We start from the raw sequence: 60,948 nt of genomic DNA, 5'->3' as shown, positions 1-60,948 counted from the left end.
TTGCATATCAACTGTTACAATAGAGTTTTCTCATCTATACTTCCACCTTTATTTCTACTCCCAGATACAGCAGCTTCAGCTTCCGCCACAATAAAAAGCGGATGACGGCGTAGGCATGATGCCTTCAAAAAAGAAACATTGTACCCCCGACCGCTTTCCCTGTTTCAGCGACACTCGGTTTCACTGCACGAGGCTGTGCACCGCTATGAAGGTTCAAGGAACGAATTCACAAGGCCGACGCCCGCGTGCTCGTAGTTAGTGACGGCTTGTGCCAAGACGCCACCAAGCGTGCAGTTTCAATACGAGTTCCAACAGCAAGGTGCGGTTCCCTTTTGGCGATCTCCGAGAGCGGTTCTCACGGCGTGCTCGGCTGACCTCGCGGGACACCAAAGAGTCGGCTGCTGTGGCGGCGCCGTTCATGCGACACGGGGCGACAGACGACGGCACTGTAAACACTGTTGTCCTCCCGCGGTTTGTCGCCAGCGCCCGCGGGGCATCAGATGGGCGGAAGCGCCACGCGGCCGCCGTCTGTATACGCGTCACGCGGGGCTGCAGTCGGACAACAACGCCTGGGATGCCGGTTAATTGTTCCCGTAACCCCCGCAGGGCGGGCGCCTCCGTGTATTTCACCTACATAACGCGCGGTCCTCGCGACGGCGCGTGCCAAAAATACACCCGCGAGCCCGCCGCGCCTCCCGCGTTCCGGCTGCAGTGCAGCCTCTAACCACCGTGCGCTGCGGGGGAGAAGCGGCCCAGAGGCAGGATAAAAAAGAAGAGGCTGGCCATGGCCGACATCACGAGCCCTTTTCTCAACCTCCAGAAGGGTACCTCGGTCCTGCTCAACGTGAGTGACCACCTCGACAGCGCCCGCGGCACCGCATGAGTTTTACCGTCGGTGGGCTGCACGCCGAAAGTCGCGTGGCTTGGTGGGGTGCTGGCGTTGTGGTGAGCGTAGCTCTTTGCCTCTTCCGCATACGCAGGTGCTGAACCGTGCCGACACCAACGGTGAGTGAATCTGTGCTCTGCGCGGACGCCAGGAAACAGGAATTCCGCTGGACCAAGCTCCCGAGTTCAGTGCTTGCCGAACAGTTCGCGGACGTACGCTTTTTAACCAATACCAGGTGTTTCACCTAAGATATTCGCAATTTTTATAAATAGGTTATTTGAGTTAGAGGAGCGTTTTTTTTTTCTGCATAGCATTTTCAGCGGCGTAGCAAATCAGAATACAGCTACGACGGGCTAATTAGTGGGCTGGCTAACTAATATTTAGTAGTAAACTTTTGAACTGTTACTGTTAGTGTCCTTATTTATTGGTGTAGCCCACCGTAAGTAATAACCATATTAGTTTTTAGTGAAAGGCAAACAGCGCGAAGACGAAGACTGCAGCAGAAGAAACACAGGACGAGCGCTGGTTTTTACTATTTTGAAAACGCAGTTACCCTCGACGCTGTGGGCCCAACAAATTTTAGCTGTCTCGACGAATTACGGGCACTGGAGGTGTTGCTTTGCGTGCACGTTTTCCGAAAGCGTATGTATTTTGGCGCGATGTAGGCAGAATTTGTTGGGCCACAGCGCTGAGGGTAACTGCGTTTTCGAAATTCCAAAAAAATTATATGCCTATTACTTACGGTGGGCTAAACGCCTCTCAATAAATAGACTAACAGTAATAGTTAAAAGTTAACTATTCAACATTAGTTAATCAACCTACTAGTTAGCACGTGTTAGCTGTACACTGATGCACTACACCGCTGAAAATGTGCCGAAAAAAGCACTCTTCTACCTCAAAAAGCCTATGTTAAAAAATTCCAGAACATCATAAGTTACTAACTGGTACTTGGGGTCAGGGGCCGGCTTGCAGACAGCCAGTTGCTGAAAACAAGCATGCTACTGCCCTGCTGGGCTCTTGCGCTGGACCGTATGTTCCTGCTGCGTTTATGCATTCCGCAGTAACCGTATAAAGCATCAAGGCTGCTGGAAAAATAGGCAGAAGGCAACTGTTGGCATGTCAATTGTTTTCTTTCTCACGGACCATTTAATTTATTGCGATTTTCCCTGGTGTGTATGCATTTTGTACCTAAATGTAGGACTAGGCTAAACGATGATGCGTCTTGAGGCTGATTCGCTTAGCGTCGTTTGGTAAGCTTGTGGATGTTAACACGCTTACCACAATCTTGGGAACCATACATTGATTTGTCATTTTGATTTGATTCCTAAAAAAACTAAAGTAGTCCGCACAATTCGAGAAGAAAAAAAAAGGATAAGAAATAAAGAAATGAAGTAAACCTTAACCCATATACCTTTGTCCAAGTGAAACAATCCCTTACTGCCTCGGTTCGCCTTTTGAGGGACTCTCCACGTGTTGCGTTTCCACGCGGGCTGGATCTGTTCTCTTTCCCCGCGCAGGAGATGGTGTGCTGGCAAAGGAGGAATTCCTCAATTTTTTCTGGGATGCCATACTCACAGAAGATGAGCTATGCGAACTTTTTGAAGAAATCAACGTCCACAAGACCGGGTAAGGAAGATGTGCACGACAAGTGTCCCTAAGGAAATTACGAACGAATATCGGCCCTATAAAATTACGGAAATCTTCTAACAGCACCACATGTTGCAATTTGCAAGCGACGCGCTGATGCCCTTCCTTATTCGTGAAAGACATGAGAGCGCAAAACGGCAACACAGACGAGTAAGGGAACAGGACGAGCGCTGCACTTTCAACAGGATTTATTCAAGGAAGAACGTTTATATAGCCTCTGCCCTTATCCATGCTCTTAATCGCAGCTGACAAACATTCACCTCTCACAGATATGCATCAAGAAACAGCATTTCACTTTGGCGAAGAACAACTGACGCGTCACTAATGCAATTATCACCTTGCTTCTTGATATAGAAGGCTTCCACGAGCTCACGTTCTGTCCTATCTCGGCTTTTCAATAGCACTTTGCAATCCGACGGTCGAGGCTCGCAGGCTATACGCTTCTCTTTCGAGCAGGCTTGGCAGTGGTCTGGAAGATGGACTCTCTTGTTTAATTGATTCTTGTGGTCAAGCAGGCGCTCATTAAGACACCGCCCGGTCTGTCCAACGTACACCTTGCCGCATGTAGGCGGGAACTCGTATACTACTCCTTTCTTGCAGCCAACATGTGGCGCTCGGTGTCTGATGGCGCACTCTTGCACTCTTTTTCTCCCAATGCGTGAACACATTCCGGCGAGTTTTCGCGGCGCTGAAAACACCACATCGACGCCGTACTTATTGGCCACCTTCTTGAGGTTATGAGAGGTGTGGTGTACGTAAGGTACAACTTCCGGCCTTGCCAGCTTTTTATCTTGAGGTCGGTTGTTTTCCTTGCTGCCCTTCAGCTTTTTCAGCAAGGACTGCGTCCCGGAGAGAACCAGGGAAGCCGGGAAGCCTACTTTCTGCAACTTTGTACATCTTAGATGCAAAGCTGCGTGCATGGCATGGTGGCAAGACTTCTTTAGTGAGGATGCTAAGCACTGGGAAGCGATAGCCCTCTTAACAGTCATAGAATGGTTCTAATGAAAAGGCAAGCAATCTTTCTTTGCGCGTGGACAGTATCGCCAACAAACGTGTGAAAGGCGAAATGTTATGGTGAGATCTAAAAACTGTAATTGGTTATTATTCTAGGCAGTTCGTGAGTGAAGGTGAGGCCCAAGCTGTTTCGACCAAACGTACCTAAAACATCCGCTACTGTTTTGTCAAAACTAATATCGCTGTCTGCCAAAAGGACCAGGTAATCGTCTGCACATCTAAAAACGTGGACTATGCAATCCGTGTCAAGTGCTTCACTCTAGGAGCGGTCAATTTCAGATAAAAACATATTCATGCTCTCATGTCTTTCACGAATACGCACCAACAAGCCCAGCTGCAAGTACTTCTTGGCTCTTCCTTATAATTATATTTTCCACTACAACCTCTCCAGGGCTCGTACTATTACAGCATCAAAGGTGTTCGAGCTCCAGACGCACAGCGTTACAGCTGTGCACATCACCTCTAATGTAATCTAGAAGAGTGCGGTGAGGGGCTAGTTGGTACGACATTATAAGAACAATAAATAACTTCGCAAACAGGGCGGCAAAAGAGAGAAGAAGCACACGGGACAGGCGCAGACTAACAACTGGTTTATTGCACCGACGCCTCCTTCGTCAAACAACAAAGCGCATGCGCACTAACAACACACATGCAAGAAACCGTAATCATCTCGTCAACCCAAGAAATTCTAACTCGTTGCAGTACAAGTGAACAGTCGCCTCACTAACGCATTTTTCAGGCCCTAATCTCGCGATTTCCAAAGATTCGATAATTTCGTGTTCTTTCTTTTCCCTCGCGCGCCCGATAATCTTGGTCCTGCCAAAGAGCGGTGCGCATTCTTGGTCATCATGCTTGCAGGTCTTACAATGCTTACGCAGATGCTGCCCCCGTGAATAAGCGAAGGAATTCGAATGATCTAATAATGTTGAGGCAGTGGCCCATGTGCCCGACGTATACCTTACCGCAGCTCAACGGGATCTCATAATTACATTCGATCTACACTGCACAAACTTGTTCCTGTGGTTAGCGCTACACTTAACCTTCTTTTGCTTATCTTTCCTCGCTAAACTGCACAAACACGACAGCCTGCAAGGAGCAGAAAAAAAGGACCTCTATGCCGAACTTGCCGGCGACCCTCTTCAGACCGTGCGAAACTCTGTGAGCGTAGGGTATAACTTCACATTTTCTCCTATCCTGTGAATCCGTCTCCAGAGGCTTTGAGTTGGGGCGTAAGGACTTTAGCAGCGACTCAACGACTGCCTGAAGAAGGGCAAGCGGAAAACCAGCAGACCGAAGGTGATCTGAGCATCAAAGCTAACCTGAACCTTATCTGCCTGTCCCGTGTGCTTCTTCTCTCTTGTCCCGTCCTTTTTGCGCAGTTATTCATTGTTCTTATAACCTCTAATGTATCTGACCTGTGGGTTGATACTGGCGTTACAAACTTAATGGTGCTTAAGATAACGCCATGCAAAATGGTTTATATCATCGTGCAGGGTAGTGGGGAGTCCGCTGAGAAGAGCGTCATCGAGCAGTGAACGAGCACGAACGTTTGTGAAAGCTGGAGAAACCTATAATGCCACACCCCATCGATAATTCAGCAAGTGCACGGCTACGAAGCCAGGAGCAGTTATTCCTCTTACAAGTGGCGCCAGCGGTTCTAAAAAGTGTCAGATACTGTGGCAGCACAGCGAGTGCTTTACCCTAAAATGAAACAAGGCGTTGAACGATAGTCTTGCGCCACTATGCGCACTCCCTCGACCCAGCGACGTATGGTTTCTTGCTAGTCCTATAGCACCCCCATGGACGGCGCCTCTAGTCGTATCAGGTAGTCATTGACCGAGCGAGACAGGTCCTGCGTGCTTTGCAAACAGACTTGTTGCAACCGTGTTCTTTAACAATCCGACCGGTACCGAAATTAGTTGGGTATGAGTGTAAAGCACTGACTCAGTGGTCTCAAAGTGGTCTGCGCAAGAATAAAGAAGAAAGTTGGAGGCTTATCAAGGTTTAGCCCAGTGGATGCGAAGCAGCCTTCGTTTTGCATTCTTATTATTAACGTCCTTAGCGTTTGGAGGCATCTTGACCGCATACACGCCCGGCGCAAAGACGCTGGCGCGGTTGCGGGCACAGAGACTGACGCGACGGCGGGCGCGCGCCGCTTCATCCCTGGCGTGACGTCACATATCACGTGATGCAGCGATGGTGGCGCCGCCGCCGCGTCGCGCGCGACGGCGCGAACCGAAGCGTGGAGGCCTCCGCCGGGCGACGTCCGACGGCGCGATATGAGGCCCCATCTGCAGCCGGTGTGACGTCATCACGTGACGTCACATCATGTGATCTCACTTCAAGGTCAATGGTGGCCACCGCCGGGCGTCGCGCGAAGGCCCGAAGCCTACGTTAATATGCTTGGCATAAAAATCTCGCTGTATTCGAACTTTGGCTGGTCAATTTTCCTTTTAATTCTTTTTCATATGCCCATTCTGCTCTTTGTATTCAAACTTGTTCATTGTAGCGGTGGTCAGTGTAACGAATTTGAAGTATTAAAAAGACAGGTAGTTCCCATTGGAATGCGCAGTCGTTATTCTAAAACGTTTTGACCCTAGTAGTACACGGAAAACATATGATAGCGATCGCCTTGGCCCTCGATATGCCGGTAGACGGCGTAGGGGGGAGGGGGGGCTCAAATGGGGGGTCATGGCAATTACTGTAGCACGTTTTCGTCCCCCCGCCCCCTTTTTTTATTTCACAACTTCCACACCTACTCATAATGAAAAGCGAGAGAAAAATTAGAAGGAAAACTGACGGTGCACACGAAACGCGCAGTCACAAGAGGCTTAGTTAACCCCATTAATGCGACCCGCATTAATAGGGTTGCAGTTGCAGTTGGGGGGCTAAATACAGAGGAGGAGCCTTGGGTTCCAGTGCCCTAATTGTGATTGGCGGGACCGGTGTCAGTGCACACTTCATGTATGTAACAAAATGGCATCTGTATGCGCGGAAGTGCGCGCACATGAATGCCACTGGTCGGTAATATGTTCGAAAGGTGTCACCGCATGTTCCTGTGACTGTGCGTGACTGACAATCGTTGACTCACGGATTCCTTCCGTTTAGTTTTATAGATGCCGGGGAGCTCAGTTCCTTCGTATGGAGGCACATGGGAAACTTTCCAACGCTCCTGGCTTCCCTGGAGGACCTGAGCGTAGCTGTTACGAAAGGCCTTCAACAAATGGAAAAGGTACGGTCGCGCTCTTGTTGCGTACACTAGCCAGCACGGTTAACAGAAAATTCATCTGCTATCCTAACGCTTGCATGTATTCGCGTAACCGCATCAAAGCGCTTCTGGTGGTTTGCAGAGTGTTAGTGTTGCGCGGATCCAGCAGCGAACCGCAAATATCGATTCGGCGCAGTTCAAAGGACCAAACTTCGAAGATTTAAAACGACGTTCACACAGCATACACTGTAAACGATTTAATTTCCGGGAGGAGCTTTCTGCGATTCGCCAAAGACTGGAAAATTATTTCCTCCCGGAAATGAAATCGTTTACAGTGCATGCTGAGTGAACGTCGTTTTAAATTGTATCCCTCTGAGAATGCATAAATAGCCTCAACGTTTTTAAAAGATAGCTTTGCTGATCGATATTCCTCCGCAAGAACACATGGGGACGCCGTTCTTGAGCGTATGTGTACTATGAAAGAATGAGTAAATATCGGTTTGGATCGGGGGCTGAGTGTGTAGTAGTGTGCTCTGTTTTTTTTTGTGTGTGTTTTACTCTTGAAAGATTTTATGTGTAATAATTACGCAATGCTATGTGTCCACAACGGTCACGCTTAACTGAAAAAACATTCACGGTATTCGTGAGCAGGTATATGAAGTGCTTTGAAAGTCTTTTTTTTTTTTTTGCTCAAAATCATCACAGGACGTTACAAATATCCAAACGTTTGATCTAATGCACGTTCAGTGCTGGAGTTACCAATGTATTTCCGACCATCTATCTCGGTGTGTTGCGTGGAAACATTTGGATATCCATTAGCATTACACAATGTCCAGCACCGACACGCTTTAGATGTTCAGTGGGTATTTGTGGCTATCCCCGAATGGTCCTATATTTCGCTCGTGCATCACTAGCCTGCGCATTCAACAGCTTTTCGCCAGCTGGTCGTGGTAAAACCTGTTTGAATGCACTGTGTGAAGGGTAGAAAACTGGTTACGTGCATGTGTGCTTTTGTAGCTGGAAGCGAAGCCTAAGGAATGACGTGCACTTTATTATTAATTCTACCGAAAATTGGTGACATGCTTTCCTCCCCTGATCATCTCGTTTCTTTATGGGGCTTAATTTCTTTTTCATTTATCGCCGCGACGTGTGCATGTTCACTGATGTGAAATAACTTGTGCGGCTGATTTTACACTACCGTGGGTGTGCAGCTACTGGACGTCCATGGTATTGCCCGAAAAACAAAGTCTGGTTCAGTCATTCACTAATATTTACAGTGCACTCAAGGAGCAAAAGGGAAGTACGCTGTCCATCTAGCCCATTCCATTTCATAAAAGGGACTGCGCTAGGGGACAGCTCACTCTCTTTTTACTCCCATACAGGCGTATTCGAGTTTAGAGTGCAGTGAACAAAATGATGTGATATTTTTGTTTTTCACCCGCATCTTTTTTACCCGCACTCACACTTGTGTATGAGCTGTATTGGAAGAAAATATCACATAATTTACACGGTAGAAAGAAATATCAATGGACGTTTCAAGCCTCGATTTCTTACCAAAGTAAATTTACGAAAAAAAAAATTGCAGTATAGTCTGTGCTACGCCCAGACTACTCCACTGTAGCAATGCATGCATCCTTAATGGTTGGTCAAAAGTTCCTAGCCACAAGGGTCATCTGCTTTTCTTCGGTATATCCTGGCACTGAAGACTCCGATAAAGCTGTCAAGGTTCTTAAAGGTTAGAACGATACTTCGTCTACCCTCTACAGATACCTTGAGCTTCGGGGGTGTCGTAACTGCCTCACTATACCGCTAGAAAGCAGACCCTATGGTTTGGGAACTTTTGCCCGACCCTGTACATAGTGCGCCGTGTTTTGTTGCGATGCTTAAACACCGTACATAAGCCTTGATGTACCGTTTTCGTTACGCGGCTCTTTGGCGCCGTCGCCCAGCACAGCTACCAAGTGTTCTCCAGATTTTGACTCTTTAGTGCGGCTGCTCAGAAGGTCCAGCCAGCCACGCGTACTATCCAGGCGGCCATGCTGCGACTTTCACTTGGCGCTTCCTCGAAAGCCGAACCACCTTGGTGGTGGTGGTGGTGGTGAAAAGCATATATGGGCAATTAAATATTTACAGAAAGGTGATTGGGGTAGGACCCTGTTGGCCCTTTCCCTTACAATACTAGGTGGAGCCCCTATTCCGGGGCCCCATTGGCAAGCAACGCCGCCCGCGTCCGGTGAACCAAGGCCTTTTGGGTCTTTAGGTCCTGACAGCCGAGCAGGGCCGCCTCCCAGTCCTCTCTGGTGGGGTTGGGGGGGATAGATGGGTTTGACTGACACGCCCAAACCATGTGGAAGGTGTCAGCCACCTCCCCACGGAACTGGCACGCGCCATCAAAGGATGTATTGAAATGTTTAAGCACCGCCGGGCACAGTACAGTGTTAGTAAGAATTTTGATGAGGAGGCGCTCGTCAGCGCGATCCAGACCCTTACAAGGGGCCGGGTAACGCCGGTGCTCCTCCTTGTAGTAATCGGTGATTTGTTTGAATGTAAGGGCCAGATTGTCTGATTGGGAGTACCCTTCCAAGGACAGGGAGATAGCCCGGGGAGAGAGTGCGCGGGTGGCCTGATCGGCCTGTTCGTTTCCCTGGAGTCCCTGGTGACCGGGGGCCCAAATCAGGTTGCGTGGAGTTGGATCTTCAGATCGAAAGCTATATTCCAGTATGCGCCAGGCAAGCGGGGGAGCCCAGCCCAACTCGTAGTTCCGACAGGCCCCTCGCGAGTCGGTGATGATGTGTTTCGACTTGGGAGTAGTGAGAGCAAGAGCAATGGCAATCTCCTCCGCGTGTGTTGCGCTGTAGGCTTTGAAAGTGAGCCCGTTGACTGTGTTTGTGTTGTGTACGACTGCGGCCGTGTACCACACCCCGTGGTGTGGGCCGGCAACGTCCACGTAATACACATGTTGTTGGTTACCATAGTACCGCGCCAACGCTTCCGCGCGCGCCTTGAAAGCGTTTACAAGTGTTTAGCGGCAGCTAGCCACCGAGCGTCCCACCCGGCGACTTCTACTCCTATAAAGATGAACACACAGCGACCGAGGAGCATTTCTAAGCGCTTGACGACATAGACCACGCATCGTTCCCGATGACAACGAAGTTGTACATTGCGCGAGACACGGTCTGCGTCCACGAAGTGACGTCCGCGGCTTTTTTTTTTTTTTAAGGACGTCGTAGACGCGGCTCTTTCAGAGAAAAAGCTGCAACGTTTTCATTGAGACTCTCTTTGGCCATCTCGTGAGGATATTGTGCATTCATGAGCGGATAAACGTTATCTCTCGTACGGTGGTTTTTATATAAGCTTTCCTCCTTATGCTTTGCTGTATACGAAATTAGTGCAAGTTTTTGGCAACGCTATTGTTGTTCATGCCGAACTAATTTCGAGCTATTACATGAGCAAGTGTCCTGTGCATAGGCTTCAACGACCTGCATGCTGGGAGAAATTAGCAGCAGCACCGTCTGCTCACGTCGCTGCAAACGACCTCGGCGCACCGCGTTGCCACTACCCGTTCTTGCACCTAAAAAGGCGTGGGTTCGAATCCCATTAATATCTTTGCCCTTCCGCGTGTGCTTTATTTTCTAGAGTTTTCGCGTGGTGTGGAAGGACGAGCAGAAATCTGCGGACAAAGCTTACAACGTAGCCTTTTAGTGGATTCCTACATTACAACGAAATTAGAAATATATTACAACAACGACACAAACAAATCGAGATTCCCTCTTTGCAATTCAAAAGCGGGCATTACGAGCTATTGGGAAAATCCAGTTATTGCACAGCTGCCGGCCTTTGTTTAGGTCTTATGGAATACTAGAAATAAGTAAACTGCACACATACAAACTATGTCTGGAAATATTACGCCAGTACAAACTAGACAAAATAACCTTCGAAACCACCTATCACACTAAACTTAGCACATACGAACTTCGGAAACAATGTATGGAAACATCTCGTGTACGCACAAATTACGGTTTTCAGAGGTTAGGATGGCAAATTCCTGACTTAATTAATCAATACCCTATTATTCTGGATACTGTACGCAGCACTCCCTCTATACGTAAATACAAAATGTTAATTAAAGCAATGCTCATAAATGAACCTTAAAGGTGAAAACTGAACGTATACCTATCACTAGTGTATGTTTTGTAAATACTGCTATGGTCGAATTGTGTTTTGAAGTATGCTGTTTGTTTTTTCCGCCGAAAGCCTGTGTTTTGTAAGGATGTCTTATGTATTGTGTAAAAAATATTGAATGTGTGTTCTATTATGTAATGCTCTTTCTTGGTTTTTGTAGCCTGCGGTGCCGCCTGTCATCCGGGTGGCGTGGCCTCGTCAGGCAAAGTATGCCTTTTGCCACGTCACCCTGGACAACCTTTTCGTTGTCTTAAATAAATTCTGAATGAATGAATGAATGAAAAACTCATTTAAGCATTGCGTAAAGAAGAATCGGCGATAATGTGGATTTTTATCACAAAATTGTCCACCTTTCACAATAATGGCTTGGAGAATAATGGATTGGAATTACCCTAACACAGGTAGCCCTTCGTAGGGAAGTCCTTTGCGTAAATGACTGCAGTCATCCATGCAAAGGGTCTGTTTTCCCAATCTCGGGGCACTGTGGTCGAATTTCTCGTCGGCGCTGCTGGTTTTTATTTTTATTTATTTATTTTATTTGAAAATACTGCAGCCCCATTCAAGGGGCTATAGCAGGAGTGGGTACAAAAATGTGGAACACTTGTTGTTGGGCTAGTTGGTAATACATACTTCTGAAGGAACCAGCGCACAAAACACAACGGACAAGAAAAAGGTGGTACACGACGGACAGGAGCGCTGTCAAGAATTCTGTAGTTCTGTTGATGATGCAAGAGAAGTGACGCCAATGGTCACCTGGGCCTTGTGAAGACGAAGACGGGATAAGAAGAAGACGCAGAAAGTCCTTGTGAATACGTGCTTGGTGCTGCCACTCAGACCTGAGCAACTTACAAAGCCGAATACCATGGTTGGGAGCAGGGGCGATGCCACCAAATATATACGTAGGATTTCAGGTGGCAGGAACTTGTGTCGAATGCAAAAACCAAAGGTTCTTGCCCTGCATGTGGCAGCCGCTGACAGGGCCACAGCTTGAGACTGGCTAACAGCAAACGATGAAAAAGAGTCCATTGTACTAGAAATATATTTGAGCAACACTTGTTGTTGGGCTAGTTGGTAATACATACTTCTGAAGGAACCAGCGCACAAAACACAACGGACAAGAAAAAGGTGGTACACGACGGACAGGAGCGCTGACAAGAATTCTGTAGTTCTGTTGATGATGCAAGAGAAGTGACGCCAATGGTCACCTGGGCCTTGTGAAGACGAAGACGGGATAAGAAGAAGACGCAGAAAGTCCTTGTGAATACGTGCTTGGTGCTGCCACTCAGACCTGAGCAACTTACAAAGCCGAATACCATGGTTGGGAGCAGGGGCGATGCCACCAAATATATACGTAGGATTTCAGGTGGCAGGAACTTGTGTCGAATGCAAAAACCAAAGGTTCTTGCCCTGCATGTGGCAGCCGCTGACAGGGCCACAGCTTGAGACTGGCTAACAGCAAACGATGAAAAAGAGTCCATTGTACTAGAAATATATTTGAGCAACACTTGTTGTTGGGCTAGTTGGTAATACATACTTCTGAAGGAACCAGCGCACAAAACACAACGGACAAGAAAAAGGTGGTACACGACGGACAGGAGCGCTGTCAAGAATTCTGTAGTTCTGTTGATGATGCAAGAGAAGTGACGCCAATGGTCACCTGGGCCTTGTGAAGACGAAGACGGGATAAGAAGAAGACGCAGAAAGTCCTTGTGAATACGTGCTTGGTGCTGCCACTCAGACCTGAGCAACTTACAAAGGCGAATACCATGGTTGGGAGCAGGGGCGATGCCACCAAATATATACGTAGGATTTCAGGTGGCAGGAACTTGTGTCGAATGCAAAAACCAAAGGTTCTTGCCCTGCATGTGGCAGCCGCTGACAGGGCCACAGCTTGAGACTGGCTAACAGCAAACGATGAAAAAGAGTCCATTGTACTAGAAATATATTTGAGCAACACTTGTTGTTGGGCTAGTTGGTAATACATACTTCTGAAGGAACCAGCGCACAAAACACAACGGACAAGAAAAAGGTGGTACACGACGGACAGGAGCGCTGTCAAGAATTCTGTAGTTCTGTTGATGATGCAAGAGAAGTGACGCCAATGGTCACCTGGGCCTTGTGAAGACGAAGACGGGATAAGAAGAAGACGCAGAAAGTCCTTGTGAATACGTGCTTGGTGCTGCCACTCAGACCTGAGCAACTTACAAAGCCGAATACCATGGTTGGGAGCAGGGGCGATGCCACCAAATATATACGTAGGATTTCAGGTGGCAGGAACTTGTGTCGAATGCAAAAACCAAAGGTTCTTGCCCTGCATGTGGCAGCCGCTGACAGGGCCACAGCTTGAGACTGGCTAACAGCAAACGATGAAAAAGAGTCCATTGTACTAGAAATATATTTGAGCAACACTTGTTGTTGGGCTAGTTGGTAATACATACTTCTGAAGGAACTAGCGCACAAAACACAACGGACAAGAAAAAGGTGGTACACGACGGACAGGAGCGCTGACAAGAATTCTGTAGTTCTGTTGATGATGCAAGAGAAGTGACGCCAATGGTCACCTGGGCCTTGTGAAGACGAAGACGGGATAAGAAGAAGACGCAGAAAGTCCTTGTGAATACGTGCTTGGTGCTGCCACTCAGACCTGAGCAACTTACAAAGCCGAATACCATGGTTGGGAGCAGGGGCGATGCCACCAAATAGACCTAGGATTTCAGGTGGCAGGAACTTGTGTCGAATGCAAAAACCAAAGGTTCTTGCCCTGCATGTGGCAGCCGCTGACAGGGCCACAGCTTGAGACTGGCTAACAGCAAACGATGAAAAAGAGCCCATTGTACTAGAAATATATTTGAGCAACACTTGTTGTTGGGCTAGTTGGTAATACATACTTCTGAAGGAACCAGCGCACAAAACACAACGGACAAGAAAAAGGTGGTACACGACGGACAGGAGCGCTCGTGTACCACCTTTTTCTTGTCCGTTGTGTTTTGTGCGCTGGTTCCTTCAGAAGAAAAAATGTGGAACAATTCCACGCATACAAAAGTACATACAAGCATTACAAATATAAACGCTAGAAAAACAACATACAATGCTACGACTCAATTGCCGACGCAAAATCAGAGATTGATAGTGCACGAATGTTGCCATCCAAAGAATTCCAACACTCCACAGTGCGCGGAAAAAAACTGTATTTGAAAACGTTAGTGCGGGCAAAAAAAAGGTTGGATATTAAGATCGTGATGGCTCCTGGTTGCAGATGGTTTTGAAAACGAGATATGCTTACCCTCTGAAAGGCAATTAGCAGAATGGACTATGGAGTGAAGAAGTTTTAAGGACTCAGTTTTTCGGCGGGATGCAAGCGGGCTTATGTTTAGGGAAGACATCGCAGATGAGGGTGAAAAATGAAAGTCGTAGCGGCGAAAAATAAATCTTACAGCTTTACGTTGCACAGATTCTATTTGATCGATTTCACATTGCTTGTATGGATTCCAGACATTAGAAGCGTATTCAAGAATAGGGCGAATTAGAGTTTTGTACATGAGCAATTTTGCTTCTTTAGGAGCATCCCGTACTGTGCGCCGTAAGTAACCTACCTTTTTAAGAGCTTTAGCTGTGATGTAATCGATGTGTTTTGACCATTGCATATTGCATTGCATTGTGCCTCAGACGACGGGCCTGGTCTTACTGGAGATGTTCAGTTGGATCAAGGCCAGTACACAAGCTCAGATGCTCCAACAGGTCCACTCTCCTCATCTAGAACCATTTTTTTCGCAAATGTAGAAGTCCTTTTGTCGTTGTCCTGCTGAAAAATACAACGACGGCCAAAATTCTTGCGTGCCAGCAGAAGCATAACCTTCTGGAGAACTTCCTTCTAATCTTGTGTCATGGTACCTTGAACATGGTGGCGGGCACCAACTTCACGACCGGAGAAACAGACACATGCTCATTACGCTTATTCGTTTATTTTTAAAGTGAAAAGTTGGCAACGATAGTCATATCTAGTGCGTTTGGAGTGCCGTACATACTCAACCTCACCGTTCCCAAAAAACACGAGCTTGGACTCATCTCAGTTACTCTTTCCGTTGATCACCCGTCTATCCTACGTGTTCCTTTGCCCACTTCATCTTGGCAGTGCATTTTTAGAGCGTTAGTTCTAATACTTGCATTACTCAAGGTCGCATTGGTATGAAACACAGTCATTTGTCTAAAATGGCGGCCGCAGTCGCATCCGCACATAGCAACAGGGAATACATACCACGTCACAAAAACAAGTGGTGCACCATCAGGCGGTGCACGACTACCATCAGATGGCAACAAAGTGGCACCATACCATGGTATCATACCACGTAACCCAGTCGGTCGCATAGCAACAGCGCGCCACCCCGCATATACTAGCATACCTTCATTCCCCTGTATAAGCTCCAGTCTATGAGGAGTTCAAGTGGGACCAGTGGTTGGTGCCATTGGTACACAGATTGTGGCGTAGAATGTTCGGAGTAGCATCAAGCGATTCAGCGCGTTAAGGAGCAGAAGATTCCTAGTCGAATCAAAGCGTAGCGTATCATAGGGATTCGCACTGACGACCTTTGGCTCCCCAAACCTTGACTTCTTGAAACTTCAAACGGCCATTGCGGCCAAACTAACTGAAGTAGAACCTTCGAAGATGGCGTCAAACGATTTGTCTTCTTGCGCTGTATACGTTGGAATAAAAAAAAGTAGATCTCTGGGTATAACGAAAAATTTGTGCCGGATGTAGCGAAGATGGCTAATGACGCAATATTCGTTTGATATTGCTAACGTTCGATGCTCATACGTTGCCTCAGCGTTTTGCTCTTTTTTTTTCCTTACTCATATGTGGCTTTTGGGTTGGCCTCTTGGCGTTTAGTCCAACCGATCTCAGACGATGTCCCCCAGTCCGTGGAGCCATTTATAACTGGATAACAAGGCTAAACTCTCGGAAATGCCGACAGCGGATAGTCGAGGGCTTTTTTCGGCTAGTAAAACATTTCGGCTAGTAAAGCATTAGTAAAGCTTTTATAAGACTTGTGCGGCTCGCGAGATGCATGGGGCGATTTCAAGATTCCGTTCAGCCTCTTGTTAGCACGAGGCAAGCCGATACAAAGGCCACGTTGACGACGTACGAGGAGTAAAATCAAAAGCAGATTAATTGGTGTGCGAAGGGATGGGCTCAGGGGTATGTGTGTCTGGAAGGGGCCGGAAGGGGGTCCTTTGACGGGGAAAAGCCGCTTCGTTCTTGATTTGCATCCGACTATTGCAGCACTGCTGTTTTTCTGGGCGAGCGAGCGGCTACTTCGACTGCGCTTCACACGCTCAGGTGTGGGCATCTAAGCGAGCGCTCAGCGCCTCCATAGGCGCACACAAATCAAGAACCAAGTTGCTTTTCCCCGACAGAGGACCTCCTTACAGCCAATGGCTTCGGCTGATTCTCATTAACCTGCTAGCGTGACGATGCAGGGAGGGGACTATCACCGACCATAGAAGGCAGGGGCTATCCCCTTTCATCTACTTTCATCTGCCATTCCCTGCATTGTCACGCTAGCAGAGTCGTGAGAATCGGCCGACGCCATTGGTTGGAAGTGGGTTCTTTGACATGGAAAAGCCGCTTCGTTCTTGAATTGTACCCTACTATAGCTCGGACAACGAGCGCGCGCTTAGCGAGTGCCGGCAAGCGCTGGGATGGTGCTTTTATGCGCGGCGACTCATCTCTCGCCTCCACATTTGCGCAGGCAAGATGAGTAAGCCGTAGCTTTCGATAACAGCCGAACGAGATGCGGCCCTATCAGTTCGCCTCCGAACCGAGGAACCTGAAAGAATGCAGCCTGTTCGCCAAAACTCAGCAGGAAACCTTGTGCCGAGAAAAAAATAGTTCGAGCTGCTCCACTTGGGCTGTCATTGGCGCCTCCACGGTGTACACATCCACTAACAGTTGTCGCTGAAATTCATGATACAGAGTGGTAACCGCGCTGTCGTTTCTTTTTCCTTCTTTAGTGTCGCTAAGTTTAATGTGCAAATTCCAGTGCTTGAACCCAGAAGAAAGGGAGAGTAGAAACGCGGACCCGATGAGCAGTTTTCGCGAACGAATCCTTTCTTCTTCCCACTCGATCTGCGGGCAGCTGATGCATCCGATGCATACTACAGGGGATTAGGAGAGGGCTTTGTCTCCCAATATGCAGAAGGCTTTAAAAAGACGCAGGGGCAGAACGAACAGAGGACATGCAGGCCTGCAGTGTTTGTCAAACATATAAAGCCCACTGGGTATATGTTACGATGCAAAGCATGCCACCATGCAAGGTGGCTTGCTCTGCATCGTCAGCATTCCGAACCTCTCGAAAGACACATCTCTCGCCCTCACCTCTCCGGAGCGTAGGACTTCTAGCGGTGCTAGGGAGCCCCACTGCACGCCTTGGAAGCACATCTTATCGGTTGTATACTTCTGACAAAGGCTGTATAATCGCAGCATTCGGCTTGTAGCAACCTTACTTCATTTGTTTTCCACACCGTCTCGCGAGTGCTGCTCCTTCGCAGGTGCGGTGTGCCTTCGCCAATGAGACAATGAAGGCTCTTTTTACTTAAAATGAAGCTTTCTTCATTTTTTTTGGTGGTAGTGGTGGTGGTGGCGGTAAAAATTTATTGACTATGTACAAGGAGGTGTTTGGGCCCAGACCCTGTTGGCCCAGGTCCTCACAAACCTGGGCGGAGCTCCTATTCCGGAGCCCCAGTGGCGTCTAACGCCGCTCGCGCCCTGGCGACCAAGGTCCGTTGGGACTGTAGGTCATGGCAGTTGAGCAGCGCCGCCTCCCAGGCCTCTCTAGTAGGGTGGCGGACATCAGAAATGAGCTAAGTTCTAGCGAGCTGCTTAAGTGAAATATATTAGCGTCTTAACTATTGATGTTAAGTGCCCCATTATATATAATTTGAGATTTGTGCCTCGCTGTTAGTAATAGCCATATCAGCCTTCAGATTTTCGAAAACGCGATTCTCTAGTGCTGCAGCATAAGGAATTTTGGCTTTCTGATTGCGAAAGGCTGAAACCGGCTTGCCACAGCCGCGCCCACAAGTGCGGCTCACTCTGCGGCGTGCGTGCCGCGGTAGGGGTCGGCCGAAGCAACATGCCAGTGGATAGGTGGCAAGCATCACCCGACATGTATCTTGCCTGCTACATCGCACTACGGAAGAGGGAGGGTGGCATTGCAGGAACAGGGAGAAGGCAAGTAATGATGGCATTATGCCCTGGGCTGCACATACGGCACTCTAGACAAAACACGTGTGCAGGCATGCACGTCACGCATATGCGTCGCGAATCTCCTTCAAAAATGCCTGCGCGTGCGTGTGCACGACAATGAGTGGTCATCTGTACACGAGGGAGCCTTTAAGCCCTGCTATTCAAGCGGCCGTTTGCCTAAACAATCCCTGATTTGTAACTGAGACCCCCGCAGTTTGCCGGACAACTTGCGAAACGATAAAGACTTCCCGGGAGTAACCATACAGCGTGCGCTCCGAGAGGCTGTTCTCTAACTTTTGAACTATTCTTCTCAACGGAAGGATGACACCCATAGCTGCTAAATCGAGTTATTAAAATACTAAAGGGAAGTTGTTCAGCGCTTTAATGTAAAAAAATACTCATTTATGGGGATTCGAGTACCTTGGGTACCTTGGTTGACGTGCTAGGCCCACGCGAATTGTGACTCGAAAAGCCCACATTTCCGCTCCAACCCTTCCTCTTCCCTTCACATTATACACTGTGTCGAGCAGCAGCTGGAGCGTAATCACCTTTCCCTGGGTTAAACGCCACGCAGTGCTACGACTCCATCAGCATTCAGGACCAGTTCGTGTCGAGGTTCCTGGTGCGGGAGACGGCGTTCCAGCTCTCCAAGCTTACCGCAGCGATGGAGGCCTCGCAGAAGAGGCTTCAGGAGGAAGGCATCCCTCTCATAGACGGAAGCGATAGTGAAGACGACGACGACGAGGCTCTGCACAAGCACAACTGGTTCGCATGTCGCGTCATTTTCAAACCCCTTTACGACCATGCAAGGACAATAACTTGGTGCATCGCTGGCGTCTTCTAAACCTACGCAGATGTGCACGTGGTCCTCGCATGTATACGTTGTCCTCGCACGTATGAGATGGTATTGTTGGTCGGAGTTCTAGATTGGGGATTAAGCGTACGTGTTAAATGCAGAGGTATTGAAATGCGCGGCAGGTATGTTCACAGGGAGCGCGCACGTGTGCTCGGGCTAGACGGCACCGACACTGCTCCCAAGCAGGGCTTCAATTCACCTTCCATTTGAAGGAGGTGCTTCTTATCAGCATAATCCAGGGGGCGGCCCATGGTTCCCCTAAGAAATAGTGAGGAGACCGGCCCTCCCTTTTAGCTGCCCCCACGTTACGTCTCATCTTTAACCTCCCCTTACGAAATTACGCATGGCCTCATAAAGCTGTTCCACGTGAAAAAGTAGTGAACAAGCATGCAAACGCTAACACAGCACCCAGTTTCGCGGGCCATTGGTATGGTGCTTTGCATGTGTTTGTAATAGAACTTACTGTAGCTTGTTTGCAGCCATAGAATTTTTGATCATAAGTGTTTTGTTTTCTTTACTTGATTACAAGCCCACGTGTTTTCCACCACTTCCGCAAATATGCATGCATGCACCGCCATGTACAAAGGCACACAAAAAACGTCTCCAAACTGGTCAACAGGGTTTGCATTTTGAGAAAGCTCCTAAAATATGACGCACTCTGCACTAGTGTGAATTTCCCTATCAAGAGCCATAGCCACCTCGCAGATATTGTAGAATGTTTTTTTTTTTTTCATTTGTTGAGCAAGTGGCTGTACATGTTCAACAGCAATTTTCAGGCTGCAGTTGGTTCCCAAAGCCTCCAAGTGTACAAGCCTTGTAATAGTCGCCTGCTCCCAGTAAGGATAAGGAAACAGATGGTGACACAAACATCCATTCATTTGGAAGGTATGGCGCTATTCCCTTGAGTGAAAGCGTGTCTTGGCACACTTAGTTCTGCTCACACATTTTCATCTTGACTTTCAGAATCCAGTCAAGACCTGAGTGCTCAAATCAAGAAGTTGGAGGCAATTGTTGAAAAGCTTGCAAATCAGGTTCATAGATCCTTCAATACATCAATTTTCCTTAAGCACAGTGCAACTGAATACCAGCTTATGGAGGTTTGAATAGTAAATTGACACGTCATGTACATCAATAACATAAATGTCTTCACAGTGTGCAAAACATTATTTCTTGAGTTGATGTTATCAATGCCATCGCAAGAGTCTTCCCAGTTCAATATCATGATGCAAGGCCCGCAAACGAAGATAGCCGATGTGAGCAAAATAGAATACAGTAACTCCGAACATGAAGGCCAGAGATCATTCTACTCAGCTGCACAGGCGCCTATAGCAAAAGAACATGTTTTACTCACTTGTGGTAAAGTTGTAAGATAACTTGCATCCAAAAACATACGTTTACTGAGAACTTTTTCAGCCGAAATTTCAAAAGCCACAAGAAGATGAACTGGACATCACAGAAGAAAACCTGGTAAGCCAAAAGTTATCAAGCTCTTTGAGACTGCAATGTTGCCTCATAAGGGCAGTTAGTGTAGAGAGCTATATAACAACCACTTCAGTCTTGCTCGAGTATAAAATGTACTTTCTGCTATCTCCACAGCTATTCCTTGTACAACAAACAATGCCAGTGGATGAAGAGCAGATGGAAGACTACAAGGAGTCGCTGAAAACATATGCTGAGAAGACAGCCGCCTCTGCTGGATGTCTCTTGTAAGGCAGTTTATTTAACAGGTATTCAGAGTCTAATTACATCTACATGCTTTCTTTTCAGTGTGTCGGTTCGCTTTTACAAAGACATAAACACATATGCAGTTTATGAAATATGGGAGAGCGAAGATACATGGAACAAGTAAGAGACTTTTCACATGACACCAACTTGAAAAGCAAGCCTTAACTTTCCGGAAATTGCTTTATATGTGAAGTGAAACAGAGCAATAATTTTTGCATAGGGCAACTGATGACACCGTTCAGTATTTCTCCTCTGCATCACAAGTGTGCACTTTTAATTAAGAATTTCATTCCCTTCAGGCACTTACGGTCGCATATATACAAAACACTGCAGCATCAAAATATAGAGTGCCTGAGAAAGCCCGAATTCTTGAACACAATGGAGATACCTGGTAAGTACAGAAACCATTCACGATAAAAAGAGCAGCAACTTCTATATGCTACATATTTCAGGATCGTGGTGGAAAACGGCCTTAGAAAAGTGACATTCCATTCCTGCAGAACAAAGAAACTTGCCCCTGCATTCAAGCAAGTTCACCCTTTCAAGGACCACCTCTGCACACTGAAATAAACTAGAGTTGTGTGCATACAGTATCGCAGTTTCGTTTGTTATCTTGAGAAGTCTACCACAATCTCTGCCTGTGAAGACGGCGGAAAATGGAGAGAAACAGCCCCTGTCAAAATGAGTAGAATCAGTTTTGGTGCAAAGCCTTCTCAAGTGTTTACACTCTTGAGGATTGAAGCAAAGTGAAATAAAAATGTTCAACGTTTTCCTCATCAAAAATGTGACATTCATTAATAAAAAATTGAAAGCATATCCGAAGCACCGCGAAATCGCATTGCGCATTTACGCTGCACTGTATCGACACCACTGGAAACTTGGCACTGCTAAAGTGCGCTGGGATCGACTTCAAATAAAAGTTATATACTTAAGCACATAAAACCGCCTTCGCTCACATTTTAAGTAATTCAACTATAAACAGTGGGGAATGTTTAGAGAGCATGGAATATTTTCTCGAAAAATAATTTTAAAAAGTGACAAGCAGACTGCAGCTGCTGAGCTGCGAGACGGGACATTAAACTGCATCAGAAATAAACAGCAAGGGTCAGGATCTATCGAAGCAAAACATATATCAATAGTTGCCATGTCACTGGCAAGTATAGAACAAGAATTGACTGACGATTACGATAGACGGTAATGCGAAATTTGAGCGCAGCTCTTCACGGCTGGCAGGTGCGCTACGCTACTTCTGAAGGAACCAGCGCACAAAACACAACGGACAAGAAAAAGGCGGAACACGACGGACAGGAGCGCTGAACTTACAACTTTATTTCGGAAGTACAGATGCAACGTATATATATATAGCCATGTCAGGGGGGCGTGCCACACAAGGAAAAAAAGAACAAGTTGAATCAACAAGGTCATGAAGAGACAAGCGACACAAGCAAACCAAAGATCTTAACTAATATAACAAGTGAAGGTGAGAAGTTTCAATGGAGGCAAGAAAAACAACAGGGAAAAAACAAGGAAAAACGCCAGACCTCGTGAAGATGAAAATTGATACTGATAATAAAAACAGATAAAAGCAAAAAGGGTAAAAACCAATAAAAGCGATAAAAGCAATAAAGTTAACAGGGCAATGGAAATGAAAAAGATAAAATGCCAACAAGTAACACGGCAAAAATACTAACAGCTAAAATTAAGAAAACACCGCGGAAAAACTAACAGCTAAAAGGTAAAGCCCACAGAAACATAAGGTTAAGTCTTGTGTATCAAATAGCGGAATAAAGTTGGCGGGAAAAAAGACGGATGCATAAGGTGGGAAGTTGAAATGTTAGTGCCTCGAATTTTTTGCCAGACAGGCGAGTTCTTTCTCAGATAGCGACTAGCTGCTAGCTAGCTGCTAGCCACTCTCCGGGATCTTCCCGTAGCAGCCCCCTTCCGGTTTGTCTATTCCTCTGCTCTCGCCGTGACAGGTGGCGTTTCGCTCTGGTACTGCCTGCCATCTGTCCCCTGTCACCTTCCAGGTGACGTTTCGCTGTTCTATACTTGGGCAACCGGTTACGCCGACAACGACTACGACGCGGAACGCAGGAACGGGCGCATAAAGAGCTGCGCTCAAAAAAATAAACTTTTCAGCTTGACTGCTGTAAGGCAGTGTTGCTTAACGGAAATATTTTGAAAGGAAAAAATAAGGAGCCGCGAAATGTCTACTCAGCGTAACTGGAAAGAGAACCATCTGGAAACGGAAACCGAACAAACGTAGGGGTCGCACAACTTTTCAGCCGAATATGTAACGGTTGTTTCTGAAGACCTGGACTGGACAACCAAAGATGGCATGTACGGCACACTACAAGACGAAGCATCACACAACAATAATAATGGTGTGTCCCCACCCAACCCAGCCGCTTCATCAAAACAATGTACACAGCAGCAGCTAGGCGTGCTCACTTCTCCCGGCAGCCTGTCAGAGCATAGACGGCATCAATGAAGCTGTGCCCTTGAAAATCTGCGGCTGCAGGTGACCCCTGGGAGGCTCGATGTTGGAGTAGGCTGTGCACAAGGGAGCCCTGCACTTTCATGCGGGGGAAGTGAGCGCTTGCGCAGCTCCTCCAGGCTGAACGGGTACTCGGGACCAGGGCCCCGACCAAGGTAGCGGGGCTCCTCCTGGTAGAGGTCTTCGCCTGCAAAGAGGGCCCACCGTCAGCGTCACCGCTGAAGCCCGAACTCAAAGCTGAATAAATATAGAAAATTAACAAATGCGCCTTCGAACATATTCACAGAAAAAATCCACACAGACAGGGCACAGTTTGGCGCCGATAACCTTAGACACAAAAGCAAAAACTCTGCCTGATTTCAGATGGAGTGACATAATGCCAATAATTTGTTGCGGTGCACTTGCAACCCAAAAGTTCACTCGAACAGCAGATTCAAGGGATGGTCACGACTATGAAGAAGATAAATAAACGAAAATTGTGTAATTTTCATATGCCGAAGACTGCGCATGAAACTTGTCCAATTCACCACTTGAAAAACCAAATGCTCGTGTTCTTAATGCGTCGGCACTACCACTGCTATCTTCGCAAAATCTGCCTGGTAGTGTTAGTTTGTGGCTGCGGAATGGTGTACAGAGAAAGAAAGTGGCCAATCAATTGGTGAGAGGAGTCACGTGGAGAGGATAGGAGGCTCGACCGCCAGGCTAGGTTAACAGAGGTGTTTGGGGTACATAGGCCCCCGGGCTCCCGCACGACCCCACTACACTCCGACGTTCATTCATGTTCTCGTGATCAATGAAGGCTATATATAGGGATCGGTTATATTCTGCGCATTCCTCTATCACCAGACTGATAGCGTGAATATGGTCATTTGTCGAGGATCCTTTACGAAAGCCTGCCTGATTATTTGGTTGACTGACGTCTAAGGTAGCCCTGACTCTATTATCAATTACCTTAGTAAATACTTTGCAGACAACGGACAGTAAGCTGGTCGGTCTGTAGTTTTTCAAGTCCTTAACGTCTCCCTTCTTATGAATTAGGATAACGTTAGCATTCTTCCAAGCTTCTGGTACGCTCGAGATCACAAGGCACTGCGTATACACGGTGGCTAGTTTTTTTAGCACAATTTCCCCTCCGTCCTTCAACAAATCTGCTGTTACCTGATTCTCACCAGCTGCTTTCCCCCTTTCCATTGCTCCTAAGACATTCTTTACTTCCTCTTTTGTTACTGGCGAGATGCCCCGTTGCTGTGCGCTGCTGTCTTTCTCATTAACGTTCTGATTGCATTGGCTACTGTATAGATGTGTGTAGAACTCTTCGGCTATTTGAACTATTATATCCATATTGCTAATGACATTAGCAATAATTTTTGTCTCTTAACGCATACATCTGGTTTTTACCTACGCCTAATTTCCTCTTCATCGCTTTTAGGCTACCTCCGTTCTTGAGAGCATGCTCGATTGTCTCCATATTAAACTTACCTATGTCGGCTACCTTGCGCTTGTTTATTTACTTTGAAAGCTCTTCTAGTTCTGTTTGAAACAGAAAAAGGCGCGAATGGGACGAGGACAAGGAGGGACGTAAAGCAACAGCACAGGCGCCAACTATCAACTCAGGTTTATTGCACCACACCCTGAATTTATACGCAGCACCCAGCCGTATCACAGAAGCCAAAGACAAAGAAAGCACTCAACAACAATAACTATCATCCACAATCAGCATACAAATTACAGTTGAGCGAGGTGACTGGCAGGAAAACACCGCAGTACAATAGACACTTCACCTAAGAAACCGAACAAGCACCTGACGTGAAAGTTCCCTCACGAAGCAGAAGCGCACGTGTCAAAAGAAAACACGGCACATATTTTCGTTAAATTTCTGAGCTTCGTGCATAAACAAAACAAGACAAGTGACAATGAAAAACTGATTAAATTGGCCAACAAGACTGTGGAAAAAACGATGCACATGAAACAGTACTCTTAGCATAACAAAACAAGCGACAATGGAAAACAAAATTACCACCAGGAACTCGGGACAAAGGAGCAAACGAACTTTAAAAACTTCGAGAGACACTCTCGGTGTCAAAGTGAAATAATATGCTGCTATGGATTAAAATTTAGAAAATGGCAAAAGCACGCGAGAATCGCCATTGTAACTGTTAAAGGAACCCTTCGAGGAAAGCCACCTCTGCGTCACTGATGGAGATGGACGGCTTGCTGACGCACAAGCTTCCTGCTTTTTTTTATATAATACGCCTCAACTATTTTCCGCTCTACTTTATCTCTACCAGATTTCAAAAACATCGTTTTGTTTAATTCCGGACGGCCATTCACCTCGCTCGCCTGTAATTTGTATGCTGATTGTGGATGATAGTTTTTGTTGTTGAGTGCTTTTCTTGTGTTTGGCTTCTGTGATACAGCTGGGTGCTGCGTATAAATGCAGGGTGTGGTGCAATAAACCTAAGTTGATAGTTGGCGCCTGTGCTGTTGCTTTACGTTCCTTCTTGCCCTTGTCCCATTCGCGCCTTTTCTGTCTAAAACATATATAGCTACGAACCAACTAGCCCAAACCAAAGTACATCTGCTAGTTCTGTCTGTAAAGTTGGACGCCCTCATGCTTTGACGTTTCTTAGATTTTTCGTCTCCTTAGATAGCTTGCCGGTATTCTGTCGAACCGTCTTACCGCCTACTTTTACGGCGCACTCCGTAACGATAGATGCGAGATTATCGTTCATTGTTTCAACATTACGGTCGTCTTCCTCAGTTAAAGCGGAATATCTGTTCTGAAGCGAAATCTTGAATTCCTCTACTTTCTCACCGCTAACTCGTTAATGGGCTTCCGCTCCACTAGCTTCCTCCGTTCCCTCTTCAAATCTAAGCTAATACGAGACCTTACCATTCTGTGGTCGCTACAGCGGACCTTTCCGAGGACCTCCACGTCCTCTACGATTCCAGGGTGAGCGCATAGCATGAAGTCTATTTCATTTTAAGTCTCACCATCTCTACTCAGAGAACAAATTCATCATACAGCCTTTAAGTCTGCTACGATCAGAAAGGTATTGTGTTGCAATTTTGCCATTATAACAAAGGGCCGCCAAGCAGAAAGAAAACACTGGTTCCTCTAAACAATGTACAATAAGTACCGCATTTCAAATATTCAACCAATCATTCATGCAGAGGTTATCATTGAAGGAAAGGTCGGCCCCTAGGAGAAGTTCACAGTACCATACGTAGTCCTGACATATGCAACAGCCTGCAGAATAGTGCTACAGGATGCTTTAACCCTTTGTAAACCGCTATAAGTCCAGCAGAAACCTTTTGCAGAAATTGTGGCGCCATGAATTAAAAGAGCAAAAGAATACCTCTAGCACAATTCGCAACCTTGCATGCAAATTATCGCCGCTAAAAAATGTGAGCTACCACCACTCTGTGGCAGTCATGGCCACTCTGAAAAAGGGAGACAAAGATAACCCCGAAAAGCGTTCAGGGGAATGGGATTTTTTTTTTTTTTGTAAATGAAGTGCCGCCTTAGCTCTCCTTGAACCTGTTAGTGTCTGCCCATTGAAAGTGTTAGTTTCCTTTGTGAAAATATGCAAATAACTGAATGCAAATCATGTTTCCCACTCGTAGTTCGTGCATCCTGCCTTCCAAGTAGTGAAGCTGAAGCGGATACGTTTTTCGTGGTGAGCTGCGCTGTGGGTGGTGTTTAGTGCCTAGGTAGCGCTCCATTTTTGCTCTTCCTGTATACCCAGCATTTTTCGTTCTCCGAATGCGTTCCCATTGATTAGGTGGCGGCCCAGAAGCAATAGAAACCACATGTGGGTTGTCTGCTGATGCACACCGATTCACAGTAAGCATAGTACGTCAGTACCTGCCTACATATAGCACTCACTGTTTTATTCTAAAACCTAAAAGCATGGATTTCAAAAACGGGAAATGGAGACACTTACCAGGCATGTCTGAGAACAAGCAGAACTAACAGCGTCCGGGCAAAAACTCGAACGTGCTAAACTCCGAATAGTGTTTGCCCAAATTGCTTGTTACCTCGTTGTTACGAGGTGATAACTGTGAAACTGTAAGAAATGATTTTTTTCTTATTCATGATGTAGCAGCATGATGTAGGTTAAAATGAACTCTGGGCTTGTGTGCAGGTAATCAAGTGCAACTCAGAAAGTGGGTTAAATTTGACCCCTCGCGCTGCAAAGGGTTTCTTTAAAAAAAAAAAAAACATGCACCTCAATTAGGAAGCGTATGTATGTAGGGCCTGAAGCAATCTCCAGATTTAGACTGACTTCTCAGTTTCCTTTGCGAAAATGACCAAGAATGCATTTATTAAAAACATTCCAAATGGCAGTCTTCGGTTTCAGGAATGCTATGCAAATATATATACGGCATATTTGGTCACGAACAAGTAGCATGAAACACAAGAAAGCTGCTTTTGTGGTGCTGCCATAAAGTGTCATTTTATGCTAGTTCCATGTAACCTGAGGCAAGGCGTAAAATCCACCTGTACATCTGGTCAAAATGAAGATAACTGAGGTATTACTGGGGTTCACCTACGAAAACAACGAATATCCATAGTAAACCAATTAGCTGCAACAGATTTTTTTTAATTCTGGCTGCATGCCTGTGAATAGTTTCGATCAAAAAACTGTACAGTACCAAACGACACACAGATGACGCGACTATTGAAGAGGTGGTTTTAATTGGAACGTTTCCCACGCTCTACGTGAGGCACCAGACACCCAGGAGGTGCAACAGTTTTTCTCCTCATCACGTGCTGATAACGACTGCGGTTGTGCCAACTTGAGCTCTCCTAGGCAAAGCAGGACGTTCAGATACAAGAGCTCGTGCCACCAAATTTTCGCAACTTTTTGCCCAGCAAGTCCACATGATTACAAAGCCGTCACGAGAACTGTGCCCGTGGGGCAGTTCGTTATGCTCACCAGGATCCCACGCCTTCAAGAGACGAAAGAGTCCAGAGACTAAAAATATTCCTCTCCACTCGAGACGGCTGCTAGAAACGATGAGCATTACTTCAATACTCGCGAAACACGCCACTTTTACAACCATGGCTTGAGTTGCTCGGAGCACTCTGCATGCAGCGCAATTAAAGACACCTACATACAGCGATAACTGGCGCCTAAATTACCGCTGAATGACACCCCGGCGTATGACAAAGCTGCAGTTGAATCAGCGCGTCGAGGGACCGCTGCCGGAAGGCCGAAAGTAGCAAGACGCGAAACCGCGCGCAACAAGTCGATCGGCTTCCCTGCAGGTCCGGCCGACGAGATGAGAAGGTGGGAGGGGGGGGGGGGGGGGTTGGAGAGAATGAAACGGGGGAGATGAGCTGCGTGGATACAATTAAAAAAGGTACGAAACAAAGACGGGGGAGAGCATCGAAACAAGGTCAAGGAAATGGGGCCGCCCACCGCGGATGCGCAGGCTCTCAGGACGCCTTGGGAGGAATGCAGACGATGGTTCCCCGGAGAACGTTTTCTTTCTGCATAGTTTGCGCGGTCCGCCAGTGCGCTGGTTTGCGGAAGTCTTGATTAGGAAAGCGAGGTCAATCGGCACGCCTCCGTTTCCTTGGCTCCTTTGAAGAGGCGCGCTAGGAAGACGCCCCAGGCGCACCCGGAGTCTCGGGGACTCAAGCGCCGGACTCGAGTGCACGTGTGAATTGACAGAAGTGACTCGACGCCGTCGCTGGCCGAGGCGATGACGGGCATCCACTGTTAGTAGCCTTCGGCACCTCTCGGACGGGCAAACTGGCTCAGCTCAGCGGACTTTAGGGCCCAATATTCTCCGAGCACATTTCCGGAGCACAAGCATTTCCCGCGGTGATCAGTTCTGAGGGCTCCATGGTGATGACGGTTACAGGTGCGAAATGGCTACCAATTGAATGCAGAAAAGTGAGATGGTTGCAAAACGATGCATATGCACGCTGCGCTTAGCGAGAACTTCTTTAAAACCTGTCTCTGCTATCAATTTGTCCAGTGAGCAGTTCACTGCGCACAAGGCGCTTCGTCAGGCTTCAAGCAGATTTGTTTCTCTTGCAAACGACTGCACCACACTCATCTGCAAAATTTAATTTCAGTTTTGAAGTCGTAAAGAGGCGAAAATTAAGCTACTTTTAAAGACATATATTTACCTTGAGAAATAATAACAGGGCAAAATATGCAACTGCTGAACAAAACACATAAGTGCATTCACAGGAAGTGTTTTGCCGAATGCTACTAAAACTTTAGTGCCTTTGCAAGTTTCCAGGCAACTCAATTAAAAGTTTGATTTTCTGTGTTGCACAGTGCGTAGAATTGTGTCATTTCACTCCAGTGCCATCCATATGTGGGTAGGGATCCGTACACGGATAGCGCCAATTTTGTGACAACATTCCCTACTCTTTTTTTCTCATTTAAAGTCTAAAATCCATGCTGCAGTGAGCTCTACGTGAGCACCACGGGAGCCATGGGAGGTATAGATTAAAAAGTGGAAACTGAAGCTGGGAGTGGTATGCCAGCCTCCGTTTCCTGTGAAACTTGGTCAGAAGCAGCGTTAAGCTCGTTTTCTGTGTCACACAGATTGTGACAAGAGGTCTTAAGGATGACTTTAACAGTAGATATCTTTCCCAGTAAAATATTGTAACCTTGTTTGAATGCTTCAATATTTTTTTTTTACTTCCGTGACAAATTTAGTAATATTTCCAAAGTAAAACTATCTGTGGAGCACGCAAGGCTTACCAAGATGAATCTTGGGTATCCACTAGTAAGCTGCATGCAAATGCACAAGGTCAGAAGATTCTGCCATGTATTCGACATGGCATAATCACTAGGCTTGAGGTGCAGGTCATTACTACTATACAGCACGACCCGTAGTGGCAGCTACCTCTGCACAGCGACATATACTTGAAGTGTTTGCGCGGTTAACAAAAGCTAAGAATGATCGGGTAATACTCAAGACACTCGAGTAAAAGCTTAGGAGCATGCGCTCATGAATGGCTAGCAGTGCAATGGTGCATAAATGCTGTACCTTATTCATACAGCGTTCAACTTTCAACTCCTCACCATAGGTTTCTTGCCAAGCCATTGTTAGTCTAGCAAGAAAGTGCAAAACGCAACAGCTACAAGCAAATATTGTGAAGTGATGAGATGCACCTGTCCATGAGCAGCATACCAGATGTTTATTTTTAGAAGGTCCAAAATAAAAGAAAAGGCAACTTGCTTCAGATTTATTTTAGCTGGGGCGGTACTGGGGGTGACGGAGGGCCCAGGTAAGAACCAGAATGCTTTAATTAGTTCGCTAATTCACTAAATGCGTTAATAAACTTTTAATTTTTTTTTATTTTTGGAGGCATATTGTATCTGCAGAACTGGAGACAGTTCTCCAAATGGTCTAGCCAAGAAAAAAATTCCAGTAACACTTCTTTATCGCGCGTTACTAGGCGAAAAAAGTCACCCTGGTTGGCGGCTTCACACCGTGACTCAGCGCAGTGGCGATAGGGTCAGCGGCACCCGGTGCGGTGGCGCGGCGCGATTTCCGTTCCCCCCTCCCCCTTGCTTTCGTTTCAAGCACCAAATCACCACTTCCTCAATCCTCATGGCTTGTATTGATGTGGGGTTCGTTCTGTACCCCATGACTTGGTGTAAGAGGAGTCAATTTTCCTATTTATTTTTTAAGACCTCCACATAACGAACGTGCCCCAAACCTACAACTGAGCAAAACAGCACATAAAATGCTCATATTTGCAAATTTATTTACGAAACAGCAGGCAGAAAAACAAGAGAGTGCCGTTTCATTAATTTATTTTTTCAGGAAAGCAGCGTTTTTAAGTTGTGACAAAATAAATAGAGCAAGCGGTTTTGGACAGGTGAATGCCCAGATAGAGACCATAAAAATCAAGGGGCCACATGAATCACGGGCAATGTAAACACTGAGCCTGTCGAAACACTTGTATCCATATGCCCACGAATAGCTAAAAAGACGGGGAGTGGCAAATGCTACAAGAACTATAACGGAGTGGCAACGCAGGCTATTTCGGATACCTCTACCACAATGGAACCAGCGAAGAAAGCTGCCAATGGGTAAAAGCGCCTTCCTATTCCCTACTTGAGTTCGTGTTTCTTACGCAGCACACCACAACACTGCACAGCACATGTGTGCTAGTAGCATGAAAAAGTAAAGTCGCAAACACCTACTACAAGACATTGTGCTATGGCGGCTAGATCGTGCTACAGCCCTTGTGTCCGCGTCTTCCTGTGGCTCACATAGGGCGTCCATGGCCGCTACCAATTCGTCATAATGTTCTTTCACTGGTTCTACTGTAGCGTGATGGGCGCTCCAGAGTTTTGGTGACAGCCTTTTCAAAGCCACTCCGGTGTGGCTGATCCAGCTGCCCCATCGGTGAGTGGACGCCGCGAAAAAAGAATACACTGCCTCAACAGATACAAAAAAAAAAAAATCACGCAAGATGAATTCACAGAAATGTAATGGTGACCCCACAGATTAAGAGAATTGTCTACGCATCCACTGAATATAGTTTTTCTTTTTGCGCTTAATAATGGCTTGTACGCCCCCTTGGTATACCGGCCATATTGGCAGAGTTGTCGTTGCCTTGGGAATGGCACACTGTCAACCCGTCAAGTCCTAAGCATTGTAGTTTTGGTGAACCGATATAATGAGCCTCTTTAGTGGAATAAGTCCCAAGAATAATTCTTTCACTTCCACCTTCCTGTTTTCTATCTTGACGTATCTGATCACTTCCGCCATCTAGTTGCAATGAGATATGTCCGGCATACTAACAAACATGATCCTGTAGTATTGTGCGCGTTTGGTCTCCAAAACAAGCTTTTCTTTCACGTGTCTTGCGAGTGCGCCAATAAATTAAAAAATGCTGACAACAAGAAGTATTATTGATTCATTTCAAAAACCGTTATATACTCTTGCTGTCTTCATTGATTATTTCAAAGCCACCAGCTAAACCACAAGACGCTGCTTTTAAAACTTAAACATTACGATTCCCGCAGTATTTTCCTGCAATTTCTTCAATCATATCTTCAGCATCGCCAGCAACTAGTATACCTGCCAATGGCTATACACCGAACCTAAGGCCCCTTTGCGCAGGCGTCCAGCAAGGGAGTATTCTTTAACCTGTACATCAATGATATAATTAACAGAGACAAAAATGTGGCATATGGTTTATGCAGATGGCGCGAGCATCTTCTACACTGCATCAAGAGCGCATGAACTTGAAGAAAGAGCAAACAAAATGATTTATCAACTACCCACTTGGAGCACATCTATTTATTTGAAAATCGAAGGCTATTATATTCCGCTCGAAAAACAAACCGCTTTATTTTAGTCCTTTTCTAACACTCGGCTCCGATACATTAGAAATTGTTTCTTCAATAAAAAAGCCTAGATACCGTGTTTTATGATAACTTGCTCTGGGACAATCATATCAATAACCTCATCACTAAACTTCCAAAGCTAGTAGGAAATATATCCAGGGTGCGCTCCTTTTGCCCCAGAGGCTTAAAGTATTATTATATAATAATTTATTATTTTATTCCAATATAGCGTACTGTCATCTGGTATGGGGCAAAACAACGTTCTCAAACACAGTAAAATTTAAAAAACTGCAAGAAAAGGTTCTTCGCATCATTGGTAACATTTCATATGATGCCCACACGTCATTAACACCTGTCAATGAACTCTACAACACCTTATTAGTTCGTCTCTATAAAACCAACCGAAATAACAAGAACCCATTTTTTGACAATCTGGCTAACTTGACTCCCAAAAGTAACACTACCAGTTGTACTGACAACTGGTTCATGCGTTATTCCCACACTACGGTCGTCAAATGCTTCGAGTTATGGTTCTTGAAATGCTTAACAGTATGTGCAACCTCTGAGTTGCTTAAATGACAAGACAAGCCTGAAAGGATACCATTGCTCTTAATTTTTTTTCACTGTCCATTGATGTGCCTAATAATACTTCTATGTAATATAATAGCTTTGTACTAGGGGAGTGCTACATGGTGTCTTTATTGTGCTTACATTGTACAAATTTTGAAATGCACACATATTTACCTGATTGCATCCCACCGTTGTAACCGCTTAGACCTTAGGGGCACACTCCTCGTCAAGCCATCTGTAGGCTTTTTGAGTGCGCCCATCAAAATCGCGACGTTAAAATAAATAATAATTCATTGAAGTTGTGTTGTTTTGCTGGGGAAAGATAAGAGACCTAGGCCTGTCTTTTGTCTTTGCTCTCTTTTAGTAATGATCATAATTAGAAAGCATTTCAACTAGTTCCACGAAGTTTCGTTTGTTCCCCGCCAATTCATCTTCCTTGCGCCCGCCGAATGCCAGATCCTGTTTCTAAAGGAACAGTGTAATATCAAGCAGTCGATGCAAGATATCTCTCCACTTATCTAGCTCAGTTTCCATAGAATTTATGCTTTCAGCTTCAATGGTTTTCGGCAGCCTCAACCTTGTTTGTAGAGTTTTTCCACTGTTCAAGGCAATGATGGTGTTCCTGAGAACTTTAATGATCTTTAACTTTTCGGCTCAGCTTCCACCACGCCTGAAACCTTCCCGCAAACTTAGACGTCGTTTCTGCAGCATATGACTGGAGAACAGGCGGCAGCAGGAACAGTACAACTTATCGCTGGCAGATGAATACACTATCTACTATAGTAAATTTTCCGGCCATTAGGCACTGCTTTGTAAATCCAATCCTTGGAAAGCTGGCGCAACCCTCCCTTGGTTTTTATTTCTTGTCTCTACACTGAACCAAAAACTGCTCTTTCCCCGTTTTCGTTATTTCAGTTCGACAGCTATCCGTTAGCGGTATCTACCAGAAGAAGACTTCACAAAGGATTTCGTAACCTTCTTCCTGAACGACACTCACCCGATGCGCAGTGTCATCACTCGAGTAACTGTCAGCCGTATCCCCAGCTTCATCCGTTCTTAGCAGTTGTTGCTGATCATCAAATTGCACGCTGTTATCAGACTATTCTTCATCTGAAGAGTGTCGAATAGAGTCTTTCGATGAGCCCGGTGTATCGTTCGCTCCCCTTGTCACGAAATGATGCGTGGCGCCAGCTTGTTTTACGATTTCCTTTCATTTTGCCTCTCGTGCTTTCTCAGCCACACTTGGCGCCTTTGGTTTACGCACTCCTCCCTTCCTCAGCATGACTGAACGCCTCTATAAAATGACATTCATTTTTTTTTCATCCTCTACTGCAGTACGGAAGAATCGTGCCTTAAAAACACAGGAAGCGGCGGAACGCATGCATGTTCATGGCTCATTTACTGCCATCTACGGCTAGTGGTTAATATTTGCACTCTTGGCTCTCAGTTCTATATTCTTTTTTCACCTGGTCTCAAGAAAATTCGCGCTCCACCTCCCAGGTCTCACTCTCGGCCTTGCCTTGTCAATTCATCGAGGTGGCGCTTCTCACTGAGGAGTCCTGCATTCGGATCTTGCGTTGCAGTAGGAGTAGCAAGCGCTGGCGATGTTCTAAACTGCGTTCTGCTACGATGCAACCGCTGGTCGCGGTCTTCCATGAGCCGCTCGCGGATCTCCATGACGACGAGTGGGCGATGAGTCAACATGTGACCTGTGTTGCGCACGATTCGATGTGCACCACCCTTAGTCATCTCGATCGAGTACATTCTCAGGCCGCCGAACCAGAACCATCCGACGGCCCGATTAACGTTGAATGCTGACATTCGTTCGAGCGAACGGCCGCAAATGATTCGTCTCAAATCCAGACGGTCACATGGCTCAGCCGAGCGGCGCCAGTGCACGCTCTTGCAAACGGCCGTGCCCGTAGTTAGTTGTTTCTGCGTGTTTTTAGTGCGTAATTACGTTCCTGAGCTTGCGCAGCGGATCCGTCCGCACCGCAGCTAACATGGACAACAATAACGCTTACATGGATATAACTGAAGAGCATCTTTGTAAGCGTGCATCGTTTTTAGGTGGCCGCGTATGCAGCAGAGTAAGATATCCGCTCTGTCGAAGTGAGGTTGGAAGAAGCAGATCAGAAGCAGAAAATTTAGAAGATGCAAATGAGGTGGACGGACAAGCAGTATAGTGGGCACAGTAGGCGGGTGCTGCAGGTACTTGTATAATAAATAAATAAATAAATAAATAAATAAATAAATAAATAAATAAATTTGGGTACCTGATTACGCGAAAATATTCGCTGCCGAATTTCGAGGCATTAGATTGGCGCTACACAGTATTTCTACAGCAGCTGAAACATTTCTACAGCAGTTTTATCAAGCGTTACGGGAGTGCATCTGCAAACTTGTGTTTCTCCTTGCATTATCAGGAATGGCTTCTCTAAGTATGTGATACACCCCCCATACGTGTGTTCAGTCATAGTTTGGAAAAGAACCCAACTGCCCCCGCTCTGGGCGCGCCCTTCGAGGACAGAGCGCAAGATCCGACTTCTGGAAACACCGGCGCCACTGCCACCACACAGCACTTCGTTGTTCAGCGCATGGCTGTTTTCAGCCATGTTCGAAAAATGAAAGCGCCTCTGAAATGTCGCAACCGGAAGTACTCGTCATCGTGCAGGTAACGGGTTCGGGGTGTTGGGCTGCATGCGTTGGTACCAGGAATGCGGTGGCGGTAAACGCAGTCTCATAAAGGGAATTCACAGAGAAACATCCTTTCAGCTGTATCGGTACTCGAACCCGTTCCGTAAATGCTCTCAAATCCCACGGCGTTATAGTTAGGTAACAAGCAGAGTATCTCACAGGCCGCATACATAGGTGAAATCCTTTTACTTCGCATTCTCTACATTTCACTTTCGAGCTCTCTTTCTGCCAAACGGTGGGAATTGACTTTCGCATCCAGATTGCAAAGTTACCAACGCGCACTGATGCCAAACCAACAGAAAGTATTTAGCGCGAAACGGCCCTTTGGAGCTGGGGGACGGCGGGCGTTGATTTTTAACGAATTCAGTTGTATTTATCATTTCAACAGTGACATCCAACTTCTGTTTTCCTTCACTGACTGTTGAAACTTCTCAGCGTATCTGCATAATGAAATGGAATGGGCTGTTTTTGTTTTATATTTTTCACAAAACGGTTGTTATTTTCTACAGCGCCCGTTCAGACTTATACACTATTTTACGAGGAGCGAGCAGGAGAGGGAGAAATACTCTCAAACACGTGCGCTGCGCGACACCCCACTGTTGCCGTCCTCCTCTGGGCTGATAATCCGGCGCGCGGAGCAACGTCCGCGGCTGCTTAGCTACCGGTCAAGCGCGTGTTTGCGTCTGTACAACGAAAGCAGCAATGTTGTACGGAACACCAACGTCTTCTAGACATCATTGTTTATTGTCGGTTTCGGAAATAGTCGACGAAAGTAGAAAAAAAAACTCCGCCAGTACGTACGCGCACCATGTTATGCGAAGGTCTCAGTACGTCTGCGGTGTACATTTCTTCACCGCTTTTCCGCCGGTGCCGAGTTGCATTGGCAGTGGACGTAGTTGGTGAACAAAAAATACTTGCGCCAACGAAAAGGTTAAACGTTAGCGCACTTGGTGAACGAAATGCAGACAGAAACAAACTCACTGTCTGTGCCTAATATCGGGCGCGGAACGAAGCACAGCGCCTGGGTTACCAAACTATAATCTGCGCATAATTTTAAGAGATCAAGTATTTCGACGGCCTTGGCAGAGCTCTTTTAATTCAGCAGTACACTATGTGAGGACTTCATAAATTTGGCCACAACTTCTTTTCGCCGCCCCACATGATCGTCAATATCGGGAGGGTGTGGGGATCGCCACCTGAAAAAAATAAACATGTCATTAGTGAAAAAATACTAATTTAATTTGCACAGCATGACATGAACAGAAGCGGCGACATGAACTTTTACCCAACTGCAAAGTGAGGAAAAATTCAGCCATGGCAACGTAAGATGAAAAAATACACGGCATGCACAGGACGGTAAGCTCTGCCATGCATTGTAATAAATTATTCGACTGAAATCACATCGAATGCACTGTAAAAAAAAATCCACGCTATGCATAACCGTGCCAGAGATACAGCAAACGCAGCGACTTGAGCAGTGCCCCGACCCGATTGAGATTGGAATTCTCAGCACAGGTGCGGCGATTCTGCCTGTCAGTAAGTGGTAATAGCGTTCCATTAGCGTACCAACCTATTAGATCGTGTAATTGCACATTTTCTGGTATTTGTGCACCAGTGAGTACTGGCGGGTGCGGAGAAGGTGAGAATGCGAATTGCTTTCAGTCAACTGGCTTGTCTCGCTCGTAGTACGAACAGCCCGACGCAAGCGGCAGGAGGGGCCGAATTTCAATTTCATAGCGCGTATCTCCGCAAACAAACATTCTAATCACCAGAAGTGGATTCGTTTCGGTCATGCACTCGCTGTTTCTAAGATGTTCAGTTTGTAAACGGGGTACCATATCGCAAGCTCAGCATCTAAACTGTCACACTCGCCATGTCCAAGCAGGCAGCGAAAGCGTTCATGAAAAACTGCGCTCCACGAAAAACTAGATAACCATTAGTCTCCGCGATCTTGTGTTTCAACACATTTTGCTTTCGTTTTTCTAACATGCGACACCGTGCCGCATTTGCCCTACAGGCAACCGGCGACAAAAAAGCACGCGTGAACTGCGAGCATGGCACTCACCGATGCTGATCGTTCGCTGCGTCGAGGAATGGTCGCTTGCTCCCAGTTGGTTATTGCAGGAGCTAATGGCATAGCACACACGAGGATGGACACGAGGCGAACGCCCACCCAAAATTTGTAGGCTTGGCAGGAATTAAACGGGCGAATGACACTTTCAGAGACCGCACACTGCTTCGGCTGCAGCCCATGGGCTGCAAATTATCAGCCCAAGATGGCGTCGGCGGTAGGCGGCGCTCGAGTAAAACAAACATGGCGGCGCCCAGGTATCGAAACTAAAATCATGTATATGTCGTGACTGCGTGATGTATAAGATGCTATTGAACTACATCGGTCCTCCGTGGGTTGCGCCCCCCCCCCCCCCCCTCCTTTTCTTTTAGTACGAAAGCACTACTTCACTGGGTGAAACCCAACCAAGAATTTTGTAGCGTCCCTGACCTTCGGTGTGCAGAAATAAAATATTGCCGCGACTGGGTTTCGAACCCGCGGTCGCGCGGACAGATTATCAGCTTAACCTCGATCAGACCATTTAACCTGAGCCTAATATCGTCGCAGATGTGCCGACCACTCAGCAAAGCAAAACCATGAGCCAATTTGGCTAAACACATGATTTCGCACGTCTGCTCTGTTTAACTACGTTAAAACCCTTCCACTTTTTTTTTTTAATGCAGCCACCTCATCCAGATTTCGCGGTGTACCCGGCTTCGTAACGGCGCTCGCTCCCCGCAGCTCGACCAATCGGAGGCCACATGCGCACATGTGGCCAAGGCCGTCGGTGGCGCCAGGCGTTCGGTCGCCAGGCGGGAGGCCACTCGATGCGCCGCTGCCGAGCCGAACTTCGAGCACTCGTCGTTTCAGACGAGATGTGGCCTTGTAAGCGACCACCACCCCCAAAGGAGGAACTCCTTGACGGAAAACGTCGACGTGCAGCCGTCAAGCGCCACCGATACGCAGGGAAAAGGTATGATGCGAACCAACAGCGCCTACAACTAATGCGGGAAGCCGCCCGACATCGGCTCGCCCGCGAAACAACCAAGGAACAGCAAAACGTTCAGTTGGGCGAGTTGGTAGATATTCATGATGTAAATAGCGCGAACTACAAGGGACAAGAAAAGAAGGGGCACAGGATGAGCGCTGACTCGCAACTAAAAGGTTTATTCACTGAAACCTTCTTATATGAAGAAACAATCAAAGGGAAGAAACAACACAAAAAAAATTAAAAATTAAAAACCATGAAACACACATTCGTCAGGTGCTCCCGAGAAAATTCATCTCCCTATCGCAAAGGAAAACAGATGGTTTGCTGACGCAATTCAGTTGATCCCCTGCGATGTGAAAAGCCTCGACAACTTCTCGTGTCGTCTGATCACTGTGGGTGTATAGTACACGTGTTTGGAACACGAGGCAACACGAGGCGAGGCTCGAAAAGACGCCTGAAGTTCGGCGCTATCGTGTGCCAGGGCAATCATCTACTGCCGGGATCAACGCCTTCTTTGCGAGGCACTTCATGTACGACGAGTTCGCAGTGTCTTGCAGCGTGAGCGATAGACAGCGGTTTTCGTCGGTCCTCACGCGTGTACACGAATGACAGCTCGAGGTATTCTCATTGTGTCGTTATGTTCATAATGAGTTACGTCGCATCATTACGAATGCTCGATCGCACTTTTTAGACAACCAGCGTTGGGGTTTCTGCAACTTTTTTTTTCGTTTTCTTGGCACAAAAAGAAAATACATGAATTGAAAACGCTACTGCATTGCAATATGACGAATGAACGTCGTCGCACGCGAGGTTATCGACACAGGGTCCCTGTCCCGGGACGCTTCAAGTTGATACTGGTCTGCAGCTCGTGCGAGCCTGCGTCGTTTTACACGGCGTCGCGGAAAGCGCCCAAAGAGCAGGAAACTTCCTCCAAGCAGCAGCACATCCCCTCGGGGCAGGTTTTCCTGCTCAAAGTAAGACAAGCGAATTTGAGTTTTTTTCCTCGAGGGCGACTTACAAAGGCGGCGGCGAGTGGCGCTCCGGTGGCCCAACAAGTGCTCCGCACGGTTCCGCCAGGAAGACGAGGGCTACGCGGTTCTGAATGCGAGCAACACGATTGCTGTTCGCTCGCTCGCTCGGCCAGGTTCATCAGCGGACCTGCGTGCCGTACGCGAGAAGCCTTGTTCGGGAGGTGCAAACCAGAGCCTCAGGAAGAGTAACCAGTACGTAGTTTAGAGCGACGAACGAGGCCACCGTTTAACGTTGAACCGCATCCGGACATTCTTTGATGCTGTTTGCAGGAGCATCGTCCCATCTTCAGCGCCCCTTCCCGCTTTCTCCTCCTAATCCCCAGCTCACAAGCTGCGAACCACACCTTGGGCACGCGCTTCCACATTCAATCGCAAAGTCGGAGCAGGCTTAGGGACAGACGGTGAGCCTAGAATTCGGTCGACTCAGCACTAAGATACAAGCCTACCTGACAGCAATTAACAGCCACAGCGCGCACGGCAGAAGCGCAGGCTAGTCAATGCACGCGTGGAATGGAACACTACGCTAAGTCATACGGTCATTCGACCAACACGGAAAAGGTCTGGCTTCCAAACAACGTTAGATTTTTTTTTACTACTACTTCTGAAACAGCCGGATGGGTAAAAAAAATGCGCAGGTATTCACTGCAAGCATTTCAGCAGTCAGGTAAAGGAAGGAGTTAGACTCCTTTCCTTACCTGGCTAACAATACTGTTATCCTGTTTCGCTTAACGTATCATACGAGCAGTGGGAATTTCAAGAAGACGTATTCAAGCTCATGCGTTTTTGCTGATGACATTAAAACCAAGCTGTGTCTTGATTCCTTTTGTTTCTTTGACGTGCGCTGGAGAAAGCAAAGCCGCCGTTTTCCTTTACTTGCTCAACGTTATTTTTTTTTTTTGTCTACCATTTGACACGTCTAAAGAGAACACAATATGATATAGAAAACAATACCTGAAAAGAAAGAAACGGCTAGAAAATGTACAGGGAAAATCCGTTTTCATCTCTCAAACGTCTTAAATTTGTCATATAGCTCGTCTAATGTCCGGGTCAAAAAATATGCAGAGTCCGTCTTCTAGGCATCAAGAAACTTTTAAACATGGGATCTCTTTCAAACGTCGTCAGAAGACATCTAGAAATGAACTACGGCGAGAAATTTCCTCTACGAATGCAAATAGCTCATATGTCCACGATACAGTCTCTAGTACAAATTCTGTACCCGTGAATTTCGTAGGTTTTGTTCACTGAAACATGAGCACTAAGTTCCCACATCATGCTTGCACTGTGCACTGCACAACCCTGTAAAGCGCTGCAAGATTTATGCTGGCGTCAGCTGCTGCTGTTCGGCGTAAATGAAAATAATATCAATACAATTTTCTTTATTATGTTCAAAAAAGCACACCAAAACGAACGGTACTAGCAGAATCTGAGCTAAATGCATTGAATGGAGCAGCAGAGAAGAAAGCATAGCCAAAGAAATCAATAGAGTAAATTGCTGGGCTAATTGGTGTTGTGTGTGTGCCTTTTTGTTCTTGTCCTGCGTCTGTTTCGCTGGTTCCACCTTTGCACTAAAGGAATTGTTCCACCAGCATTTGACGCATATGAACGTTGCAGCAGAAGCGCCACACATGTGTACTCTCAACTTTGAACTCACTGCAGATCCGGCACTACTACACGGCCAATTTGATTGCAAGTGAGCCAGACACTGCTTGCGCCCATGCGGACTCCACAAGTATGATTCAGATTTTTTTATCCTGGTCGAGGGCTGCTATTCTCGTGCTCAGTGGACAAATGTCAGCAAAAAATTAAACAGTCAATCTACAAAAGCTATAAAATTTAAAATTAGTTTTTGATTTCTGAAATTGTGCAAATACTCTCAACGTCACACACCTACCTTGGCAGTAAGTCAGGCCCACTTACAACAATACTGGTTATAACAATATATCGGATATAACAATGGTCAGTTGTGGCACCATCAACTTTACCATGTGTTCTATGGTAAAATAAACTGCTTGTAGCAACGCTGTCAAGGCACATTATTGGTTATAACAATTAAATCTGGTAATTGAGTGCGAACCATTATAGAAAAAAACAAACAAGGAAATGCTACAACCACACCAGCAAAACCATGGTTATAACACACAAGCGCGCGCATGTGAGGCCGACCAATGAACTAAGCCGGCGCAGCGACGCCACGAAAGCAAAAGAACCCATGAATGCATTCCCCTGAGCAAAAGGCCCATGCAAAGAAGAAAGTAGGGAGGAGCATAGTAGGGAGCCTTGGCGGAGCAGTCCATTATTAACATTTCTGAGGGGTGCACCGCTCGCAGAAAAAAATGTGCAGACGCGTTTTTCCTTGTTTTCACACTCTGAGCTATGGCTGGCACCAGCAGAGCGTACATTGTCCCATCTTCCCTTGTTCTTTGCTAACTTCCCCACGCTCCCCGCTTCACAAATTTCACGTGTCCCAGGGGCAGGCATCATCACGTCAGGCGAGCTGCTGCATTGGCCACACGCGCCATGCGTACCCTCAATCGGTCGGTGCAGTGCACGCGCGTGCAGCCAGCGTGGTTTTTCTCTTGCCAGCTGTCACCGCACCCTTAGTTCTGCATGCTTCTTGAATTTCCTGTAAGAATCACTTCCGGAAAGCAGGCTTGATTCCTGTGACGTGGAGGTGCGCGAAGCTCCCGCTGGTGCAGTGATGGCGGTGCTTTGGTCATCGGTGAACATTTTTCCAGTCCCCTGAACTTCGAATTAACAAGCTTTTGCAGGCATTAGAACAATCAAACCCCTCCGGGTATTACTGTCAATAAATGCTCTGAAGTTTGTCATCTTTTCTTTTTTTGGCACAGCCCTGCTATAACAATTATTGGTTATAACAATGGTATTTCCATGGCACTTGAATATTGTCATAAGTGGGCTCGACTGTAGTGAACAACCATGCATGTACAGCCTTTGTCAAAAGTTTGGAGCCCAGGGGGTTTGCTTCTGAGCCTCACTGTGTGGTTCGTGATGCATCTCCAGCGCTCCAAATTTCCTCTGGGTAAGAAGATTTCTGTTTCTGCCTCCTTCAATGAGTAGGACTTCCCAGAATGCTTCAGGAGTCCCACTGCAATGCTAAGAAGTAAACCCCCTTGACAAAGACTGTACCAAAACAGCACGGCCAGCATGTACGGTGCTTTGCATGCATTTGCAATAGAACCTGCTGTAGCTGCGTCAGTCATAGAATTTTTGATCAGAAATGTTTTTGCTTACTGTACTTGACCACAAGCCCATGTATTTGTCACACCTTCCGCAACTATACATGCATGCAATGCCAAGTAGCATTAGCAAGCCAATTTGATTAGGATCGTGTGCGAACATGCAGCAATGTTACGTACCAATCGTGCTCAAAACTTCAGTAGGAGTCACACTCAGACAGAATCAGCAGTGCCCATCACAGAATGGTATTAAAGAAGCTTAGGCCTTTGTCTGGGGAAAATATGGTTTGAACCCTTAGGCGCAAATTCATTTACTGTACACTTTGGAAATGGTTAAGGTATGGTTGGTAAGGTATGCAGCATCCAAATTTGGAGGCTATACAACACAAATAAGCCCTTTTTCAAAAGCACACAAAACAAGTCTGCATTTTGAAAAAGCTCAAATAGAGCGAATTTTCCTCTCAAGAGCATCAGCCACAATGCACACCAAGTAGAACTTTTTTTCTTTTATTAAACAAGCGGCTGTACATGTGCAACAGTAATTTTCAGGCTGCAGTTGGTCCCCAAAGTCTCCAGGTGTACAAGCCTTGCCCTAGTTGCCTGCTCCCAGTCAGAATAAGGAAACAGTGACACAAACATCTCTTCATTTGGAAAGAGTAACACCATGCAGCTGAGTGAAGAGTTTGTCCTGGCACACTATTCTGCTCACATTCCCATCTTGACTTTCAGAGTTAGTCAAGGCCTTAGTGCTCAAATAAAAAATTTGGAGGCATTTGCTGAAAAGCATGCAAATCATGTTTACAGGTTCTTCAATACATAACACTGCCCTAACTAGAACACAGTGCAGCAGAATACCAGCTTACGGAGTTTTGAACAGTAAAATCTTGTCATGAGCATTCAAAACTTAAATGTCTTCACAAAATACTAATCCTATTCCTTGAGTTGATGTTATTAATGCCATTTGAAAAGTTTTCCCAGTTCAATAATATGATGCAAGGCCCTCAAAGATGCACAGCACAGAATACAATAACTAAGACGCTTGCAATACGAAGACCAAAGAGCATGCTACCCAGCTGCACATGCCTATAGCGAAAGAAAACGTTTTGCTGCTTTGTGGTAAAGTTGTAAGATAATTTACATCCAAAAATATAGGCTTACCGAGAACTTTTTCAGCCTAAATTTCGAAAGCCACAAGAAAATGAACTGGACATCACAAAAGAAAACTTGGTAAGTCAAAAGTCACCAAGCACTTTGAGACTGCAATGTTGCCTCATAAGGGCAGTTAGTGTAGAGAGCTATATAACAACCACTTCAATCTTGCTCGAGTATCACAGGATCACGAAGAGACACCATGTGTACCTTCTGCTATCTCCACAGCTGTTCCCAGTACAGCAAACAATGCCAGCGGATGAAGAGCAGGTGGAAGACAAGGAGTCGCTGAAAACATATGCTGAGAAGACAGCCAGCCGCCTTTGCTGGATGTCTCTTGTAAGGCAGTTTAACAGGTATTCAGAGTCTAATTACATCTAAATGCTTCTTTTCCCAGCGTGTATGTTTGCGTCTACGACAAACGCACATGCAGTTGATGAAATATGGCAGAGCGAAAGTACAAGTCTTTACACAAGACATCAACTTGAAAAGAACATCTTATCTCTTTAGGAAATGTTTTAGACGAAGTCAAAGTGAAAGAGAGCAATAATTTTGCCCACAGCAAGTGATAAGCGATTCAGCATTTCTAATCTACATGACAAGTGAGCTCTTTGAATTTCAGGCACTTACGGTTGCATACATACAAGACACTGCAGCATGATAACAGAGTGCCTGAGAAAGACTGAATTCATGAACACTATGGAGATACCTGGTAAGTACAGAAACCTTCAAAATAAAAAGAGCAGCAACTTCTACATGCTACATATTGCAGGGTTGTGGTGGAAAACGTGCTCAGAAGCATATTCGATTCCTACAGAACACAGAAACCTGCGCCTGCATGCTAGCAAGTTCACCCTTTCAAGAACAACCTCTGCACACTGAAATAACTCTAGATGTATGCACACAGTAGTGCTGTTTTGTTCGCTATCTGGAGATGTTTACCACAATCTCCCAGTAAGGTTGACAGCAAATGAACAGCAAGAACCACGGGCAAAATACATAGAATCAGACTGGTGCAAAGGGTTCCCGGGAGTTTACACTTTAGAGGATTGAAGGAAACTGAAATAAAAATTCAATGTTTGCCTCAACAAAAACTTTACATTCATTACTAAAAGCTAGAGAGCATATCAAATGCACCACAAAACCATGGTGCACAATTATGCTTCATTGTTTCGAGAGCGCTGGAAGCTTGGCACTGCTGAACTGCACTGAGATCCACTCCAAATAAAAATGACACTGCAGCACACAAAACCACTCTCGCTCACATTTTAAGTAATTCATCTAGAAACTGTGTGGAATGTCGATCAAGCGCTGAATATTTTCTCAAAAAAGAATACAGAAGTAACAAGCAGACTGCAATTGGTAAGCAGAGAGACAGGCCATTAAACTGCATCAGAGTTAAACAGCAATGGTCAGTCAAAGCACAACCAATCAAAACAGTAGTTTGGATGTCACTGCCAAGTATAGAGAAAAAAAACTTCAACACTGCTTGAAGGCAGTGTTTCCTAAAGAGGTAGAGACACCAAAATTTTTGTAATGTATTTTTGCTTTCGAATTATGTGTAAGAAGCACTGGTAAACATGAATCGCCATGTAAAATTTGCCTAGGCTCGGTATCTAACTTAGAACTGAATTTATCCTTCCATATAGTTTCAGCTTTGGTTTCAGCAGTCGAATGACTGTTGCGATGTTACAAGTGACCGCCAGATCATGTGAGGCATACAAATAATATATTAGCTCATTGTTCACTTGCTGCCATTCCGGCTTCTGCAGCCGTTTAGCATAAGAGTTTGAATGAATTGAAATGGCAAAGCAGTGGCTATAAATGCTGTTTTGTATGCCTTGCCTGATCTCATATTCAATAGTGACACTGAAAAAATAGTCTAGCAACTGAAACTGAAACTAGAGACAAGAAAATTTCAATTATGAATTGTTTACTGAGCACTGATGAATTCCATACAGTGACCCATGTTTACTTATGACATACGTAACATTCCACAGCTAAAACAAACTCCGAAATATTCGGTACCTCCACTTCTTCAAAGGCAATATATTGACAGGAAAAAAAAGCAGCTGCCAAATGTCTATCCAATGTGATTGAAAAGAAAACCTTCTGTATATGTAGACCGAACAAACCTAGGGGTCGCAAAGCTGTGCAGCCAAACATGTAATGGTTGCTTCTGGAGAATTGGACTGGACAACCAAGCAGGGCATACACGGCACACTACAAGATGAGGCAGCAATGCAAAGTTGGCAGCAATACTGCTACTGTGTTCCCCACCCAGCCCAGCCGCTTGAGCAAAACAAAGTACACAGCAGCAGCAGCAGCTAGGCATGCTCACTTCTCCCAGCAGCCTGTCAGAGCATGGACGGCACCATTGAAGCTGTGCCCTTGAAGGTCTGCGGCTGCAGGTGACCCCTGGGAGGCTCAATGTTGGAGTAGGCTGTGCACAGGGGGCCCTGCACTTCCATGCGGTGGAGGTTCTGGCAGCGCTTGCGCAGCTCCTCCAGGCTGAACGGGTACTCGGGACCAGGGCCCCGGCCAAAGTAGTCTGGTTCCTCCGGGTAGAGGTCATCACCTGCACGGGGGGCCCACCATCAGTGTAACCTCTGAAGCCCAAATTCAAATGGCATTAAAATTTTGCCACTACAACCACAGACCAAGCAGAAAGAAAACACTTGTCCACTTAAACTATGTACACCGAAAGTACCTCCTTCAAAACACTCCACCGAACACTTGACATTGATGCGAAGAGTGTCGCTGAAGACAAAGTTGGTGCAGGGGACAAGTTCAGAGTACTAAATGTGTGCCTGAAAAATGCAGCAACCTGCACAAAACTACTCCTGCACCTAAAGGGGAACCCTATGCAGGCCGTGAAGCAACCTCCAGAGTTAAAATGACTACTTAAATTTGAGTGCGAAAATAAACAAGAAAGCATATATCAAAAACATTCCAAGTAGCAGTCTTTGGTCTCAACAACACTGTGCCCTTACCAAAGCAAATGGCCAATTTGGTCAAACATGTGGCATAAAACTGAGAAGCAAGCTACTCTTATGATGCTACCATAAAGTGTCATTTTATGCTGGCAGTTCCATATAGCCTGAGGCAAAGAATAAAATCCACCTGCATATCAGGTCAGAATGAAGCTATTCAGGTACCACTGAGGTTCTTATAACAGACGTATTAGTATTCATAGGCTTGGGTTTATGGGGCTTTAACGTCTCAAAGCTACTAAGGCTATGAGAGACGCCGTAGTGAAGGGTTCCGGAAATTTTGACAACCAGGGGTTCTTGAACGTGCACTGACATCAAACAGTACACGGGCCTCTATAATTTCACCTCCATCGAAATCAGACTGCCGCGGCAGAGATCGCACCCGTGTCTTTCAGGTCAGCCACCGCGGCGGCTTATATTAGTATTCATAGTTAATCAATTCCCTTTACAATTTTTTCAAATGCTGGATGCATGCGTGTGAACAGTTCCAACCAGAAGGCTCTACAGTACCAAACGACAAACATGTGAAGCGATTACTGAACAGGTTGCTTTAACTGGAATGTTTCCCACGCTTTACGGGAAGCATCAAAAACCCAGGAGGCCAACAGGTTTTGTCCTCTCCCCGCACTAGTTGTGACCACGACTGTGCAAACTTGAGAGCGCTTCGAAGATATTGATGAGAGGTTTCGGGGGGAAAAAAACGAGAATTTTGGAAAACACTTCTGGTTTTTTTTCCCCGAGAAACGGAAAGCAGGAAAAGAAAGAAAGGACATGGTCTAGAGGGTGCGTAAATGAGGCATTCAATAACTATTCCACTGAACATTCAAACTGGCATACACAGCTGCTAAGAAAAAAAAATAGACGCCAAAAGTGCACTTGACTTAGAATTATATTTCAGTTCTGAAATAATTCATGGTTGTGCCACTGCACCACGCTTACCTCACAGTTGGTAAGGAAAAACTAAACAAAAGTTGCCCAGTTGTGTACCACATGAGAATGCGGCATCATGCGGTGAAAATTATAAAACTGGACTTTCAAAGCTGCTATTTCCTCCCTAGCACATATCTGTGCATCAATATTAGCTTCCTCATGAAAAAACACTTCTAGCTCTTTTCCATCTCGGCAGCATTACAGCCCTTTTTATTTCTTATTTCTGAAAAAAAAAAAACCCCGCTAAATGCCAAGCACGGTGATGTTAGAGAAGTAAAGTGCGATTAGATCACAATGCTCTTCTGCTTTACAGTGTGTGCAGGCGCCACTTGAGAGTTCTTTACAATCTTTTACAATTTTTTCAACTGCTGCCTGTTATATACTGAACTATTCAGAGCCGTCCATTTAGCGAATGCAATGCAATTGAGGGGAGCTCGAATGCGAGCCTTCTAAACTTGAAAGCTTCAAGCCATTATAGATTATAAGCAACAAACCTGTCTGCACCTCATCAAGACTCTCCTGGATCTCAGGTGCAATTTGCTCAAGGGAGGTTTCTAAAAAGTACACTGATTGGCTTGTCTGTCAGCTACCTTCTTTTTCTTCATGCAGCAGTCAGCTTTTGACAGCATACTGCCGGATCTCAAAACGTCATTTCTCGAGAGACAGTAAGCAGATGGGATCCTTGAAACACAGCCATGTAGAGACTGAACCCCCTACGGTGGACACTTCTTTCACCTTTCAGTGTTGCTCCAAACGCGCCCTCTCTTTGGCTCACCATGGTTGTGAGTGCAGACAAAAGTACCCACCACTCGTACCACACACACCAGCAATTGGCAGTCCTTGAGAAGCCACAGCATATATGTGAAAAAGAATCCACGAAGAAGTTTTTTTGGTGTCAAACATTGGCGCATCTGGATTTAAATTACCTACACAATCTTCTTCTGGGTATCTTCCTAACGTTACAAATATTTCCGGGGAAAAACTTTTTTCTGCATTTTTTTTCCAGCATTCAAAATTTCCGAAAATTTGACAGCGTGGGATGTTCAGATACAGAAATTTGAGCAATGAAAATTCCAAATTCCATATTACTAGCCACCATGTCTGCACAATAACAAAGCCATCGTGAGCTGCGCCAGCTGAGGAGTTCACCACACTCACAGCTAGGTTCCAACGCCTTTGGAAGTCGAAAAAGTCAAGGAGCTAAAAATATTCCTCTCCAGTTGAGACAGCTGCTAGCAACGGTGAGAATTACCTCAATACTCACAAAACGCGCCACTTTTACAACCATGGCCTGAGTTGCTCGGAGCACTCTGCATGCAGCGCAATTAAAGACCTCTACATACAGCGATAACTGACATCTAAATGACCGCTGTAACATTCGGGCCGATGACAAAGCTGCAGTTGAATGAGCGCATCGCGGGCCGCCGCCGGAGTGTCGAAAGTAGCGAGATGCGAAGCCGCGCGCAACGAGTCCATCGGCTTCCCTGCAGGGCCGGCCGACGAGATGAGAAGGTGGGAGTGCGGTGGGGGGTGGAGAGAATGGCACAGGAGATCATCCGCGCGCATACGATTAAAAAAGCAACGAAACAAAGACGGGGGAGCGCATCGGAACAAGGTCAAGGAAACGGGGCCGCCCACCGCGGCGGCGCAGGCTCTCGTACGCCTAGGGAGGAATGCAGCCGATGGTCCCCGGAGAATGTTTTCTTTCTGCCTAGTTTGCGGCGGTCCGCCAGTGCGCAGGTTTGCGGAAGTCTGCTTTGGAAAGCGAGGTCAATCGCCGCGCCTCCGTTTTCATGGCTCCTTTGAAGCGGCGCGCTCGGACGACGCGTTCGGCGCCCCAGGAGTCTCGCGGACTCGAGGGCCGGACTCGGGCGCACGTGCAAACTGACCTGGCAGAAGCGACACGGCGCCGTCGCTGGCCGAGGCAATGACGGGCATCCACTGTTCGCAGCCTTCGGCCCCTCTGCGGCAGGCAAACTGGCTTAGCTCTGCGAAGCTGGTCATGTTCAGCAGCCGCGATGTTTCGTAGACCTGCGGCGGCGCCAAGAACACCGCTCCGGTGGAGTAGTCCTGCAGCATGCCCTCCGGGGTACACCACTGCAATGAAGAGGTGCATGTCACAACCGGCCGCGCGGACTTCCCCAAAGACTGTAGGCTATGCCTATACACACGCACCAGGGAGCAATCATCTGGGCATTTTCGGAGCACGAGCAATTCTCATAGCGATCAGTTCCCCATTAAGTACAACAAAGGTGCAATGGTTGCAAAGCGACGCATACGCACTGCACGAGCATTTCTTTCAAAATCGTTACCACTGCAGTGGTGAAGGCTACGGTGCCGCGATAAAAGCAGTAGTCTACGACGAGGAAGGAGCCGAGCGCGCGAACGTGGGTCTAGTGCCAGCGAACGAAGGCACAGCCTTTTGCCCCCTTCCGCTGCTATGTCTCAATAAACCCCTTGTTGCACTTCATAGACGTGCTGGGTACCTGAACCTAGAACTATGCACTCGCAAGCTGCCAGCGGCTGGGCCGCTACAATATACCAATAAACCATACTGAGCAGGAAGCACTTCGCAAAGTTGCAACTACATCCCCCTGCACCACATTCGTCCTCACTTGCAAATGACTGCAGCACACTCTTCTGCAAGCTTTCATTTCAGTGTTTTATGTTCACAAGAAGAGAAAATAGGCTACTTTTAAACCCTTACCTTCAGAAGCAATTCGAAGGCCAAAATAAGCAACTAGAAAACAAAACACAAGTGCACTCATAGCAAGTGTTTTCCTGAATGCTACTAAAATTTAATCTTTGCAAGTTTCCAGGAGACCAAAGTAAGAGATCTCCTATGTTACACAATGCATACATTTGTGTCATTTCGCTCCAGTGCCAGCCATATGTGTGAGCAGGGCTCTACACAAAGGAGGCACCAACCCACGTAGCACCGAAACATTGCGATAATGTTACATTTTTGTTATGCTCAAATGTTATTTCAATGTCTTTAATGTCCTTTTTTTCTAATGTTTTTGTAATGTTACATATAAATGTTCGAATAACCTTCCCCAAACATTCATGAAACATGTAAACAACATAAATGCAACATTCTCGAAAATGGTGAAGCAGCCCCACACAAGCATGCAGGCCTGCCAGTGGTGACGGCACACAACTTACAACACTTTGCAAGAACCAACAACAAGAGCGACACCTTCTCCACTACACTACAGCACAGCAACTCGTATTCACTCACCTCCAAACGGATGTCATGCCGCCGAGCTAGTATACTCGCTACTGCGGGATGTCCCATGATTGACAGTGGGGAATGGTTAATAACTAAAGTTTTGTGACCAAATAATGGGACTCTTCATGTAATCTATGGCGAGTACTATCTAAGAGATGTGGTTACAAGGTACTGTTAGTTGAAAAACATTTTTACTCTAAGAACAGTGAGAAAATGTCTGGAAATCCGTGCTCGAAATATATTTGCAATGTTGTTTTATAGTTGCACCTGAAACATTATAATAAAATTTAGAAGATTATATTAAAACAACGTTCGTTTAGAATGTGAAAGTAACGTTTCCTATGTAACTTATAACATTATAGTATGTTAATTTTTAATGTTAATGTAAAGTTACTATGCAACATGTAACATTACTCCAACTTACATAACATTTTTATAACACTATTCTAATGTTCGGTGCTACCTGGGAACTTTGGGACATTTCCTACTTCTTCTCATCCACAGACAAATTCATGCTGTGCTCAGCTTTAGGTAGACTCAATGGGCCATGGAAGGTTTACAATTGAGTAGAGGAAACTGAAATCTGGAGTGACAATCCAGCCTCCATCTCCCGTGAAACTTCGTCAGAAGCAGCTTCAAAGTTGCCTTCTGTGTCATACAGGTTGTGACAGGAATTCCTAAGGAAGTCTTTAGCAATAAATATCCCTACCAATAAAACACTTAAGCGTTTCCGAATGGCTCAATAAAATTATTTCCTTCTGTGACAGCTGTAGTAATACTTTCAAAGTAAAACTTGCTGTGGAGCAAGGAGCCTGCCGAGATGAATCTTGGCTATCCACAAGCAAGCTGCATGCAAATGCACAAGATCATAAGATTCTGCATGACAATCCCTGGCCATGAGGTGTAGGTAAGGCTAAAGCCTGTGAGGCTTCAGGCCACACATGCCATTAGTCTTTTCTGTAAAATTACTCCTGGCTCCTCAATGCAAGATGCTAGGCAAGATTCACATTTGTCACATCAAGCAGTCCACGCATGAAATGTAGTGAACGTTACATAGCTGTAGTTTAATTTTTCCAGTCCCAAAGGGAAACTAATCACAAGTAACTAAGCTGCATTGCAATAATACAGTATGTGCTCATAACACTGAGTGATCGGTGCTGCAGAAAATTTCACCCACTGCAGGTAACACTAGACGAAATAGCTTCCACCAGGAAGCACCAGACAATTCCTTACTGCTATGCTCCTGTACCCAGAATGCCAAATACCACTGCACAGTGACACATACTTTGTCTTAGCATGGTTAGAAACCGAAGAATGATCAAGTAATGCTAAAAAAAAAAAAATTGCAATAAAAGCTTCCAGCATGCAGTCATGAATGACAAGCACTGAAATGCTGCAGAAATGCTGCACCTCAGCATTTACTCCTCACGATGACTTTCTTGCTAAACCATGCTTAGTTCAGGAAGTGTAAAACGCAACACCTGAAATCAAATATTGTGACAAGGTTCACCTGTCCATGATCAACACATTGTATATCTAGTGTGCTCACACTGAACAGGAAAAAAAAAAGCAACCTGCTTAAGAAAGCACAATAAAAAGTTCGAACTAACCAGATGTGATTTGTGAAAGTACATTCTGCACAAAGTAGCTGTTTACTTTTGATAAAAATTTTTGAAGATATGCACTGTAGACCCATGCACACCTTTTTTGTTCCCACAGTATGTGAAAACATGGGCCGCATCTGAATCTCTGGATACTCTATAATTAAGCTCCATTATTAATAGTCATATGATAGTCAACAAACTGACAATGTCATCAGAATTGAGTGTTAATGACACTGCGCTCATCCACTACCCAGGTACTTTTGACTGCTTTACTAGCTCCTAGCAACCATTCATGCCTGCCATTGATTTAACATTACAAAGGCTGCACTGACAGGCACCTTAATACCTAGTGGTCAAGCAACAAAAAAAAATGTATAAATAAATTATGCAGCGACACACAGAAAAGGAATAAATGTCAGTCCAAACATGCAAGCTTGTCCTTACGCTAAAAAATACAGCGAAGGTGTAGTCAACCACTTATTTAGACAAAATGTTCAAAGCTCACACATTCACTGGAGCCATGTGAAGTTTGAAATGCTGAGCAAAGATAACACCAAGAAAGACAACTTCAATTTTATTCTGCAACTGTATCTCCTGTAACTTTCTAACCATGATATAGTAAGCTTACCCTTTCCTATACCAGCTGTTTATGCATTCCAAAAAATGCAGTTTGAAACTGGGCTTTTACTTGGACTCTCCAACAATAAAAAATGGCAGCGACTTAGCTCACCTAGGCCAGGACATACATAAGAAAGCTGTTTCGTCTACCGACATCTCAGTAGCGACATGCTGTCGCTATCATTCAGCAGCTTGGCGGCGCCTCTTCGCGAGACGTTCCTCTCGTTCTTCAGGCATCTCGGCCGCCCGCTTAGCCTTTCTCGCCTCGTTTTCATGCTGCCGGCCAGCCTTGTACCATGCGACGACTTCTGGATTGGCAGACTCAATTTCAGGCAGCCTGTACTGCTGCCGTGCAGAGTATGGCCGCTCTCCTTCTACCATGGTAGGTGTCTGAGGAGCGAGCACATCGCTTCTGGCCTGTATCCCAGCTGCGCGAAGCGACTGTGCATGAACAGTACAGTGCAGCGGCTGTGGCACCATGGTTGCCACGATACTGGTTGCCATGGTAACGGCGCATGCTGAGTTGTGGCCTTTGGCAGGCACCGCGAAATGCGCTTCTGCTAGCCTGCTGTAGCTTTTGCTACAAAAAGAAATTGTCAGATATAAAACCCCAAAGTGACACATGGGATATGAGGGATGCCCTATAGTGAAGAGCTCTGAATTGACATAGACCACCCTGAGTTCTTTAAGTGCGCTGATATTGCACAGCATATAGGCTTTTTTCATTTTGTCTCTAACAAAATATGGACACTATGGCCGCGTTTCAATCCTGCGGCCTTGAGATCAGTAGCTGAAGGCTAAAGCCACTGAGGCACCACGATGGGTTCTTCAATATAGACAGCTGGATGTGCATCAGTGAAACAAACTACCTGTTTGTGCAAACAGACTGGAACGAAAGTCTTGTTTCTGCAAGTAAACAGGTTCTGTGACACAGGTTTGCCACCTTTTTTTTATTTTTGTTAAAACTGCTGGATGCAGTGATGCATCAGGCATGAGAGCGTTCGAGCTCACGTCCAACATTTCAATTTATTCCCAAACAGCATGCTTTGGGTAGATAGTGTCAACACAAATTTTTGCCAGCAGATGCACTGTGACGAACACTGCTAGCTGCTTGCCAGCAGCAACTGACTGGGCATGAAGTTTATGTGTAATTTCTATGGTTTGCACATGAATCAAAAAAGAAAAATTTCCAGGTTATACATTTTTTTTTTTCACCTAGAAAACAAACTTAAAAGAAGCACCAACTAAATGGCCACTACAAATGATTCTAAAGATGCCTTTAGCAACAAACAAGGAGGTTAGTGCAGTTGCATGAACTGTACATGGGACATAAAGGCTCAAAATAAATGGAAAAATTGCAGAGAAATAAAATAAAGGCGACAAAGAATGGAAAAAGGATTGAGGAAAAAATGCACTTTTATCCTTAAAAATGAAAGGTTTATAATGAACGGAAGTATTATTACGAGCAAGCACTGGGAGCCTAGCTGTGCAGACATCTGACTTGCTCACGGCACCATTACACTTGGAATAATGCGCACTGGAAAGCACAACAACACAGGCTTCAGCCTACCTCTATCGACTTTTGTTAAATGCATGGAAGAGGCATTGCTAATTGGTTTGCACTGAGTTGTGCTAAATGACCAAGCAAAACATCTTTACGTCTGCTAATGTTTTAGATTCATATGTGGAAACTTATTTCAACATGCCAATTCCTGCAGTTCTTGCGGTGATCTGGGCAATGCATGGAAAACACTCTGGTGCACTATACTTAGCCATACAAAATGGTACTGCAGGCATCCTACTGCAAACTACAATACTAAAACAAATAAGAAGTCCTGATATAGACAACATTCTACCTAGATAAGGGCTAAAAACAATTTCCAATTTTCCTCCTATGATTCATGCTTCTTTTTGAAACGGCAAAGTAAAGGGGCAGACAGGACATAAGCAGGCCCCCTTTGGCTCAGTTTCAAAAATGAACATGAAACAGCTTGCCCAATTATCAGTTTTGATTCACACTCAACTGCATGACAGCCTATTTCAGCACAAGCAAGTTAGCAGAATAAGGAAAAGCAATGAGCTTAAAAAATGGCCAGATCCCCGTCTCTGGCAAGCCATGCTAATGGTTTCAAGTGCCAAACTGCCAAGCGATGCTTACCTTCAATGTGATTACTTCACTTTGATCAAGTACCACTTGCGGCTGCTTGTCCATGCAGCAGATGTAGAACATGGTGTCATAACGACGGTGGCCAACTGAGATGGGTGTCAACCAGTCCCACCATTCGTGCAAGGCCCAGACATTAGGACAGAGACGATTTTCACGACACATACGCAGCAGATTGACAGGATCTTCTCGCAACCGCTGTCGCCATAGTGTTGTGTCTATGCTTTCACTCAACGATTCTGCCACTGCGGTCTCACTATCACTGGGAGCAGCTTGCGTCAGCAGCAGGACCCCAGTCTCCTCAAAGGTCTCACGAATGGCTGAGATGCGGTAAGCCAGGTCGCCCGGTAGATGGTCTTCAGGTTTGAGCTGATTATGGGACAATGTCATGGGCTTCGTAATCATTGGAGGCCGTGGACCCTTGGCTCGGTTGCAGATGTCCCTGAGCAGAGCTTCTTTCGAGGCACCAGCAGCGGCAAACACCTCCCACCAGTCAGGTGAAAAGTCGCATGGCTCACAGTGGCCACCTGGGTACACGTAGGCATTGGCCATGAAGGAGCTCAGACTTGAGCGTTTCACCATCATCACCCGGTAGTCGCAGCGGGACACACGCTCGGTCTGGTTGTTCCACACAGTGGCCATCATGGCTGTTGCCAAGTCTTTGCCCACCACATCTCGAAGTGGGGCACGACTGACTACAATCAGGCTGGCTGCCTCCTTCCATGGAGGCGCTGACATGGCTGCAATGGATGAGACAAGCACAACATTACACTCATTAAGAACTCTGCACTCTGCCCGACAATGAAGAAATAAATATTTAAAAAAACTGAGGTCGACACTTCAGTGTTCCACTCGTCGTGCATCCCTTGACAACACACAACGGACATTATGAACGCGCCCTTTCCTAGGAACACAGGAAGACACTACAATGAAAAAGAAAAACAAAAGCAGGTTTAAGCAAGCGACACTCAAGTAAGCGGCGGTCAAGAACCGCGTACCGCTTTTTATACTTCGCCCGTTTACTGCTTATCAGCTTTTCGCAGGGTACACAATGGCTTCTGTCCAGTGCAGGACGTTTTCCGATGTCATATTATACGCACGTGCGTGGTTAAATAGGTTTCGATTTTGACCGTTCAGCGACTAGAAGCACTATTCAAACACAAGAAGATATGTTCAAGAATTAACCGAACACCTCTGACAACACAAAATCTACTCCGGGTGGCGACTGCAACCAGCTTACACTACACTACGGACAAAGTATGAAATGTACGCTACTCAATACGGCTCAAAACAACAGCACCACTTCTCGCTTTCAGAATGACAGGTGTGTCAAGGTCACTAAAAACCAAGGCCCGCCCCCCCTTTTTTTTTCTCCCTCTCTGCAACAGCCTACCCCGACGTCGGTTTACACGTAGCACATACGTTTAAAGCAACGTTCTTACCTGAACATCCTGCGTAAATGAAAAAAAAAATACAGTCACTGAAAACGGCAGTCACATAGCGCACCTGTTTCTGTCCCAGATTTTTTCAAACCACGCAAGTGGCTCGAATGCCTCGCTTGCATTGAAGCAAGTCTAGTGCTGCATCCAGGTAGAAAGTAAAGCGAACTCTTTGCCTCAGGCGACCCCAAGTTTCCTAAAGCAAAGCGTTCACGGTACACAGGTCTGCCGGCAAACTGGCAGCGGTGCCACACCACCCGAATCGCGGCCGCCGCCATCTTAGCGGAAACCGGAGCAGGGTAATGGTGATGATGATGCCCTCACGCAAGGAAATAAAAAGCAACCCCAGAATGGAGAGGGCACTGATGCGCAACTGCGACTGCGGTAGCCACCCTAGCGGCAGGGCGGACGTCGCGTTTGAGGCCGACAGCAGACGACGCAAACGGGCGCGCAATAAAAATACCGGCGCAGGCAACTGCTAAGTGGCTCTGCGCCGCTCACGTCTTGTTTTCCTTTTGCTCATGCGTTCACCTTTTCCATTCGTTCTTTGAAAAAGTCTAGAGTAGGAGTACTTCAGCATCCATTCAATTTGAAATAATGTTTTTCCTCCTCGTCCTCCTAAATTTTAGCTTCGAGTGGAAAAGGCGCCCAGCATTTCCAAATTCTTAGTTCTTATGTTCAGAGTGGTATTAACTGCAATACTCAGACCAGTGAGTCTGTTCAAGATCATGTTACCAAAGCACACGTTAGGTCTCTTATGGGCGTGCACAACCAACATCTGTTTTTCGTCACGTACTGATTGTTGAAGCTTCTATGCGCACCTTCATAATTAAATGAAATGTGCTGCTTTCCTTTTTTTTTGACGAAACTTGTTATTTTCTGCAGCACCCTTTCAGACTTCTATGACATGGCTACGTGACGGTAAGATGTACCACGGCCGCTTGATGCAAGCTTTGTATCTAGCGGCCGTGGATGTACAGTGTACGGCCCTCCGTCCCGCATTGCCCTTTTTTTTAAATTTTTTGGCACGAGCAAGAAATAGATATATGAATTGAAAGCGCTAGTGCAACGCAATATGTCGAAAGAACTCGTCGCACGCGAGGCTATCGATGCAGCTAGGGTTCATGTGACGGGACGCTTCAAGTGGTGCACTGTGGGCTGCAGCCGAGCCACTCTATCGGAACAGTGTCAAAGCTGCACGCGCTGCAGCCAGCCTGCGTCGGTTCACATGGCAGCGTCGAAAAAGCGCCCAGACGAAAAGCAGGAAACTTCCCCGAGCAGCAGCACATCCCCTCGCGGCAGGTTTTCCTGCTCAAAGTAAGAAGAACGAGTTGAGAGTTCTCTTTTCCTCGAGGGCGACTTACAAAGGCGGTGGCGAGTGGCGCTCCGGTGGCCCAACAAGTGCGCCGCGCGGTTCCGCCAGGAAGACGAGGGCTACGCGGTTCTAAATGCGAACAACACGACGGCTGTTCGCTCGCTCGCTCGGCAAGGCTCGTCAGCGGCGTCCGGGCACGAAGGTTTGTTCGAGAGGAGCAGACTATAGGCATGCTTCCCGCTGCACAATTTAGAGCGGCGAAAAATTAAGGCCATCGTTTGATGTTGGAAGATTTTTTGAAGCTGTTGGCAGGAGCACCGTCCAGTTTTCGACGCCCCTCTCCCAGTTATGCTCCTAATCCCCAGCTCACAAGCTGCGAACCATACCTCAATCGCAATGTCGGAGCAGGCTTCGAGGGCAGAAAGCAAGCCTAGAAGAGCTCTAGGCTCTGCACTAACATCGACTCCCTCCGTGTGGCTCTGCGAAACCAATATGTCGGCATTTAACAGCCACAGCGTAGAAATGCAACCTGGTCACTGCCCGAAGATCGCCTATGAAGCACCACACTTAACGCCGTTGCACCATCAGTCGACCGACAAGTAAAAATTGCGGCTTTCACAATAACGCTAAAGAAAGTATAATAAAAACAACTTCAGGTACTTTTCACAAGTAATCATGGCATGTGTTTTCAGCACCCAGGTAAAGAAAGGAGCGTTAAGACCCCTTTCTTTAGCTGGCTAGCAATATTGTTATCCTGTTTCGCGTAGCCAGTATCGTGCGAGAAGTGGTAATTCCAAGCAGCTGTATTTCAAGCTCATGCGTTTTAGCTAATAACATTAAAACCAAGCGACGTCTTTCGACGGCTTTTATTTCTTTGAAGTGCGCCGGAGTAAGCAAAGCCGTCGTTGTCGTTTAACATGACAACGTTTTTATTTATCTATTTTTTGCCTTTAACATTTGACGCGTCTAAAGAAGAACAGAATCTGGTTAGTTCACATGCTGTTAACACAGATAAACGCGTTATTGCACGCCGAATGCATTTTATGAACTACCGAGCGCAACAGAGACAACGACATGTACGAAACAGAATGATAAAAATAAGGCGCCGACGGTGCAGTTTTAGTACAGTTAACAAGACCATCCAGGCGCGTCATGATTTTTCGTTTGGAAGTCTGACATTTTCAGAGATGCATGCGTGCGCTATCCGTGCCGCAAGCAGGATGCCTACATAATGGATTGAAACGGAGTAGGCAGTAGTCGCTGAAATGTGGTCATCTATGCGCCTTCCGTACAAAAAGATGATAATTTGATTTCCTCTCAACACATAACCACACACTTCGCCTGCTCCCTATTGTCGGAAAATGTATGCTTCCGGTAGAGCAGAAATTACTTCCATTGTCTTCAAACCTGCACTCGCGGCCGGATGACAAAAGAATAGAGCGTTATCACCTATAGCAATCGCAGGTATGTATGGACGGGCTCACTTCTCTTTTTCGATTGTCTGGCCCCGCAAAGTATTGACCGAGCGAAATACGGTCCATGCTTGACGAAAGAAAGGCACAAGAACCTTCATCATGATACGAAAGAAGTAAAGCGACTTCTCATCCGCTGGTGTGACGTATTCAGCTTTCGAGGCCAGTGGAGCATATCAGTCGGGGAGACCGACGTTTCCATGCTATTAATATCTCGTATAACGTGACTATTGTTTTGAACACGTAGCTAGAACAAAAAACTGCCCCCTTGGCGGGCCACCACCGCCATCGTGCGACAACGCTTCGTAAGATAGACCCATGCACACGAAGGTCGAGCTCACTGCCAGTAACGGTCGGGGCGCGATAACTGATCGGTTGGTCGCGAGCTTGCGATCAAGCTTACTGAAATCGTGAATTCGCGTTGCAATGAAGTTCCTTCATTCCAATCATTCCCGCAGTCTAAGTTCTTCATGTACTCGACCGAACTACATGGGCTTTGCACCGGGCTCGAAGTGCGGTGGCCACGAACGCAGCTTAATCCGAAGGGCGAACCGACAAAACTCCCGAGGACTGCGCGAGGTCGAGTTCACCGTATGCTTTTTTGTTCTTTCTCAGACCAAACAAAGCTGCAAAGGCCACGTCATTACGCCAAGTTCATTCTTTCAGCATGTGCTGCCTGGCTTCAAACGTTGTATGAAGCCACCGCATTTCGACGTCGCTCTGGCGTCCTACACGGTGCCGTCATTGTCGGGTAAATCCGGGGAGCACTGTTCAAATACGCAGAGTAAAACAGGAGGAAAGGAGCGCCCAAAGAGAAATGAAAACTACATTAAATTGAAGTAGATGCTGAGGCTATCTGCAATGAAAAAAAGCAGCGGTGGGCGTGGCCAGGCACGT

General features: G+C 46.2%; 2 protein-coding genes and 1 long non-coding RNA gene across 5 annotated transcripts in view; 1 reads left to right on the top strand and 2 right to left on the bottom strand.

Moving 5' to 3' along the window:
* The first annotated feature begins 338 nt into the window (after positions 1-338).
* On the top strand, positions 339-21,347 carry LOC149352129 (N-terminal EF-hand calcium-binding protein 1-like). The gene is made up of 12 exons (XM_089581293.1): positions 339-844; positions 981-1,005; positions 2,404-2,512; positions 6,656-6,779; positions 18,755-18,945; positions 19,803-19,921; positions 20,000-20,067; positions 20,450-20,503; positions 20,633-20,742; positions 20,804-20,881; positions 21,061-21,152; positions 21,214-21,347. The coding sequence occupies exons 1-12, from the start codon at positions 785-787 to the stop codon at positions 21,243-21,245; spliced, it is 1,062 nt and encodes a 353-aa protein (XP_089437419.1). The 5' UTR covers positions 339-784; the 3' UTR covers positions 21,246-21,347.
* Positions 21,348-36,934: 15,587 nt separating this feature from the next.
* Positions 36,935-38,168, bottom strand: LOC149352128 (uncharacterized). The gene is made up of 2 exons (XR_016289518.1): positions 37,932-38,168; positions 36,935-37,062 (listed from the first exon to the last, which is right to left on the bottom strand). It is a non-coding gene; the product is annotated as an uncharacterized LOC149352128 (long non-coding RNA).
* A 5,458-nt stretch (positions 38,169-43,626) lies between these two features.
* Positions 43,627-60,948, bottom strand: part of LOC149352127 (acyl-coenzyme A diphosphatase NUDT19-like) — a 22,701-nt gene continuing 5,379 nt past the window's right edge. Inside the window, exons 1-4 of one of the 3 annotated variants that reach the window (XM_089581290.1) lie at positions 57,332-57,576; positions 55,820-56,565; positions 50,097-50,304; positions 43,627-46,862 (exon numbers count right to left, since the gene is read on the bottom strand). In XM_089581290.1, the coding sequence (XP_089437416.1) occupies positions 46,642-46,862; positions 50,097-50,304; positions 55,820-56,565; positions 57,332-57,542 (1,386 nt within the window). In that variant the 5' untranslated portion in view covers positions 57,543-57,576 and the 3' untranslated portion in view covers positions 43,627-46,641. Of the gene's footprint in view, positions 46,863-50,096; positions 50,305-55,819; positions 56,566-57,267; positions 57,577-60,948 lie in introns of those variants that run through there. The other 2 variants (XM_089581291.1, XM_089581292.1) reach the window with 2 other exon arrangements.

Source organism: Amblyomma mixtum, chromosome 3 (assembly GCF_055824585.1).
Source record: "Amblyomma mixtum isolate Tamu chromosome 3, ASM5582458v1, whole genome shotgun sequence".
In the NCBI taxonomy this organism is placed as follows: Eukaryota; Metazoa; Arthropoda; class Arachnida; order Ixodida; family Ixodidae; genus Amblyomma; species Amblyomma mixtum.
The sequence above is the reverse complement of the archived record's forward strand: the minus strand, read 5'-3'. Positions and strand labels throughout refer to the sequence as shown.

Bases quoted from the DNA above. Each gene is read 5' to 3' on its own strand.
- LOC149352129 (XM_089581293.1), top strand. From the start codon at position 785: ATGGCCGACATCACGAGCCCTTTTCTCAACCTCCAGAAGGGTACCTCG. The intron at 20,504-20,632 runs GTAAGCCAAAAG...CTATCTCCACAG, and splicing joins ACATCACAGAAGAAAACCTG to CTATTCCTTGTACAACAAAC. The intron at 20,743-20,803 runs GTAAGGCAGTTT...CTTTCTTTTCAG, and splicing joins GCCTCTGCTGGATGTCTCTT to TGTGTCGGTTCGCTTTTACA.